Here is a 72,089-nt window from a genome sequence, read left to right on the forward strand (position 1 = left end):
TCAACCTTTACACCAGATGAGAACCTCTCTACAATTTCTGCCAGCTGAAAGTTGGGAGGCAGACCAGCCACACCTTTTCTCCCCAGACTGGTCGGTGCCCGACACACAGGGCATGCTATCAGCTGATGAACGTCCTCATACCCAGTGCTGCCGGAGCTCTCGTCTGTCTGTACATGTTTGAACTTGCCAGCATACGAATCAATGCATTCCCTACAGAAACAGTGCTGACAGGGTAGCATTACTGGTTTCCGGAATGTTTCCGTGCATATCGAACAGGTGAGAACATCATCCCGCTTCTGCATGCTTTCGGCCATTATTAGTTGATTTTTTTTCCTGCAACAAAAACGGTAAATCGCTCAGACGGGCACCTATAAGAATGTTCCTATTTACAAAAATATTAACGTTCAAGACACCACAAAACCTCCATCTGTTCCCGTGTTCCCACAACACACTAAGTACAGTACTTTTGATCGCTATTCTCCAATTCTCGTTTAAGAAGCATTAAAGTGTCTATACATGCACGAGGAGAGTATGCAAACCTCGCTTTCCTGAGAAGGAATCCATTCTGTTCAGTTAGAAATTTGGCCATTCTTCCTTTTATTGCGCTTTTTGGCAAAAATCTGGTCAGGCTAATTTGTGCAGAGGTGTTTTATAGTGATATTTCAAAGAGATATAGCTCCAATCCATAATTAGCAAGTCTGTGTGCAAAAACGAGATTATCGCTATTTAAATGTATATTTTTTAGGAAAGCCTGTTGACTACAGTGTTTATGATGGTAACTTCACCCTATATGCTGTATAATAATTGGGCCAAACCTCTGGAATATCTCTATCTGCAGAAGTTTATACAATATATAATATATATAATAAACACGACATTACTAAGAGTGACACGAGCATTTCTTACTTATATTAAAACAGTTATAAACCAAGGTCAAATTTTGTATTCCAGCTCCCAATGTTTTTTTATGTTATTGTCAGAAATCACAGAAGTAAAGACTACAATACACCTGCTTATCAATCAAAACGATTAAACCGTAAAATGTTGACATCGTTCCAACGTGTGAAGTACATGACCGATTAGATACAGTGCTATAACAGGGACAGCCTGTCATAGCACCGTATCAACTCAAAGACTGGATTGGAGATATGTTTATTTATTTAATTGGTGTTTCATGCCGTGCTCAAGAATATTTCACTTATACGACGGCGAGCAGCAATATAGTGAGAGGAAACCCACCACCATCCGCAGGTTGCTTCCAGGCCTTTCCACGTACGGCTGGGGGGGGGGGGGGGGGGGGGGGAGCCGGCATGAGCTGGACTTGAACTGACAGCAATCGCATTGGTGAGAGGAAACTGGGTCACTGCGCTGCGCTAGCGCGCAAACCGACTGAGCCACGGAGCCCCCTGCCCCCCACCCCCTTTGGAGATATGTAACCCATGTACACTGTGGAAGTAGGTCAGCGTCCATTCTATCTGCACACAAACAACTCGAGCTAATATACATGGAGTATACGTCTGTCCTGACTAGCTTAGGTGTGTCAAGTTACACACCCCATTATTGGTAATCAATGGGCGAGGTTGTAGTGTTTGCTGAGTGGCACGTTAATAATCCATGTAGCCTTTCAGTTCTGTTACATTGAAAACCCTGTCTGCAGTTCAGTGCATACCTTAGGTTTGAGCTCGCCTCCAAGTCGGGAGGCCTTAGACCTGAGTCGCGTCATACCAAAGACTTCGAAAATGGTATTTCTTACTCTTCAGCTTGGGATATGAGAACATGTAGGCCTACATCCCAACCATGATTTCTTTACTGTTACAATTTTTATATTTGGAGCAGAAAGGCGAACGTTGTAAGTAAACACACAGCGTTCCATACATGTCGGTTGCTCTGGTTATCTACATGAATGTAGGCCCAACCCCAGACAACACGTCAGTGGCAAGCAACGACCTTCAGCAAAACCCTACATAATGCTTCTCAAGTTCAAAGCTTCAGAAAAATATATTAATAACGTACTATCGCCCTGTTTATATTGTGAAAAGATCGACATAACTGGACAGTATGAACTTGCCCCTAATTCAATTAGTCGTTTTCCTTGAGAAGAAAATATTCCAACTGTTTATAGACAGTGTCAGAGTTTCACACACAGATCGAGAGTAGAGTCTATACAGTGACACACACCATTAATCGTACGTCGACTTCGTGAGGATGAGCAGACCATTTACATTCTGTATGAGAGCTGGTCACACGATTAAGTAAAGACAACTCCCTCACCTGATAGAAATATCCCGATATAACAACAGGCCTAACCCATCTTACAAGACTTACCTGTCGACACTATTCCCATCGTGTTTCACCACTTGACAAAACTGTGCAGATTGAAACAGAAACTACTTGGTTCCGAGAAATAGGTCATCCGAGCAGGGGAGTTCAATCCCTCAGTATGCTTGTACACATTTATACTACATGACATTTCCACAATTGTAGCACATTTCCCTCAACAACTCAAGACTGTGCACATAATCTTTAAAATTATGGGCATGGCAATGGCCGTTATTTACATAGTACGGCTTTAACTGCAACTGATCGGATGGCTCACAGATCAACGGTCATATCAGTTTACTTTAACAATATTATTTACTTATTTGGTTAGCGTTTTACGCCACACTTAAGAATATTTCACTTATACGACGGCCGCCAGCATTATAGCGGGAAAAAACCGGGGCCCGATGGAAGCCCGGGACCATCCGCATGATGCTTGCAGACTTTCCCACATGCGGCTGGAGAGGAAGCTAGCACGGACTGGACTTGGGCGGTAGGCTTCTTTGCCATTGTTCCGTGCTCGTGTGCTAATAATCTCGGCCACTGAAGCCCCTTTGAGCAACTGATATAGGCTATCACACAACACACGGACTGGCGTACAGGGATTAGGTGAACGATTATACACGTATAAAATGACTTTTTTTATTGTCACACTTTTTTTTTATATTTACACGTTGTAAGTAAATGAACAGCGATCCATACAGGCATGATATCCGCGCTATGTGTGCCATAGGCAGCACGTCACCGCCAGTAATTGACCTTCAGCACAACTGTAAAATGCTTTTCAAGGTTAAAGCTTCACGACCCCAAATTAATAACGTAATATCGCCCTGTTAGAAGATCGACACAATCAAACAGTATAAACCTGAACAAAAATCAGTCGTTTTTCTTGTTACGCAAATATCGACGGTTTTAGGTTCACACACAGGCTAGCATGGCTGATGTTACAGTCTTGAAAGAAAAAGTCCCATTCGTATATCTACGTTGTGTCGATTTGAGGACGAGCAGACCAATTAAACTGTGTCTGACAGTGGGTGACACGATCAAGTAAAGACAACTCCTTAACCTGACAGATCGTTTCCATCCAAACTACATATAATCGTCTCACAGAGCTTACCTGTCGACACAAATCCCACATGGTTTCACAACTTGGTGAAACTGAGCAGATTGGAATAGAAAATACTTAGTTCTGAGAAATGCACCTGATCTGTACAGGGGAGGTAAATCCCTCAGTATGTTTGTACACATTTATACTCTGTAACATCTCAAGAATGGTTTCTTCAACTCGTCATTAGCTTAAGGCCCATCCGTGAATGTCACACTTCAACGAACAATCAGTTTCCCACAAAATTACTTCAGTAAATGGGTTCAAATCATTTATATTTGTTATCCTGTTTAGGTTCAAAGCGAATACATTGGAAGTATAGTTGAGAAATGTCGGATGGATGTTCTCAAACCAGTATAATGAGAATAGGCAATAGCTACAATAGTTGCCCACTTGATTCAAGCGGCATTACCCTCGTGGGGTCTCCAGGCCGAAAAGAATACGACCTCAGTCTGCTTGGCAAGCTTGTCGTAAAGGGCGCCTAACCTAGAGCTCTACCGTGAGGCCTCGGTGAAATATACACTCACATCTCCTATATTTGTGTGAGGGACCATAGAGGAATAAGCCTACCTGTTTGCCCTGGGTTGCGACCCTTACTTGAAGAGAACGGTCTTGCGAGATTTTCAAGTCCAACACTTCACTTCGGCTCTTCTTTAGAGACTGAAGATCGGGTTGGCCCAGTTTGACTAATCGGTTGGAGCAGATATGCTCCGAACTAAAATCACAAGGGTGTGTAAATGTCAAGCGATACGCAACATAAAAAAGACAATGATACTTATCGCCATTTGATAACCCCTCTTTTCCTCAGTCGATCTCTACACCGCCAAAGTAGATCTGTACAAACCTAATATGTTTTGCCTGTATTAAGACAATAAAACGTTAAAATTGCGACGAAGCGTGTATGACCTTCTCTATGGACTGTCTTCTCTTTATAAAAGAGAAACAGGTCATTAACTCAAAAGAAACGACTCAAAAAGCACGTCACCGTATCTCTTTGGCGAACAGTGTCCGGAAAACTTCATTCGCCAGTGTGGAGAGTATCAACAGGTGTTGACACTCAAATATCACTGACTTGCCGATGATTGGTTACGGTAAACCTAAAACAATATCTGTGAAAGAATTAACTAACTTGTTAATAATTCTACATCTGCATCTGACTGTACACTCAGTCAAGACATCGCTGGACTAAGTTTTTATAATATCTCGGGGCCGAGGAGGTTAGTGTGTCAGTGCGACGCCTTGGCACAGTGGGATCTCACCAACGCGGCCGCTGTGAGTACAAATCCAGCCTAGGCCGTCTTCCTTTCGGCTCATACGTGAGAGGGTCTGACTGCAACCTGCGGATGGTCGTGGTGTCCCCCGGGATCTGCCCAGTTTCCTCCCACCATAATGCTGGCGGTCGTCATATAAGTGAAATATTCTTGTGTCCGGAGTAAAATACCAATCAAATAAATAAATAAATTCATTAAACATCTCCAGCGCAATTATCAAAAGCTTTACCTAGAGCAATAACATTGTTTTGCTGCAGGACGTCCTAAATCTTTAGTTATTAGCACTGAAAATGCTGACCAATTCTCCACATTATGATCAAAGACTAAAACTTCATTTTCCCTGTTCTTTACCCCCAGGGTGGGCTTTATTATATAGATTTGTGGTCGCATAGAACGTGTGGTCATAGTAATATTTATTATAAGTTTCTAACCCATTTGTCACCTGAGCCACTGGAGAGTCTTTTGGGCTTGTTTAATCATGATAATTGGAATAGTGGTAAGTTTTCCACCCTCATGAAGGGAGGCGTGTATTATCCCGGTTCTAAAACCGGGTAAGGATCATAATGAACCGTCTAGTTAACGTCCCATAGCTCTTATCAGCGTAGTTAAGAGTATGGAACGAATAATAAATGATAGATTTCTTTGGTATTTAGAAACCAACAATTTACCGTCTAACATTAAATGTGGTTTTCCTCAAAGTCAATCTAAAGTTTGTTGAATTGAAACTTTTAATCGTAATGATAAAAAAGATAATGAACAAAACGTGTCACTATTTTTCGACCTTGAAAACGTCACCGAACTACGACGATGCCTGGAAATAAGGTGTTTTAAAAGGCCTCTCAGATATGGGACTTATCGCTTATGATTATTTATCAGAGCTTTTATCTTATCGTCAGCTATCGTCAGTTTAGGTTTTTGATGAGCAAAAATTACCGTATTCCAGGGTAGCATACTGTCACCAACACTATTTGCCTTCAAACTTAATAGCTTGTGAAAAACTTAAACATGTGGTACAGAAGGTTCTTTATATGTACAGTTGATGATTTCCGTATATGCTACCGTTCTAAAATATGAATAACATCGGCAAGACTGCTGCAGTTTTCTCTCAATAATACCAAGAAATGGGCAGTTGAACATGATTTTAGATTTTCTACATCTAAAACCATCGATATGCATTTTTATTGTAAATGGATCTTCATTTCGACTTCAAAATTTTATGGTAAACCAGTGAAAATTGAGATCTGAAAACAGATTTTCAGGAGTCATAGATGATAGCAAATTCCTCATTTCCCTAAATGTTAAAATGCTTAAAGCTAAATGAAAAAATCTATGCGTCGAAACAGACATTTGTATGCCAGCCGTCAACCAAGATGGACATTCGAGGTCAACAATCGTAAGGCCAATTCCCAAAACGACGTATAAGTAAGGATCTGAACATAATTAAGGTCGTACATAGCAAAGTCTAGTCTTGACTTATGTGCTGAGCGGTCAGTTTTATTAAATTTACATCGATCTTTTGTGAGGCCTAAATTGACCTTGGTTCCATCATTTACGGTTCCGCCAGGAAATCGTATCTAAAAATGTGCGATCCTGTCCATGACCAGGGTTTGAGGCTCAGCCTTGGTGCCTTTAGAACCTCACCCGTAGAGAGTTTATACGTTGCGGCTAACCAATCTTTAGTATACAACAGGTGTGTACAGTATACAGTCCATGTGCTACAAAGCCTAAAGCACATCCAAGAAGCCTTGCCTACGACTACAATGTGTAAATATATGCAGAGAGATGATTTGATACTCGTGTGCAGTAATTTATTTAGAAGCTAACGTCAAACAAGAGAATATAGTTCGTGGGTCTTTTCCGGAATTTCCTTCTCAGCTTCTTCCAAAACCTAAATAAATATCTGATCCAGGTAAACATAGGAAATCAGATAGAAATCCTCTTATAATTCAGTTTTTAAGGGACAACTAATTATAGACCAGTAACGTCTAATATATAACAGTTAACATCACTACAACCTCTATTATATCTGTTCGAAATATTATTATTCCCGACAGTTATGTGATACATTTTGTGAGAAAACGACCGATGGTACATTCCTGAAACTTTAGAACGTTTTAGGAAAGTATCTGAAGTTGTGCTTTTTGACATTTGGTGACATTTGGTCGACTGACTTAGAAGTCATATTGGATTTCTGTTAAACTAAACAAATCTTCCTCTCCAGAACCACTGATTCGATAGAGCTGAAAATTAAACTGCATTTGCACAAAGCCTAGGGACATCCAGGGTGATAACGAAAACTTTCTCGTTTGACAATTGTACAAGCTCGCTGTTGGGTGAAAATGTCTTGTGACACAAAACCAGACAGAACGTGAAATAAATCAGACGTTCAGGAAACCCACAAAGAGCTCAAAATGTATTAGAAGTACGTACAAGACACCCATAGTGAAGACAAAACACATCCGACATACATGTACAAAAAACCCAAAAGGGAATACAAGATGAATACTATTGTTTGTTGTTTTACTGCTTATTAATATGGAAACAAACAAAAAAAGGCACATGGCCATTTGTGTTGAAGTGATCATGTAATATCTGTAACAACCTAAGGGCCTTACATGTTCAGTTACTCAGTTTCCTCCAGAAGAGGTTTCCACCCGTCAGCATAATTTTGTACACAGTTTTATGAGGTAATCAAAAAAAGTCTTCAGATACGAAGTATCAATCTAACCGGAAAAGATTTATTTCTTTTAAAAGCTAACTTGTTTTAGTTCACCCATATAATTGCATTTTTTATTTTCTGTCATAAAACCACCCTTCAAATGATGATAAAGTATTACAGCGTCTGCTAACACAGTATCCCTTTCTCCAAGAAACAGCTGATTCATGTGAAGTAAGTTTGTACGGTGAGGAGGTTCAATATATAATCGTTAACTTTCAGTTATTTATACCATTTTCCAACTTATGTATCTTATAAAAGCGACATACATTCTTCAGTAATCCATTAAAGGTAGTGCCCATTTTTCAGAGTGAGTTACCTCCCAAAACATTTCCAACCATATATGTAGGTAACATATAATACTTTTTGTTACTATTGCAATGTTCCTTCAAAAAGCATTGTAAGACCTATATCAGTGTGTGTGCCTCGCCTCCCTTGTAGGTCATCTCTTCTGCTCAGTTAGAAATATGGTGATTTTTACTATTGTCTACTTACTATTTTTAATAGTGTTACTATTAACAGCAGTGTATGAAAAAGAATCTCGCGATATTAAAGCAGGGGAATAAATATCCACCAGAAGGAATGTTGGAACTTAACCATTTTGATAATGAAGTTATATATATGGTCTACAGTGTTGTTACGGGGACACTTTGAAGACACCCCAAAATCCTGATTGGAGATATACAACCTCAGGTAGACTGTATAAGTAGGTCGGCGTCAGTTATATCTTCACAAAGATAACCCTAGATAATCCATAAGCAAACTTACACGGTTAATGGAGGGTGTCAGGACGACAGTATACATACATGCAGGCCTCTTTATAGCTTAGCTAGAGCTGTCTGTGTGAAGAGTGTAGAATTATTAATACATGTAGTCTCTTAAATATAGAGACATATATATCAGCTAAGTTAGAAAGTAGGCAAATTTTGCTTTTGTCATACCATAAAACGACTCTCGCGATATAAAAGGGGGGGAGGGGGGGGCAACCCAGAAGCAATGCTGGATCTTGATCGTTTTCATCATGGAAACAAACGTATGTCTACAGTGCTGTAAGGGGGAGGATTTAATCAAAATCCTGATTGGATATATGTTACCTCAGGAGGACTATAGAAGTTTGTCAGCGCCAGTTGTATCTAGGTCATATATAAGCAATGGAGATATACATGTATGTATTCGGCCATCCTGACGGGATAAGCTGTGTTAGCACGCCCTATATATGTACCCTCGCGCAGTGATCACGGATCATGGAGGGTGTAACATATTGGACAATGATGACGGCAGTATACATACATGTAGGCCTTTCTATAGATTAGCTAGAGCTGTCTGTGTTAAGAGTGTGCAGTTAACAATACATGTGGCCGCTTAGTTATGGATACATATACATCTGGGTCTTAAAGTTGTAAAATAGACAGCATTACCGGGGCGTTATCTGTATTCATCACAGTAAGGCTGAAAATATTCTGTGCAAATTCGTACATAATTTTACGACTCAATTTACCTTTAGCACCATTACGTAAACACTCATTCCTTAGCTTATAGGCTATCATATATCAAACGGGCTGACTTACATAGAAAAGGGGAACTGCATACCCTATTCATCAATTTTTGACTACCACAGTTTTATATTTGCAGCCGACAGTCGAACGTTGTTAAGACAGCAATAAACAACAATACGTGATCAAGCTAACATGCTCGGGCTTTGTGTACCACAGGCGACACTTCACCGCCAGTTCCTGACCTTTAACATAACTCTGCATAAGGCCTTTCAAGGTCAAAGCTTCATAAACAATAACGTAGAGGCTTCCCATCAACCTGTATACATGTGGTGACAAGATCGACATAATTAAACAGTATGAGCCTGAGCCCAATCCAGTCGTTTTCCGTCAGAAGGAAATATCCAGACTGTCTATCGAGGGTGATATAGGTTCATACACAGGCTGATGGTAGAGTCTGTACGAGGACACGCACCAGTTGTCAGACTGTAACTAACATCACTGCTTTATATTAGCTATTGCTGCTTAAGACATGGTGTTAGGGGCGTGTAATTGGTTACTATATACGTATTTACATAAACAGTTAGAAGCAAACCTTGACTGAGATAAATGGACATGGGGTCGTATTTCACAGGTTACCTGTGACCATTTGTCAGCTATAACGCTGTCGTTGGTGCTCTGGTTTTTCTTTCTATCGCGTACGTCTTGACTATATTGTGCCAGTGTTAGGACGATCCAACCAACTAAGCAGTGTCTTATAGTCGGTAAAACGATCAAGAAAAGACAACTACCTAGCTGAATAAATATGTCCACCCCAAATATATATATACTCCGTTTTATAAGACTTACCTGTCGACACAAATACCACCGTGCTTTACAATTCAATACAAATGAACAGATTGATATGGTAGATACTTAGTTCTCAGAACTGTACGCTATCCATGCAGGGGAGGTAACTCCCTCATGGTTTTTGTACACATTTGTACTAAGTGACATCCCAACAATGGTTTGCACAACTCGCCTTTAACTTTACATCCAAAATTTCAAACAAATCAGCTTCCTACAAAATGACCTCAAGAGACAGGTTCATATCATATGTAAGCGTTATCACAAACAGAAAATATAACTGAGAACCGTTGGGTGGATTTTCTGAAACCATTATAATGAGATTACATCTACAACAGTTGCCCACTGAATTCAAGCGGCATTACTCCCATGGAGTCTCCGGGGTGAAATTCGGCCTCTGGGCAACATTATCGTCAAAAAGGCAACTAACCTAAAGCTCTCCCGTATGGACCCTGTAATTATAATAGACCCATATCGTGGAGTACCTGCTCCCTGGGTAGCGACCCTTAATGGAAGAGAACGGGATCCCAGTGTCTGAGGGCAGGCTGGATATACGAGATTTTCAATCCCAACATTGAACATGGCTCTTACAGAGACAGAGACAGGAGGTCGGATTGGCCCAGTTCGACCAACCCGCTGGAGCAGATATGCCCCGAACTGAAATCTCAAGGGGTTGTAAATGTCAATTAATTCACAAAGCAAAAAACTGACAGTAACAGGAAACACATTAAGTACATATTAACATTTAATAAACCCAAACATGTGCTACCATTTTGGTTCATTTTGATTGTTTTCCTTACCATATCAAAAACCATTAAGCGGCTCGTGTGTTCAACTTAATCCAGCCACGATGTTCCCATGTGCAGGAAAGGGACATGAGGGTTTGACAGTACTAAAGCAAACAAATGTTTCAATTGTGGCCTCTTCTGCAGTCTGCTCTCTATTTATATAAGTGATTCCTGTCATTTCCGTATAAACTCAAAACAATGTTAGTTTGCAGGTAGCACGTAGCCCCATCTGTTCCTCATGTACTCTCCTGAAAACCTAATTTGCCAATGTGGTACTAGATTATCCACATCAAAAATTCCACAAAAAGGATCTAATCAGCATAGTAGTAAACCTAGTGGCCCTTCAGACCAGCTGAGGCCACCAGATCCGGTGTGAATTGTCCCCTAAACTGCTCTTCCGGTTTGTTTGTAAACAGCGCTTGACAAGCTGGGTCGGAATGGCAAACTGTTGAGTATGGGGGAGAGAGAAATGATTACAAAACATCATTCCATACACCATGTAAATCAGAACTGGCAGGTATGGACTCTGGATAAAAATCGAAGTACCGCCAATCAAATAGCGCATGCAGACCCTCACATGGTCTCTGTCTTGCCCATAAAGTTTCAGGAAAATGCCAAATGCTCTCTTAAAAGGTACGTGCTATATTTAACACCCCAAGGATCAGGAGGTTTGACTGTACAAGAATTACCTGTATCTGTTTTATTACGTGTTAATGTTTTAACACTTTTTATAGGTATTAACATTCCCTCTCCTTTAAAACTGCTAACTTCTGTAAAACTCTGTTCTAACAGTTGGTTCAAGGTATTGATTAGCCAACTTTGTTATTGGAGTTGTGATGTGAACACTCCCACAAGTGGTAACACATGAACACTTCATAAAGTGGTCAGACACACTCTTATGTGCTGGGACATTTACAATGTTAAATGTAAGATTATAGTGTTTAGAGTGTGAACGTCCTTCCACCACCGTGGGCCGCCTTACCAGCTACATGTCTGCTCGATTCCAGGCACAGGATTTCATAAACGTTCATTACATACAGTAAGTCAACTGACCATGAGATGAGAGTGGGCATAGCTCATAAACAAAAGGCTCTAAGCCAACATGATCACTCTTTATGGTTGAACGAAAAGATAAATATGCAAAAAAAAAATTTCCACGAAATATATGGCAGAAAATGCGCCAGGGATATTTGTAGGATTAGAGCTTCCAGGGCCAAGTCGGTTCCTGGACACTCACCAGGTGTTGTACCAGATAATTCTAGAAAATGCTTTAGCCAGCAGAGAAAATTACTTTGTTCATCACGCATTACACAAAATATGTCTCAGACAAGTCTGTCTATAACGTGTAAACCTCCTGGAGCATACCTTGCGCACTTTTCATCACTGAAAATTGTTGACAGCTTCTTTTGTATGATTCTTTTCTAATTTTATACATCACTTACTTTCTTAGTTCTTTCTTTGTGTTAAGCATCGTTATGTGAACTGGATTTGTTATTATTGACTTGGAACATCCATATTGGCTAGTATACGACTTTGTTTCTTTGTTTCGACGCATGTATACAATCAGCAAACTTTATGAATATTTATAAAAAAACAAATAAAAAGGATTCAGCTGTTTCTTCTGCTGGTTTCATATTTTAAACTTATTTCCCAGAAATCGCATAAAAAAGTCCCCGGTAGTGTGAAATACGCCGGGCTTGTTAACATGCAGGAGTTCTGCTAATGTAGATTCCCATCATAGATGCTAACAGGTTTCGTCATCCTTGAATGTTTCATCATCTAGCGAGCTTACTTAAGCCAGAACTGCCGGGGCCGAGGGGGATCAGGAACCCTCGAATGTTGCACCAGGACAGACGACCCCTACAGGGATTTTGTAGCGATGTTAATGAGCATAAACTCAGAAATGTCATACATTATGGACAAATAAGATTTTGATTTAAAAGCAGTTTTATTAACAGCCAATGAGAAAAGCCAATCCGAACAGCTATGATACTTTGGCAGCGTTGGCGGTGATGGGGGACTGGCCGTATATAACGATCATGTCAATCGTGTGTGCTATAGCACGATCTAACCAGGACGACACAAGCAAGGCTTTGGGTGATGATGTTCAACGGTTGGTGACTCAGCGCATGCGCCTGTAAAACTCACATCACATTGAGACAAAAACATTGGTACGTATAATAAGGTCTATGAGCTTCAAACATATTACCATATTCAACAATTAAGATTATAGTTTTATCTGACTGACGCCTTTAACCATGTCCTCTGCCTTCTCAGCGATCATGACGGTCGCAGCGTTGGTGTTTCTGGACGTGATTTCCGGTATCACAGAAGCGACGGCACACGCAGACGACCGATCCCTTTTACCCTGAAACACAAACCAAAACTAAGATATATTTCACAAGCAGGCGATGTTATCTGAACAGTGTATATTACAGCGCCCCCAGTAAACCAACCCCGAAACTATCGCAATCTCCTGAGAGAGAATGACGTAATAAATGTTTGGTGTGACTACCTGGTTATTGTGATATCGTAGCTGTAAGACGCCATGGAAAGCAAATTCCAGCAGGCTCCTTGGACCGAGGTTGTAAACAAAAACCGGTGGAGGGCAAAAGCAGCCATATCTTTGGCTGCTGGCAGAGGGTCAGTAGATAAGAACCCATTATAAGTTTTGTGTCTTGATTAATAATAGTCATGTTTGTTCAAGTCATCAGTTAGCAGGAGATTCAAACTCTACACTGTATAGGGGATGACGTCATCACTGGTTGGCAAGGACACCATGGATCTAATGTTTGTTATAATGTAGAAAGATCTCGTCTTAATTCAAGGTCGGTACCGAATGACAACTGTGGAGTTGCTCCCCGCTTTTCAATCCCTTACACCGTCCCACAAGTTTCCAGTACTTATTTTAAAACCAGTTCATCATATTTAATGGGTAGCTCCTTCATGTCCGTACCAAGACGGCCCAAAGCTGTGAACTCATTTGCTCCTTCCCTTAATACGTCACAATTATCGGTGACGTGTGATCATAAAACATATATAAAGTACACACTCACAGCAGCGTCAGAAGAAACGGTAGCGCTCAACTGTCATTTGAACCTTCTGCGCAGCTCGTTCGCCGATTAAATGAATAATAATGGCTTAACGCCACATCGGCAATATACTTCGAACTTGTTTTTTTTTTTTTTTTTTTTTTTATTTAGAACGGTTCATCATGTTGAGTTAGAAGTCACTGTGGTAAAGTGGCCAAAGGCGGTGTTTTACCTTTCTGGGTTAAGTAAGTGCTGCAAGTAACTGAGGTAAATTGGTCATAGGTCTATTTCACCTTTCTGGGTTCAAACAACTGCAACAAGTACATAAGGTACATTGACCAAACGTCTTATTTCACCGGCTATGTGTGACCATTTGTCAACTACCATATTGTTGAATAAAGGAAAGTTTAAGGATTCATATGAATTGTTGGATTTCAATTTGACTGTTGTTCAACACCACATTTTCAATGTGACTGTTGTTCAACACCACATTTAACTACCATCCACCTACATGACGGCAGTTAAGTTTGTAAAACGAGCAAGTGCGATATCTAGCCCTTTAAGACACATCACATGAGAATTAGAAATGCCGATGAAAGTTGTGTCCAAAATGTCGATTGCGGGCAAAACTACTGTGATTTTACCCGGAACGCTGTTGTATAGGAACGGGAAGGTGTAATAGAATACAGTATGACCAGATGACTGTGTTAGTTTTAACTCGTATTAACCTATGTGCACAGATATAGCGGAAGTCCGATTAAATCAAGTCCCAGGATTATATTCAGATATGGGGCCTCCGATAAGTTGGTTAGCGTGCTAGAGCAGCGTAATGACCGAGTAGCCTCTCGCCAATGCAGCCGCTGTGATTTTAAGTTCAGTTCATGGTGGCTTCCTCTCCGATCGTAGGAGGGAAGGTCTGTGGGTTTCCCCCGGGCTACACCAGGCTTCCTCCATAATGCTGGCCGCCGTCGTAAAAGTGAAATAAATATATTCAGACAGATCCGATTTGTGCTGCCTGAGAGCGAATGCTTCTGGGGCACGGATCTATTGGATCAGGCTAGAAAGCTTATGATCAATGTCCCGCACTACGCTGGAATTTGCACATCCGGGAACTCTCCGTCGTCATTTTCCTCCTCAAGCAGCAGAACGGCCCGTGCCTCGTTTTCAGAGAATCGATTGGCCAGAACGGTGAATATTAACGCTGCCATTAAGCATATGTTTTATCGGCACGTGGTAATTTGCGACCACAGCCCTTCTTTGCGACTACTTGTTACTAATACGACACTGACGACACTTTACATGAGAAAGTTATTTTCATACCAGGGGAGACTAAGTTTGCAGCACGAGTTGGAGAACTAAGAGGGATGTACTCAGTGGTTTTAGAACACTTTGGGAATTTCACTGCCTTAATTTACTTGTAAACCATATGTGTGACATCCATCTAGATATCAGAATTTAGTCCAGTACCTAGACCCTTGTTACCTCCCCTGTTCCAACAATATAATATCCAGTATTGATTACCTATATCCCGCAACTTGCAACTAGAGATATTTTCGAGGCAGTGGCGCTACATTCAAAATTCAAGGCATCTAGGACAGTGCAATCGCTTGGGAATTCTCCTGTCAGAAGCATTTCTGTGTTAAGACATCACATGTGCTCGTATCGTTTTCGCTGCTGGGGAATCCCGTCTAGGTTTGACACGAGACGGATATGTAGGCCTACGTGGACATGGTTGGCAACACAACTATGACAACCCCATGAAATGGTATTGAAGATATTTTCTTTCTTCGGGTAGGAAATAATTCCCAAAATGAGAGATTGTCCGTGTCCCTTTGGTAAATTAATACAGAATGAAAGAATGAATGCATGAATGATTATGGCTTAACGCCACATCGGCAATATCTTAGCCATATCGCGGCCAGAACAACTTAAAAACACGAGGCGGTGCAGCTTTTAGATATAGTAGTCAAAACATCAAACATGAATGAAAAATGTTTGGACATGTTTAAAATCAGATAAGGGCAGCTTTCGCCACCCTGTCTGCCTTGTTTTCTATGTATGGGTAATATTTCAAGGATCAGCTGGTTTTTAAATTTATTATTCCAAATTGTCCTCTGGGCATGCCCATAAGGAACATATGATAAGGCCAGGAGTATAACCCCCGCCTCTGCAGAAGATTGAAGACGAGGATGGAAGACGAAGAGAAACAACTCGCTGATCTAACACAGCTGCAGCCGCAACCCTGTCCCCATCCTTTGACCCATCAGTATATATAAATTTACAATCTGAATGTTTAGCCTTAATTTCAGCAAAAGTTTTCTAAATTATCACAGGAATTGTATCTGATTTGTTCATGTTTTCGTAGATTAAACATTAATTTGGGATATGGAAGAAGCCATGCCCTTAAACTCACTACCGGTGAAGCTCTAAAAGCACCAAGGCTGAGCCTATACCCTTGGTGGTGGACAGGATCCAACATTTTTATATACGACTTCCTAGCAGAACTTTTTTAGACCTCACCACAGTCTAATTTAGACCTCACCATAGAACGATAAAAATTTAATAAAATAGATCTTCAGCACTCCACTCGGTGCTAGACACGACCTTGATTATATCGAGAGCCTTTGTACATTTAGCTTTAAGAATTTTTATATTTATTTATTTATTTAATTGGTGTTTTACGCCATACTCTAGAATATTTCACTTATACGACGGCGAGCAGCAATATAGTGGGTGAAAACCGGGCAAAACTCGGGGGAAACCCACGGCCATCCGCAGGGTAAGTATTTTTATATGTGGTCTACAAGATAATTTATTATCCAATATTATACCCCAACATTTACTTTCACCTACAATTTTAATCTGTTTACCACAAAATTTAGATCGGGTTCAAGATGAAATTTCCGTTTGTTACAAAAATGCATACCAACGATTTTAATCTAAAACCGTTTTCAGTTGGCCATTTCTCGATTTTATTCAGACAAAGCCGGAACTGACGTTCAATATTATTCATATTTTTAGCTCGGTAGCATATAAGGAAGTCATCAACATATAAACAACCCTCTGTGCCCGATGTTAAGGTTTTTCCTAAGTTAGTTATTTTTATGCTATACAGAGCTGGTGATAAAATACTGCCCTGGGGTACACCATTTCCTGCTTATTCGAGTCGGAAAGAGTAGACCCACCCGAACCTGAAACTGACGATCAGATAAAAATTCTGATATGAACATCGGTTATCGACATTTAAGACCCATATCAGCAAGGTCTTTTAAAATACCATATTTCCATGTGGTGTCGTAGGCCTTGTTCAAGGTCGGAAAATATCGACACCACATGTTCATTATTGATAAAACCACGAAAAAAGGTTTCGAATCGAACAAGGTGATCCATAGTAGATCTACCTTGCCGAAAACCACACTGTATATTAGATATTAAATTGTTGGTTTCAAGAAACCAAACAAGTCTATCATTAATCATCCGTTCCATAGTCTTACAGACACAGCTGGTAAGAGGTATGGGACGGTAATTAGACGAATCAGTATGATCCTTACCCGGTTTGGGAACCGGGATGATACACGCCTCCCTCCATGGGGGTTGAAAATTATCAGTTATCCAAATATCATAAGACAGTCCAAGAGAGTCTCAAGTGGATCAGGCGGTAAATGGTTCAGAAACTTATAATATACGTTATCAGGGTCACGCGCAGTATCGTGTGCCAGTAATGCAATTTTAAATTCAGCGATAGTAAAAGGACGATTATAATTTCTAAATTTTTTACAGAAATTTTCTCCTTCTGGTTTTTAATATGCTGGAATTCTAAAGTATAATTCTCAGAAAAAGATTTGTTCGAAATTGTCTCTGCTAACCTATTTGCTATATCAGATGGAAAGGTTAATATATTATCTTCATCTTTTATAAGCTGGAGTTTTGCTTTATTATGTTTGCCCTTAAGTTTCTGAACCTTGTTCCAGACCTTACGCATGCGTGTTTTTGACATAGTGTCCGAAAGAAAGTTCCGGCAAAAAGATCGTCTCTTGGACACTCCCGAGTGTTTTGATGTGATGCTCAATACGGCATAAAACATATCTTAGTTGACTGTGTAGACTTAGCTCATGTTCGGGAAAAGTTCTGCACAGTCAACACTATATTCCATTTATTTGATAGCATTGCAGGTGATGCTACCATTAAATATTTCAAAGCCATTGGCCTATATCGCAAAATATATTTTTTTATTCCAAAACATCTTGTGGTTTCCCAGTTTTAACGAGGTTTGGTTCTTTTTAGCTGCTTTTAATCATGTTGATGTTTTTGTTTCGATTTTGAATCTTCCCATAATTTTGAAAACCATTCATTGCCTCCGAGAGTAAACATGTTATCGCCATGGTATTTCTAAAATATTGCAGAAGTGCCGTTAAGTCATAATCACTCCCTCATTCATTTAGTGTGGTCTTTTTGTAATAATAGAAAACGCTCCGTTGTTGACACTATAAACCCTCACAGTTAACATCATACCCCCTCGTAGCAAAAATCATAGTCTTACAGAGACACCAAAAACCTTTCCAATAATCACCTGCCCCCCCCACCCCCCCACCCACCTCCCCCCCCCCACCCCCACCACCCTCCACCCCACTCCATAAACATCACACACCCTTTTTATAAATAATCGCATTGGTAGTGGTAAAATGTGCACAAATGTTGATAGTACAAATTGCGCTAACGTGATTGCGCATTTTGTAACAAACTCGTTCTTAAATAAATTAAGCGTCATTGATACCATTTATGACATCTGTCAGGTTAGCTTTGTTCATCATTAGATGGAATTTTCCAGTGTCTTCTTGAATGAAATAAGTTATCAAGAAAACACACCCTGAGAGTTGCAATTTGCAATAATTTATTACAAAAAAGTTTCAAATTTTAATAATTCTTAGAAATTGCTTTTTCTTAGAAATTGCGTTAATGTCTGAAACGCAAATTGTAACAACAAAATATGTAACAATTATTCCTAAAGGAAGTTATCTATTCCTAAAGGAAGTTATCGTCACTACTCTCAGTCATGATATCTGTCAGGATAGGCTTGGTCATCTTTAGGTTTTCCAGTGTCTTCTTGAAACAAATAAGTTATTATAAAAACCCACACTAGGAGTTGCAATTTGTAATAGTTTATTATTAAATTAAAATTTAAATGACTTATACAGAAGAAAGCAGATAGGGAAACCAGGAATAAGATGGAGAAGAAACAAAGTGCACCCGAGAAGATACAACTCATGTAATATGTGACCCCAGAGTTAAGAAGAAACGAAACTGTCCACAAGTGAGGTTACACAAATCAGGTAGCCTAACATTTGGATCAGGTGTAAGAGAGGAAACGCACCACAGCAGAGAAGATGGGTACTTGTAACCATGTAATGTGTGAATCAGGTGTCATCCAGAGAGGAAACCCATCACACGGGAAAACCATCTCTCCTGAGAAGATATACATCAGGTAATGTGTGAACCCGTTATTAGAGAGACAGGAAAACCAGCCGTCCTGAAAAGTCACACATCAGGTAATTTCTGGGCTCTATATTACAGAGAGAGGGAAACCATCTCCCCTGAGAAAATACACATCAGTTAATGTGTGGGCCCAGTGATAGAAAGAGAGGAATGTGTCAACCCGGTATTAGAGAGGAAAACCAGCCCTTCTAAGAAAATGCACATCATGCAATGTGTTGACCAGGTATTATAGAGAGAGGAAAACCAGCTCTCCAAAGAAGATACACATCAGTTCATGTGTGAGCCAGGTGACAAAAAGAGAGGACAACCAGCTCCCCTAAGAAGATATGCATCAGTTAATGTCAGGACCCGGTATTAGAAAGAGAGGAAACTCAGCAATACTGATAACACACCCATGAGGTAACTTGAATATGCTGAATATGAAATTGGTATACGTAAAAAACTTGTGTAACAACACTACATACGGTTCATGATTTTAAGTGTGTTTTATTACCTTTCACTGAGACTAAATCAACCAACCATTTAAACGAGAATTATATAATACATAACCATTCATTTTTATTTAGCGTATATCTCTGAAGTTGGAACACAAAGGACAGAAAGTGACAAAGTATCACATAACCATACATGTAGACGAATACAATTACAACCGACATAAAAATAGCAGCAAGCAGATGAAATGGCGCAATGCGCTAATAGATGACCTCATAATCTATTATATAGGTTGCCATAGCTACATCAGGGCCTACTAGTGATGACGCCGCTTCTTAAGGTAAATCAGGTACAATATAATTAAAGACGCACGGTATGGAGAGTAAAACCAGAACAGCGACAACAGTATGATAGCTGCCAAATAGTCACACGTAACCGGCGGAATATGGTCTCTTGTCGATTTACCTTAGTTAGGGTTTTTTTAGATGGACACATTGTTGTGGGTTTGAACATACATGTATGGGGACTTTGAACCAAAAACACACTGACAAACTCACACATTGCAACATATCAAGCGTCTGGATACATGAGCTGCACATCAAGTTGGAGACGACTGGTGGTCTTTGAGGTTAACTTAAAATGGAACTATCTACCCATTCTGTAGAGCACACATAGTAATACGTGTCATTACTAGTTGGCTGTGAGTGTCTTACAGGCAAATAATGTCAGGGTGTATATTATACATGTCAATATACTTTAAGCACGTGTAGATCTACAGCTCTGGGTGATGCTGCTTAAACACAAGATGGAGATAGCTCATGTTGTAGTTATTTATACATGTATGCAATAAAAGAGAATCAATGTTAATACATGTACAACACAATTGATCAGGTTTATCACTGAAAAATTCTGGACAGGCTTATTTACATCAAATTTGAAAACAAAAACCAAAGAACAGCAGTGGAACAACTTTACACCTATCAGTTCACCGGACTATGCACATCCATGTCAAACACAATCTATGTTCTGAACAAAATCCTTAAACAACTGACACACAGCATATATGTAATCAACGTGTATACATGTATTATGAAAAGTATACAATACAGTTAAAACATATGGTTTGCACTGGGCGAAATCATCACAATGTCATCATATGTAATCACCAGACACGGTGTATTACTTACATGATATGGATCTACCTGGGCAGTGAATACAATGTGCAGTAATGAGTATTATCTTACATCACAGCAATTACATGGAAATCTCCTTGAAAGGAAATATTTATAATTGATAATATAAATACTTAGCATCCTTCCTCACATTGCTTACATACTAAAAAAAGAGTTTAGTTTTTAAACACATTTCTGTTAGAGATTTGAAACAAGTATTGGTTTTTATTCATGAAAGAAACATGTTAAGCAACTAAGAGATGTGTTATTATGGTAAACACATCAGATATTTACTTAGTAATGAGGTGGATATATTAGAAAAACGAGATTTTTTTATATATTTTTTTAATAAACACATGTTTATATTGTGTACTGACAGCTGATAAACATCATAAAATGTTTAATATTGTGAACATGTGACATGTTTATAATACTCCAATGCAAAATACTGTTGATGTATTTACTCAAACTATGGCCAGGTACATGTAGTGACAATTTGTTAGTAAAGGCAAAGCTTCAATAAACAAATTTAAAAAAATGCTAAACATACAGGAAACAATGATATCAAGATTTGAGTTATTTAACTGGTGTTTTAGGCCATACATACTTATACGACAGCTGCCAGCATTATGGTGGTAAGAAACTTTTTAAAGTTTTAAAATTAGAGATCTGATTCAGGCATTTTACCTCAAACAAAATGATGACTACAAAATTACAATTTTTTGTCCAAAAAAAAAAGGTTTACAAAATAAATATAAGACTTTGTCTCACCCAATACATACCTGCCATTCATTGTGCAAATATTGTCCAACAAAAGAGCATGGATAAATGTAGCTTTTTCCTTGATTATTCAAAGATTACTGCCCATCAGAATGTCCTTTTCCAGGCTGTGGGAAAGGAACCCAAATGTGCACTGACTGATACTTCTTGGAGCTGAATTTGTAAAGTGTGAGCACATACAAAAATCAGCTGAAAATTACTGAAACTGTAAACAAAATACTGCATGCACTTACAAATTTACAACTTTAATTTATCTATAATTGATACAGCCATTAGCTTAGGGTTTTGAGATTGTTTTTCACCAAAATAAAAGTGAAAACAGTGTAATAAATGTTACACTCAGGTACATCCCTCTTGCCAATAACATATACCTGAGCTATACCTCCACCTATACCTCAGACACACCTCAGCCATCATCTTTTTACCAACCATAGTACCCCAGGTTCACCTTCAATACACCTCACATACATGTTGGCCTACAACCCCAAGTACATGTATACCTCAGACACACCATCAGATATGTCCTACCTCAAGGGTACACCTCGGATGTGCCTCAAGTATACTCCCAGTACACCTTATGGGTTATACATGCGCCATTCGGGCAATTGTGTCCAAGCTATGCCTCCGAAATGAAGTGTGAACAAGCGCTGATAAAACTGGATAAAACTGCCACAAAGACACACTTTAAATTTCTGCACTGCATCCTGTTAAGTTATATCAGAATCTGTTTTGGATAGAACTAAAAACCCTCTGCCCAGTGTTATTACCCACCCCATGAATGTTATCAAGGTAAGAAGATGTCATGACTTCACCTCCAGCAACCACAGCTCAAAACATGGCGTTAATGCCAGGTTGATTTTTGATATGTTGTAGAGAAAAGTGCAAACTGCATGCGCAGGCATGGTACCACATGGAAGTTTAGTAGTGGATATATATTTTTGAGGTTGAATTTGACAAATTTACTACATAAATAGTGAATGAAAATCAAAAAAAAAAAAAAAAAAAATCAAAAATTCCAATTTTGCCTGATCACCTTTATTGTGATAAGGTCAAGTTGTGCGTGTCTTAACTGGACTACTTTTTGGTATTTACCATGGGTTATCCCCAACCATTACAACCCCAACCCTATCTACCCACCACCCCCATCCCCACCCTGTTAATTATGCAAAATTTCACCCTTACACTTATCAGGCTTGTACTTCCAAATTTTATTTACACAGGTGAGTGTAATATTGCATTTATTTGACCAGGACTGTATCAAGTCACAGCCATGTGTATATATTTAGACGTAGCAAGTTATTTTTATCACATATTCTGAAACACCTACATACTTGTATGACACATAGTGTACAATGCACGATTATGTGTTTCAATTTTGTTATGTGCAAAGTGACTTTACAACATTAAATATGCTAATGCTGTGTTTCAAACAGGTCTGAAAGTTGATCTGCTTCTCACGTTTGATGAAATTTGATTAACTGTGCTGTCTGGGAAACAATAATAATAAAAAATTGTTTAGTTTTTGTAATTCATTTCTACAGGTACAAGTGGGGATAGGCTTACTAATTCCTACATAACTTCTGCGCAGCTGAGTAGAGGTGGTAAAATTTTACAATCTAAGGACAACACTTGTTGCATTTTAATGTAATACAGGGTAAATGTTCATTTCTGCAAATCTTCTTTTTGAAAGAAAAGAAATATTAACCCCATTCTCCACAAAACATCCTATCCCAAACTCTTACGTGTAGAGTATCAACACAGGTGGGCTACTACAGACAGCCCTGAACTTTGACTTTTGCCATTGGACATGTAAGATTTTGGTTATAGTGCCAAATTCATATAAAGATATTACTAACAAAAAATTTTAAAACTTGTCCTTTTTATAGGTTAAAAATGCGCAATTCAGGAAATTGCGTCCAAGACTTGCCTCCGAACTGAAGAAGGAGGACTGATTGGATAAAACTGACACAGAGGTATTTAAGTTATTCATACACTATCAATTTCTGCTGTGCTACTTTGCATCTAACATGTCAAAATAAAATACATCAGTGGTTTAATTGTTTTAGATAGAACTGAAAACTTCCCCCCTGCCAGAGTTATTACCCACCTCACTGACGGTTACCAAGGTAAGAAAATGTTATGACTCCACTTTCAACCACTACAGCTAAAAAAGTGGTAGCTGAGAATATTGTAGACAAAAGTACAAGCTGCATGTAGAGGTATGGCAAGGTACCATGCGAAAGTTAGGGTATATATATTTTTCACGTTGAAGATTTAATACATAATCATTATGGAAAATAAATGCTCCGGTCTAAGCTAAAAGGGTAAGCCATATTTCTCTCATTTAGTTTATTTCTTAGGAATTAAAGTTACATAACACAACAAAAATTACTACATGTACCATGTTGACAATATGTATTGTCATGTATAAATTGTGACCCGTTTTGCTCAGTGACATTCCTGATTATGCTGATTTACAAGTCACCATCACTAAAAATAAAACTACCTAGTCATTATCTACATGTATTTTGTCTGAAAGAAACCTGACACTGATGTTCAGGATAAGTGAAACAGACTGTGTATAACTACACCAAGATGTAAGCTTGTGACAGATCACTGACCACTTTGCAGAAGAAGCTATACATACTGAATTAGCCACAGTGCTCACATTAACTAAAACATCAATACACAAACTGGTTTGCCTTTGTTTTTTTTAAAAAACCTAACAAAACAGTCTCCTTCAACAGATGATAATATGATGGAAAAGATGTAATGAATAATTACCCGATGGTCAGGAAGTGCTTATCATATCACAGAGAACTGGAGGCAGAGTTGCAGAGTCACCCGTTACCAGACGAGCAGACACAGACACAGACACAGATCCAGACCCGATAAACCCAAACCATGGCACGAGAGGCTCTGTGACGACAACATCACTGGCAGTGTACATTACCTGGTTGTTGTCACAGTCCAGGACTGTCAGTGTGTGGTCATCACAGTCCAGGTACACACCCAGGTGATGAGATCGTGTGTAAGGTCTGTACTGTTGATAGCCAGGTTTGATCTCATCACCAACACCAGACCTTATCACCACGGTACGCCATCTCAATGTACCAGGTGTTACGGCCACGGTCTGTCTCCTCACTCACACCACAGCTCTCCTGTGTCACTCCTACATAACAGTTACAGCCATGTGAACAAGTGATGTGTATCTCCCAGTAGTACCTGCCCGTCTGGTAACGCCCGTCTGTCACAGCTCTCCTCCACCTCAACACCCTGGACAAGCCCTCAGCCTTTACCACACAGCCGCTGTCAGTGATTCTCAGCTTCCTGTCGTCTGTCTCTGTGAATCTCAGCGTCGGCTCTGCAAAAACACAACAGAAGCAGCATAAACAACAGCAAACCATAAACACACGCTGTAAGACTGAGGTTTAAATACCTGTACACATACTGTATTTTTAATTTTCAACACAATCTCTTGGAATAAAATGACATATATTGCTGACACGAATTTAATTTATACACAGATCTCTGTCATTTTCAGCCAGTATGAAAGAGTTGAGCTTCGACAAGAACTGTATCCATGGCTAAATGACGGGTACGACATAGACATAGAGTAAGTAGGTCTACTGGGTTAAAATACAGGCTTTTAGCGATCTAATTTATTTAAAACTTATCACTTACAAAAAGAAAAATACCTTCCTCTATCCAGCCATTGGTTTTAGTTGTCAATTATGGCACATTTGAACACTCAATTCCAGGCAGCGAAATTTGGCCTGCCGGCGAAACCCAGAAATCGGTTACGTCTTTTCCGCCTCGTCTAACCGATCATTCGGTCACGCCACGTATGTTTATCAACCCGATCGGTTACGCTAATTGTTTACGTGGTTTATGTTTCAGGCATCATTATGGATCATTAATAAAAGTATTCAGCTCAATGTTATGTTTGTTTTTCTTTTCTATATCTAGCAGCTCATACCGTAAGGTTGGTGAACAAAAGAAAGAGAAATTTTACACTCACACGGTGTTTCAACGTTGTGTGTTGCCTGGTTGGTACTTGACTCCTGTGGCACATTTTTACGTGAAATTCCGTTAAACAGGCTTATATGTTTGCAATATGCCCAGTCCAACATTAAGTACTTCCAGTAAGTGTCATTACGGTATTGGGGAGCGAGTTTGGTATCCCTGATTACTGATAATTAACGCAGTTTCCAACGCACGTGGTGTGAGTCTTATCACAGTGATATATATATATACTCGCTACAGGGCCGGGAGAGACCTTGACGTCACAGGCCTGTGCTCTAAATCAGAACGCAGCCAGTGAGGTCCCGTGAGGGTTCCATCAATCTGTACGGTAGACTCGACTAATTTGGGCTCGAGTAGCAGTTAAACTACATGTACATGTAAAGGTAACCTTGTTTTATTTATTTGCGTGATCGTGAAAAGATAAGTCAAAATAAATAATTTGAGTATTATCTCAAAGCCTGTAAAGCATATATGAATGATTACATTTCCATGTGACCAGCACAGGCAGCTGGCTGTGGCTGAAATCGATGTTTCTATTTTTAGACGCGTTGCCATACTGGCCGCGTTGTGATTATGAAAGCTGTTCAGTCCAGTTTATCTGTAGTTACCTAATGCACACTGACTCTAAGGACGTTCTCGTTGGACAGTTGGCCTAACCGATTTTCCGGTTAGCCAAATTGAACCGCACGGTTTCGTTCGCGCCAAATTTCGCTGCCTGCAATTCACTATCAAGCTGCAGTAGGCCTGTTGCCATTCGTGGAGTTCCGAAGTTGTCTGTGTAATAAGGGAAGTAACTCGCCACACATAACTTACCAAGTGACTTTCACTGTCACAATACCCCCAAAGACTATTTAATCCACCAGAAGTAGTCAGCTAAATTTTCTTCAATTTGCCATTTTTTTTAAAGACACCTAAATATTTAAATATTAACAACAAAGTTATATTAGGGGGGAAGAGCATGTAAACCTCATACTCTTATACATGGAATCTATATCCTTTAACATTAATAATGAAACAGATATGAGGGCATTTTTTCTCTTTTTTATTCCCCCTTGAAGTAAGTGTTTGACTACATTTGAATCTAGGAAATAATGGCGAATTTTTACTTGAATACACGTTTCAGTAATAATTAGGGGGACTCCGTGGTTCAGTTGGTTAGCGCGCTAGCGCAGCGTAATGAAACAGAAGGCTCTCACCATGCAATGCGGACGCTGTGAGTTCAAGTCCAGCTCATGCTGGCCTCCTCTTCGGCCGTTCGTGGAAAGGTCTTCCAGCAACCTGCAAATGATCGTGGGTTTCCACCGGGCTATGCCCAGTTTCCTCCCACCATAATGTTTGCCGAAGTCGTCTAAGTGAAATATTCTTGAGTACGGCGTAAAGCACAAAAAATTGGGTGCAACATGTTATCTGTCCTGCTCTAAGAGTGTACACCTGCTCTTGTACACATGGGGTAAACATCACCCAGACACCACAGAATACACAAACACCAGTCCTAATCTAACATTACACCCGCTGATTTGTAAATACAAGGTAGACACCGATGGCTTCACTACCATCTGTTCTGATCTAATTTTGCAGCTGCTGATATATAATTCTGCTATGTACCTTCTTCCTTTTGTGACTTCTGGGCCAACTGTACATTAATCTGAATCTCCTGTGCACATCCTACTGTGTACCTCACATTAGTCTGTGTCGTCTGTGCCCACCCTACTGTATACCTCACATTAGTCTGTGTCTTCTGTGCACACCCTACTGTATAACTCACATTAGCCTTTGTCTTCTGTGCACATCCTACTGTATAACTCACATTAGCCGTTGTCTTCTGTGCACATCCTACTGTATAACTCACATTAGCCGTTGTCTTCTGTGCACACTCTACCGTATACATCGCATTAGCCTGTGTCTTCTGTGCACACGCTACTGTAAACCTCGTATTAGCCTGTGTCTTCTGTGCACACCCTACTGTATAACTCACATTAGTATGTGTCTTCTGTGCACACCTTACTGTATACCTCACATTAGCCTGTGTCTTCTGTGCACACCTTACTGTATACCTCACATTAGTCTGTGTCTTCTGTGCACACCTTACTGTATACCTCACATTAGCCTGTGTCTTCTGTGCACACCCTACTGTATACCTCAAATTAGCCGTTGTCTTCTGTGCACATCCTACTGTATAACTCACATTAGCCGTTGTCTTCTGTGCACACCCTACTGTATAACTCACATTAGTCTGTGTCTTCTGTGCACACCTTACTGTATACCTCACATTAGCCTGTGTCTTCTGTGCACACCTTACTGTATACCTCACGTTAGCCTGTGTCTTCTGTGCACACCTTACTGTATACCTCACATTAGTCTGTGTCTTCTGTGCACACCCTACTGTATACCTCACATTAGTCTGTGTCTCCTGTGCACATCCTACTGTATAACTCACATTAGCTGTTGTCTTCTGTGCACACTCTACCGTATACATCACATTAGCCTGTGTCTTCTGTGCACACGCTACTGTAAACCTCGTATCAGCCTGTGTCTTCTGTGCACACCCTACTGTATAACTCACATTAGTCTGTGTCTTCTGTGCACATCCTACTGTATACCTCGCATTACCCTGTGTCTTCTAAGCACACCCTACTGTATAACTCAAATTAGCCTCTGTCCTCTGGGCAAACCATACTGTATATCTGACAATAATTTGTATATTCCGGGCACACACTACTGTATACCACACATTAGTTAGCATCCTTTTACCCACCCTATCTCTTGCCTAACATTAATGTATATGGTTTATACTATCTGTACTTTTTGTAAACTCTTCTCACTTTCGTCTCTCTTGGAATACTGTTCATTTTCTTGGCACGCCACGGACATATCGGTTTTGTTTTCTTAACAGAGTCTATCGTGTGTTTTGCAGGTACACAGCCGTTCGCCCTCTTCATTTTTGTCTGTGTCTTCGATGCACACACTAATGTAAATCCTTCAGTCCTTTATGTCGTCTAAGCACACCCTACTGTATGCCTTTTATACATAAGAACTTACTTGTAACACGTAGGGGAGATATTTGTCCACTGACTGCTGCTTCTAAGTCCTGGCGTTCTTGCATTGTCTCTTTTACAGTCACCTGTCTAGGAACAACTTGGTCAAGTTGTACAGAAGCTAGAAGCTTCTGTCTGCTGACCTCATGTTTCTCCAGATCTGATCTTATCCCATTCAGCTGGTCATCAGTTCTGCCAGAAGAGGAGAGAAAACAAAGAGGCACAGTCGTGTAGTGATCTTGTGTCCGCGCAGTTATAAGAATGCCATAATGTACTATTCCTAGTAGGTTAGATCTAATTTGTCTGGACAAACGTAAGATTGAACATTAGATATATCTCACACTTGAGTCATGTTTTGGACAACTATAGCTTACAGAAACACATCTGCTGACAATAGTCACGTGCGCATGTATAACAAACATGGGGACGTATAACACATTTATACATACGTTTTGGTGAAGTCCGTGGAACCCTGTCAACAAACAGAATTGAGCATACATATAAAATCACGTAAAGAAGAAACAGATACCGCTCCAGAGACACACAGTACACAAGCACCCTTGGCTTTTATATCCAACATTTAGACCATTCCCTGATCTATTACATAGCCAACATCAGCTCTCAATTCTGCTTAATAAATTCCATTGTGCTTCATACAATACAATTCCCCCTTATTTGCAAATCTATTTACATACAAACCTTGTTTTATTTAAAAAAAAACAGCATACAGTATGTTCTTTTTGACATTACATGTTGCTACTGTATTGCTTTAATCGGACCGAGGGGCGCCACTGAGCATAATAAGGCTGTTGAACTCAGGATCTAAAACTTTAGCAGATCTGGAAGCATGAGGTGGATTTGAATACCTGATCACAGTTCCTAAGGGTGGTTTGGGTCTTAGGTAACGTCTGTAGTAGAGGCAACTGAACTAATGTTAGAGATTGTGACTTATATGCTTGACTTACCTGCAAAAACTCCACGTCCATTGATGCTAATAAATCATTGGAAGCCTGTACCATCGTCTCCATTTCCTGGGCCTGTAGCTGTAAATGTTTGAGTATAGCACTACACTCCACACTCCACTGTGAATAGCGGGTTCTTATGCCATCTAAGGAGTGCCGCCTCCAGGCTTGTAAAGCTTCCAAGGCTGCACAATAAGCCTTTTCTACCTCCTCAGTGTGAAGCTCCTGGTTTTCCTGCCAAACAGAAAATTCGTTTATTACCTCATCCACACCTTTAGAACTGTGTGTTCAAGAAGTTATATATGTATGTGTAAAAGGGTGAACTATACGCGCCACATAACAATGTGTCTCCGGGGTGGAGGGGATTTCCCTTTAATCCAGTGATGTACATGTAAGTGTCTACTCAAAACCCCAAAGGTACGTCGGTCAACTTCTAAAAGGGTCGTGCCATCAAAACTGATGCTCCGAGCATGGTGAAGCCTTAGTTGCTTCCAACCTCAGACACCTGGGGCTGGTTCAAACACGAACGTTGTCGCCCCATCAGATCAAATGGTGACGTGTATATATTATAGATATTATTATAACAGCGCATGATCAGAGATGATATATCAAATGGAGTTGTCTGAGGTGGGCATATCGCGTGTGTGTCACTGAGAAGAAAGTCATAATAATGATACCATAGTCTGATCAGACAAGCCAGAAATAAGTAAATAGACTCGTCGTTCACATAAATAAATCACCGCATCAGTCCGTGTATTCCCCTGTTTAAGTTCTGATAAAAAGTCGTCAATATTCGGGTTTAACTCTTTAATTGTAATCTACATATATAATATGTGACAGAATCAGCTTTAATAGCAATATTCTACATAGTCAAAATGAGCCACAACAACATGAGACTGAACAGGTGTCATGGAAAATACCAACCTGTATCTTACTGTGCAGCCTCAGAACTCCTGACAGTGATTCCTTAGTTTCGCCTAAGACTTTCTCCAGTTCATTAGTCCTGCTCAAAACAGCTGGCTGTAATGGAAAAAAAACGCTACATTAAAAAATCCGCCTTTCAAAAGACTCACTACTGTACAGGACAAAATGTCCCATTCTTCACTACACATCATAAATTTTAGGTCAGTAAACAGTTCCAAATCATGCCATATTTATTTTGATTATCGACTTATATACTAACATGGTACACGATTTAGATAGTGATTTAAGTTATGCGACCAGAACATTCCTTGTTTCTTTCTAACATCATTGAAAACTGTTTATCACTTTTCTTTGCATGATTCCAAAGTAATTTTGAACTTACACAATTTCTTAGTTTTTCGTGGTTTGTGTTAATAGTCGTTTTGGGAAATGACCACACGAGTATTGACTCCATTTCGGTTGATGGCTGATATACGAATATCTTTTTCACATTACCTTGTCATTCTCAGCTGCTGATGGTATATCCCGCATAGCGTGTCCCTGATGCTCAACCACACACCCCACACAGATCACCATTCGACACGGTTCACAGTACAAGTCGAATGACCGACCGTGTCTGGGGCATGACGGCTGCTGGGTTGATTGGTGGTCCCTACTGACTTGGCCCTGTGAGGTTTCCTGAGAGAGGTACTCCAGGGGCGAAATCAGTTGGTGACGTTTCAGAGGACCCCTCATTGGGTGACAAATAACAAGACATTCCTCACAGTAGAACACACCACACTTGTTACAAAACTTGACAGCTTTGACGTGATTACCTTCCTCACACAGAGAACAATATGCGATGTCATCCTCAACCTTTACACCAGATGAGAACCTCTCCACAATTTCTGCTAGATGAAAGTTAGGAGGTAGACCAGCCACACCTTCTCTCCCCAGACTGGTCGGTGCCCGACACACAGGGCACGCTATCAGCTGATGAACCTCCTCATATCCAGTGCTGTCGGAGCTCTCGTCTGTCTGTACATGTTTGAACTTGTCAGCGTACGAATCAATGCATTCCCTACAAAAACTGTGCTGACAGGGTAGCATTACTGGTTTCCGGAATGTTTCCACGCATATCGAACAGATGAGAACATCATCCCGCTCTTGCATACTTTCGGCCATTATTAGTTTTTTTTCCTGCAACAAAAACGGCAAATCGCTCAGACGGGCACCTATAAGAATGTTCCTATTTACAAAATCATTAACGTTCAAGACAGCACACAAACTCCATCTGTTCCCGTGTTCCCACAACACACTGAGTACAGTAATTTTTATCGCTATTCTCCAATTCTCGTTTAAGAAGCATTGAAGTGTCTATACATGCACGAGGAGAGTAAACCTCGCTTTCCTGAGAAAGAATCCATTCTGTTCAGTTAGAAATTTGGCCATTCTTCCTTATATTGCGCTTTTTGGCAAAAATCTGGTCAGGCGAATTTGGGCAGAGGTGTTTTATAGTGATATTCGATAGATATATAGCTCCAATCCATAATTAGCAAGTCTGTGTGCAAAAACGAGATTATCGCTATTTAAATGTATATTGTCTAGCCAAGCCTGTTGAATACAGTGTCTATGATGGTAACTTGACCCTATATACTGTATGATAATTGGGCCAAACCTCTGGAATATCTCTATCTGCAGAAGTTTATACAATATATAACAGATATAATAAACACGGCATTACTAATAGTGACACAAGCATTTCTTACTTATATTAAAACAGTTATAAACCAAGGTCAAATTTTGTATTCCAGCTCCCAGTGGTTTTTTATGTTATTGTCAGAAAGCACAGAAGTAAAGAGTACAATACACCTGCTAATCAATTAAAACGATTAAACCGTAAAATGTTGACTTCGTTCCAACGTATGAAGTACATGACCGATTAGATAAAGCGCTATAACAGGGACAGCCTCTCATAGCACCGTATCAACTCAAAGCCTGGATTGGAGATATGTTTATTTATTTGACTGGTGTTTTACGCCGTGCTCAAGAATATTTCACTTATACGACGGCGAGCAGCAATATAGTGAGAGGAAACTCACCACCATCCGCAGGTTGCATCCAGACTTTCCCACATTCGGCCGGGGAGAAGCCGGCATGAGCTGGACTTGAACTCACAGCAACCGCATTGGTGAGAGGATACTGGGTCATTGAGCTGCGCTAGCGCGCTAACCGACTGAGCCACAAAGTTCAGTGCATACCTTAGGTTTGAGCCCCCCTCCAAGTCGGGAGACCTTAGACCTGAGTCGCGTCATACCAAAGCCTTCGAAAATGGCATTTCTTACTCTTCAGCTTGGGATATGAGAACATGTACATCCTAACCATGATTTTTTTACTGTTACAATTTTTATATTTGGAGCAGAAAGGCGAACGTTGTAAGTAAACACACAGCGTTCCATACATGTCGGTTGCTCTGGTTATCTACATGTATGTAGGCCCAACCCCAGACAACACGTCAGTGGCAAGCAACGACCTTCAGCAAAACCCTACATAATGCTTCTCAAGGTCAAAGCTTCAGAAAAATACATTAATAACGTACTATCTCCCTGTATATATAGTGAGAAGATCGATATAATTAGACAGTATGAACTTGACCCCAATTCAATGAGTCGTTTTTCTTGAGAAGAAAATATTCCAACTGTTTATAGACAGTGTCAGAGTTTCACACACAGATCGAGAGTAGAGTCTATACAGAGAAACACACCATTAATCGTACGTCGACTTCGTGAGGATAAGCAGACCATTTACATTCTGTATGAGAGCCGTTCACACGATTAAGTAAAGACAACTCCCTCACCTGAGAGAAATATCTAGATATAACAATAGGCCTACCCCATCTTACAAGACTTACCTGTCGACACTATTCCCACCGTGTTTCACTACTTGATAAAACTGCGCAGATTGAAACAGAAACTACTTGGTTCCGAGAAATAGGTCATCCGAGCAGGGGAGTTAAATCCCTCAGTATGCTTGTACACATTTATACTACATGACATCTCCACAATTGTAGCACAGTTCCCTCAACAACTCAAGAATGTGCACATAATCTTTAAAATTATGGCCGATGCAATGGCCGTTATTTACATAGTACGGCTTTAACTGCAACTGATCGGATGGCTCACAGATCAACGGTCATAACAGTTTACTTTAACAATATTATTTACTTATTTGGTTAGTGTTTTACGCCACACTCAAGAATATTTCACTTATACGACGGCCGCCAGCATTATAGTGGGAGGAAACCGGGGCCCGGTGGAAGCCCAGGACCATCCGCATGATGCTTGCAGACTTTCCCACATACGGCTGGAGAGGAAGCTAGCATGGACTGGACTTGGGCGGTAGGCTTCTTCGAAATTGCTCCGTGCTCGTGTGCTAATAATCTCGGCCACTGAAGCCCCTATGAGCAACTGATATAGGCTATCACACAACAGACGGACTGGCGTACAGGGATTAGATGAACGCTTATACACGTATAACATGACTTTTTTTTTACTGTCACATTTTTTTTTTAATATTTACACGTTGTAAGTAAATGAACAGCGATCCATACACGCATGATATCCGCGCTATGTGTGCCATAGGCAGCACGTCACCGCCAGTAATCGACCTTCAGCACAACTGCAATATGCTTTTCAAGGTTAAAGTTTTACGACCTCAAATTAATAACGTAATATTGCCTTGTTAGAAGATCGACACAGTCAAACAGTATAAAACTGAACAAAAATCAGTCGTTTTCCTTGATACGCAAATATCGACGGTTCTAGGCTCACACGCAGGCTGACATGGCTGATGTTAAAATCTATAAAAGAAAGCGTCCCATTTGTATATCTACGCTGTGTCGATTTGAGGACGAGCAGACCAATTAAACTGTGTCTGACTGAATGAGAATAGGCAATAGCTACAATAGTTGCCCACTTGAGCAGACCAATTAAACTGTGTCTGACAGTGGGTGACACGATCAAGTAAAGACAACTCCTTAACCTGACAGATCGTTTCCATCCAAACTACATATAATCGTCTCACAGAGCTTACCTGTCGACACAAATCCCACCTGGCTCCACAACTTGGTGAAACTGAACAGATTGGAATAGAAAATACTTAGTTCTGAGAAATGCACCTGATCTGTACAGGGGAGGTAAATCCCTCAGTATGTTTGCGCACATTTATACTCTGTGACATCTCAAGAATGGTTTCCACAAATTGCCATTAACTTAAGGCCCATCCGTGAATGTCACATTTCAACGAACAATCAGTTTCCCACAAAATTACTTCAGCAAATGGGTTCAAATCATTTATATTTGTTATCCCGTTTAGGTTCAAACAGAATACATTGGAAGTATAGTTGAGAAATGTCAGATGGATTTTCTCAAACAAGTATAATGAGGATAGGCAATAGCTACAATAGTTGCCCACTTGATTCAAGCGGCATTACCTTCGTGGGGTCTCCAGGCCGAAAAGAATACGACCTCAGTCGTCTTGGCAAGCTTGTCGTAAAAAGCGCCTAACCTAGAGCTCTACCGTGAGGCATCGGTGAAATATACACTCACATCTCCTATATTTGTGTGAGGGACCATAGAGGAATAAGCCTACCTGTTTGCCCTGGGTTTGCAACCCTTACTTGAAGAGAACGGTCTTGCGAGATTTTCAAGCCCAACACTTCACTTCGGCTCTTCTTTAGAGACTGAAGATCGGGTTGGCCCAGTTTGGCTAACCGGTTGGAGCAGATATGCTCCGAACTAAAATCACAAGGGTGTGTAGATGTCAAGCGATACGCAACATATAAAAGACGATGATACTTATCGCCATTTGATAACCCCTCTTTTCCTCAGTCGATCTCTACACCGCCAAAGTAGATCTGTACAAACCTAATATGCTTTGCCTGTATTAAGACAATAAAACGTTAAAATTGCCACGAAGCGCATATGATCTCCTCTATCGACTGTCTTCTCTTTATAAAAGAGAAACAGGTCATTACCTCAAAAGAAACAATTCAAAAAGCACGTCACCTTATCTCTTCCGCGAACAGTGTCCTGAAAACTTCATTCGCCAGAGTGGAGAGTATCAACATGTGTTGACACTCAAATATCACTGACTTGCCGATGATTGGTTACGGTAAACCTAAAACAATATCTGTGAAAGAATTAACTAACTTATCAATAAATCTACGTCTGCATCTGACTGTATACTCAGTCAAGGCATCTCTGGACTGAAGTTTTTATAATATCTCGGGGCCGAGGTGGTTAGTGTGTCAGCGCGACGCCTTGGCCCAGGGGGATCTCACCAACGCGTCGGCTGTGAGTCCAAATCCAGCCTAGGCTGTCTTCCTTTCTGCTCATACGTGAGAGGGTCTGACTGCAACCTGCGGATGGTCGTGGTTTCCCCCGGGATCTGCGCAGTTTCCTCCCACCATAATGCTGGCGGTCGTCATATAAGTGAAATATTCTTGTGTCCGGAGTAAAACACCAACAAAATAAATAAATAAATTCATTAAACATCTCCGGCGCAATTATCAAAAGCTTTACCTAGAGCAATAACACTGTTTTGCTGCAGGACGTCCTAAATCTTTAGTTGTCAGCACTGAAAATGCTGACCAATTCTCCACATTAAGATCAAAGTCTAAAACTTCATTTTCCCTGTTCTTTATACCCAGGGTGGGCTTTATTATGTAGATTTGTGGTCCTAACAACGTATAGAACGTGTGGTCAGTAATATTTATTATAAGTTTCTAACCCATTTGTCATCTGAGCCACTGGAGACTCTTTTGGGCTTGTTTAAGCATGATATTTGGATTAGTGGTAAGGTTTCCACCCTCATGGATGGAGGCGTGTATTATCCCGGTTCTAAACCCGGGTAAGGATCATAATGAACCTTCTAGTTAACGTCCCATAGCTCTTATCAGCGTGGTTAAGAGTATGGAACGAATAATAAATGGTAGACTTCTTTGGTATTTAGAAACCAACACTTTACTGTCTAATATTAAATGTGGTTTTCCTCAAAGTCGATCTAAAGTTTGTCGAATTAAAACTTTTATTCGTAATGATAAAAAAATTAATGAACAACATGTGTCACTATTTTTCGACCTTGAAAACATCACCGAACTACGACGCCGCATGGAAATAAGGTGTTTTAAAAGGCCTCTTAGATATTGGACTTATCGCTTATAATTATTTATCAGAGCTTTTATCTTATCGTCAGCTATCGTCAGTTTACGTTTTCTCAGGAGCAAAAATTACCGTATTCCAGGGTAGCATACTGTCACCAACACTTTTTTATCTTCAAACTTAATAGCTTGTGAAAAACTTAAACATGTGGTACAGAAGGTTCTTTATATGTACAGTTGATGATTTCCGTATATGCTACCGTTCTAAAATATGAATAACATCGACAAGACTGCTGCAGTTTTCTCTCAATGACCAAGAAATGGACATGATTTTAGATTTTCTACATCTAAGACCATCGATATGCATTTTTATTGTAAACAGATCTTCATTTCGACTTCAAGATTTTATGGTAAACCAGTGAAAATTGAGATCTGAAAACAGATTTTCAGGAGTCATAGATGATAGCAAATTCCTCATTTCCCTCCATGTTAAAATGCTTAAAGCTAAATGAAAAAATCTATGTGTCGAAACAGACATTTGTATGCCAGCCGTCCACCAAGATGGACATTCGAGGTCAACAATCGTAAGGCCAATTCCCAAAACGACGTATAAGTAAGGATCTGAATATAATTAAGGTCGTATATAGCAAAGTCTAGTCTTGACTTATGTACTGAGCGGTCAGTTTTATTAAATTTACATCGATCTTTTGTGAGGCCTAAATTGACCTTGGTTCCATCATTTACAGTTCCGCGAGGAAATCGTATCTAAAAATGTGGGATCCTGTCCATGACCAGGGTTTGAGGCTCAGCCTTGGTGCCTTTAGAACCTCAACCGTGGAGAGTTTATACGTTGCAGCTAACCAATCTTTAGTATACAACAGGTGTGTACAGTATACAGTCCATGTGCTACAAAGCTTACAGCACATCCAAGAAGCCTTGCCTACGACTACAATGTGTAAATATATGCAGATAGATGATTTGATACTCGTGTGCAGTAATTTATTTAGCAGCTAACGTCAAACAAGAGGATATAGTTCGTGTGCCTTTTCCGGAATTTCCTCCTCAGCTTCTTCCAAAACTTAAATAAATATCTGATCCAGGTAAACGGAAGGAAATCAGATACAAATCCTCTTATAATTCAGTTTTTGAGGGACAGCTAATTCTAGACCAGTAACGTCTAATATATAACAATTAACATCACTGCCTTGTTGTATTTTTATGCTTCCAAAAGTTTGCAAAACCTATTGTTATTAGCGGTTCAAGCCATACAAGCTTGATGTACTTATTTATTTATTTGATTGGTGTTTTACGCCGTAGTCAAAAATATTTCATTTATACGACGCCGGCCCGCTTTATGGTGGACGCAAACCGGGTCAAGCCCGGGAAACCCACGACCATCTGTAGACATACAGGTTTGAAGCCCTAGGCTTCAACCTCTATTGTATCTGTTCGAATTATTATTATTCCCGACAGTTATGTGATACATTTTATGAGAAAACGACCAATGGTACATTCCTGAAACTTTAGAACGTTTTAGGAAAGTATCTGAAGTTGTGTTTTTTGACATTTGGTGACATTTGGTCGACTGACTTAGCGGCCATATTGGACTTCTGTTAACCTAAACAAATCTTCCTCTCCAGAACCACTGACTCGATAGAGCTGAAAATTAAACTGCATTTGCTCAAAGCCTAGGCACATTCAGGGTGATAACGAAAACTTTCTCGTTTGACAATTGTACAAGCTCGCTGTTGGGTGAAAATGTCTTGTGACACAAAACCAGAGAGAACGTGAAATGAATCAGAAGTTCAGGAAACCCACAAAGAGCTCAAAATGTAGTAGATGTACGTACAAGAAACCCATAGTGAAGACAAAACACATCTGACATACATGTACAAAAACCCAAAAGGGAATACAAGATGAATACTATTGTTTGTTTTTTTACTGCTTATTAATATGGAAACAAACAAAAAAAGGCACATGGCCATTTGTGTTAAAGTGATCATGTAATATCTGTAACAACCTAAGGGCCTTACATGTTCAGTTACTCAGTTTCCCCCAGAACAGGTTTCCACCCGTCAGCATAATTTTGTACCCAGTTTTATGAGGTAATCACCAAAAGTCTTCAGATATGAAGTATCAATCTAACCGGAAAACCCTATTCATCAATTTTTGACTACCACAGTTTTATATTTGGAGCCGACAGTCGAACGTTGTTAAGACAGCAATAAATCACAATACGTGATTAAGCTAATATATTCGGGCTTTGTGTACCACAGGCGACACGTCACCGCCCGTTACTGACCTTTAACATAACTCTGCATAAGGCCTTTCAAGGCCAAAGTTTCATAAACAATAACGTAGAGGCCTCCCATCAACCTGTATACATGTGGTGACAAGATCGACATAATTAAACAGTATGAGCCTGAACCCAATCCAGTCGTTTTCCGTCAGAAGGAAATATCCAGACTGTCTATCGAGGGTGATACAGGTTTATACACAGGCTGATGGTAGAGTCTGTACGAGGACACGCACCAGTTGTCAGACTGTAACTAACACCACTGCTTTATATTACCTATTGCTGCTTAAGACATGGTGTTAGGGGCGTGTAATTGGTTACTATATACGTATTTACATAAACAGTTAGAAGCAAACCTTGACTGAGATAAATGGGCATGGGGTCGTATTTCACAGGTTACCTGTGACCATTTGTCAGCTATAACACTGTCGTTGCTGCTCTGGTTTTTCTTTCTATGGCGTACGTCTTGACTATATTGTGCCAGTGTGAGGACGATCCAACCAACTAAGCAGTGTCTGACAGTCGGTAAAACGATCAAGTAAAGACAACTACCTAGCTGAATAAATATTTCCACCCCAAATATATATATACCCCGTTTTATCAGACTTACCTGTAGACACAAATACCACCGTGCTTTACAATTCAATACAAATGAACAGATTGATATGGTAGATACTTAGTTCTCAGATCTGTAAGTTATCCATTCAGGGGAGGTAACTCCTTCATGGTTTTTGTACACATTTGTACTATGTGGCCACAGACCCCAATTAGTTTTCCATAAGCGACAATGTTAACGTTTAGCGCTGTAGCTCAGTCCCAAACATTCCGAGGCCAATAAGCTTTGGTGCATACCTGGCCCAGCCTGAGAGAAAGAAGCTGTAAAAATCTTGACATAGGTTGACCGTCAAAATCTGGACCTTTACATGCCGGCAGTTGGGAGGGGTGCCTAACAGCGCCAAGGGGACGTCACTCGCAGCCTCATCACCACCTGTCTCCTTGTGTCCTCTCGCCCAGAATTTCAAACTTTCACCATTAAAACTCATACCTGCCCAAAGCTTAGACAATTTCCATCATTTTGATACCAAGCATGCACTTGTACACCAAAAACGGCAGGCTGGCAGCAAAAAAAGACCTTACACCCTAAAATACACAGAACTACAATCGTCCCTACTGAAAAACGCAAGTTGTAATGGGGGTCTGTGTCCTATCACACCAGCCAACTTTTTTTAAAATCAATAATTTTTGCACCACATAATGCTTACTACCTCTAAACCTCACACATAAAGTTACAGCTTGATACATGCAAAAACTTTTCAGTAGGAGGAATTTAACTTGGTGTACCCCTATCTTGGAAATGTGTCTGTTTGTCCGTCCTCAAGCACCAAGTTCAAAGCTCTGTAGTGCACATACCCTTCAAAATATCTTAACCAGGTCAAATGTTTTGGAAAGCTGGTATGTATATCTGCAAGAAAAATGAAAAAATTCCAATGACAAAGTATTTTACATTTTCCATTGACAAACATTTAGAAAATTATGGATTTTCAAGTAGATTTTCTTGTTTACAGCAGTGTTAAGAAAATACTTAAAAGCCAAAAGTGTCAAAATATATATCAAAAGACAGGTAATTTATCTGACAATTAACTTACAAAATATAGGACATACCTTTTAGCAACTTTGTGCAAAATTTGACTTAAAGTGATACAGGTGGGTAGCAAAGCGGAGTTTCAAAATTCCAGAAAAGTACATTTTGATCACCATCAAAGTAAACATATGCATCCAAATTGATATAGAAATGCTCATAGGCAGAGTTTCCATGGATAGGGCTAAAGAAAAGACTAGTATCCCTTTTACATAGTGATTCACATGATAAAACCCTTTAAAAGATCACCCACTCCACCTCCCCAACCCCCCCCCCACACTACCCCCCTTTCCCGTCTCCCCCATGGCTGCCATTGGTTGGCTGGCTTACCTCAACTCACAGTGCAAAAGAATCCCACCACCTGTGTTGTTGCCTCAGACTAAATTAGTACTTTCCACATAACAAACACCAAAGTGTGACACTGGCATCTACAAGAGATAAGTAGAGGGGAGAAATATGAATTTGCCACTTACAAAAATAAAGCCACACAGTACATGCACATTGGTCATTCAGACAGTCAGCAAGGCAACCCTCCCAAGACATGTTGAAGGGACCCAAGAAGAGGGGAAAAGCTATACTTTTTAACCTGTAACAACACAGAAATCCTCAAATAATCAGTGAGAAATTACATCCGTAATCAGGTTCCTCACTGGGTGTTCCTGGGTGGGCATGAGGAATGGACATTCAAACTGTCCGTACATATATGAGAAACCTGTGACGTTTCCCCGGTTGGGGGGGGGGGGGGGGACTGGAGGGGTATGTGTCATGGTGTAGTACCGGACCAATGACGGGGATTCTAGGTCGGCCAAGGGAGTGGAAGACTGCATCCGAATGGTCAGGCCTTTGAGGAAGCTGAACGGCTAGCAGACCCCACTCACCTAGGTAGATCCCAGTTCAATATATGCATAAACCAGGCAAAGTTCACTGACGCCATGTTTGGGAGACAAGATCTAAAGAGGGAAACCAAGACAAAAGCTCAATAGGTATTAAACTAGGATGTGAAAGACATATGTAGCTGTCTAATTTCTAACTTGTGTGTGAGGACATTGGAAACATAAAAAAAATCCCAGTTGCCCAGGGAGGTGGATGCCACACTGGGCCAGATACTAAAACAAAAACTCCTTGAGATGTCGCAGGAACAGCGTACTATGTTCTGGTGGAAAAACAGACACCTGGTGGGGCAGAGACTCATTTTCACAAGGGCAATATTCCAACAGATCACACTCACATGTATGCTAGAAACTTGAAATTGATCATTTTTGTTCCAACGCCACACATACTGTGTGAGTGCACATGTAACTTGTCAGAAAAATGAATATACACATGCAATGAAAACTACATGCCTACAGTGGTTTATTTTTAAGTTTAAAGAGGAAAATTTACCTTGTCCACTTCAAGTCTATGCCCAAAACAGCAGACAGTGTTCCAGCAGAGATGCCTGTTTTTAATGTTTTGTGACCTGCAGGATGATTTGAAGCACATTTACCTAGTGTGTGGTGGCACACATGGGAGGAACCTGACTTGGTTTGTAAATTAAATGCACACTGGCCCTCTCTACTACTCTAGCCAAGTAAATTAATCTGCTGATGTGTTTTTATCCACCTGTGTGAGGCTGGGCCCTTATATGTGATGCAAGGCCTTATTGACCATCCTTAATCACACCACCCTATCTATCAGCCACATACTCCAATTTCACTCGCAGCACTCAAATATTGCATTATTTATCAAATGTCAGCCCCAAAAGAGACATTTTAAAAACCAGGAACAATGAAACATTGTCTGTGTTTGTTCCAGTCTGTTTATACTCTTGTACTACCCTTGACCACAGAGCGTTTTAGCCGATTTTTAGACAAAATGGATATGTGGGGAAAATATAGAATTAAAAAGCTTTAAAACTGCTCAATCAAGTTCCATGTCAATGCAAACCACATCGCAGATGTACCCACCAAATATTATCAGGCTGCTGCCAAATCTGAGCACACAGTGACATATTACATGTTTTGGCACAAGTGGACAGATCAGGCCACAGACCCCAATTAGTTTTCCATAAGCGACAATGTTAACGTTTAGCGCTGTAGCTCAGTCCCAAACATTCCGAGGCCAATAAGCTTTGGTGCATACCTGGCCCAGCCTGAGAGAAAGAAGCTGTAAAAATCTTGACATAGGTTGACCGTCAAAATCTGGACCTTTACATGCCGGCAGCTGGGAGGGGTGCCTAACAGCGCCAAGGGGACGTCACTCGCAGCCTCATCACCACCTGTCTCCTTGTGTCCTCTCGCCCAGAATTTCAAACTTTCACCATTAAAACTCATACCTGCCCAAAGCTTAGACAATTTCCATCATTTTGATACCAAGCATGCACTTGTACACCAAAAACGGCAGGCTGGCAGCAAAAAAAGACCTTACACCCTAAAATACACAGAACTACAATCGTCCCTACTGAAAAACGCAAGTTGTAATGGGGGTCTGTGTCCATGTGACATCCCAACAATGGTTTGCACAGCTCGCCTTTAACTTTACATCCAAAATTTCAAACAAATCAGTTTCCTACAAAATGACCTCAAGAGACAGGTTCATATCATATGTAGGCGTTGTCACAAACAGAAAATATAACTGAGAACCGTTGGGTGGATTTTCTGAAACCAGTATAATGAGATTACATCTACAACAGTTGCCCACTGAATTCAAGCAGCATTACTCCCATGGAGTCTCCGGGGTGAAATTCGGCCTCTGGGCAACATTGTCGTCAAAAAGGCAACTAACCTAAAGCTCTCCCGTATGGACCCTGTAATTGTAATAGACCCATATCGTTAAAGAACCTGCTCCCTGGGTTGCGACCCTTAATGGAAGAGAACGGGATCCCAGTATCTGAGGGCAGGCTGGATTTGCCAGATTTTCAATTCCAACATTGAACATGGCTGTTACAGAGATAGAGACAGGAGGTCGGATTGGCCCAGTTCGACCAACCCGATGGAGCAGATATGCCCAGAACTGAAATCTCAAGGGGTTGTAAATGTCAACTGATTCACAAAGCAAAAAACTGACAGTAACAGCAAACACATTAAGTACATATTAACATTTAATAAACCTTGTGTTTCTCACTTGATCTCAGTTTGCCCGCACAGTGTTCAAGTACATTTTATCTGGTCCAAACATGTGCTACCATTTTGGTTCATTTTGATTGTTTTCCTTACCATATCAAAAACCATTAAGCGGCTCGTGTGTTCAACTTGTTCTAGCCACGATGTTCCCATGTGCGGGAAAGGGACATGCGGGTTTGACAGTACTAAAGCAAACAAATGTTTCAATTGTGGCCTCTTCTGCGGTCTGCTCCCTATTTATATAAGTGATTCATGTCATTTGCCTATAAACTCAAAACAATGTTACTTTGCAGGTAGCACGTAGCCCCATCTGTTCCTCAGGTACTCTCCTGAAAACCTAATTTGCCAATGTGGTACTAGATTATCCACATCAAAAATTCCACAAAAAGGATCTAATCAGCATAGTAGTAAACCTAGTGGCGCTTCAGACCAGCTGAGGCCACCAGGTCCGGTGTGAATTGTCCCCTAAACTACTCTTACGGTTTGTTTGTAAACAGCGTTTGACAAGCTGGGTCGGAATGGCAAACTGTTGAGTATGGGGGAGAGAGAAATGATTACTAAACATCATTTCATACACCATGTAAATCAGAACTGGCAGGTATGGACTCTGGATAAAAATTGAAGTACCGCCAATCAAATAGCGCATGCAGACCCTCACATGGTCTCTGTCTTGCCCATAAAGTCTTTGGAAAATGCCAAATGCTCTCTTAAAAGGTACGTGCTATATTTAACACCGCAAAGATCAGGAGGTTTGACTGTACAAGAGTTACCTGTATCTGACCAGTTTTATTACGTGTTAATGTTTTAACACTTTTTATAGGTATTAACATTCCCTCTCCTTTAAAACTGCTAACTTCTGTAAAACTCTGTTCTAACAGTTGGTTCAAGGTATTAATTAGCCAACTTTGTTATTGGAGTTGTGACGTGAACACTCCCACAAGCGGTAACACATGAACACTTCATAAAGTGGTCAGACACACTCTTATGTGCTGGGACATTTACAATGTTAAATGTAAGACTATAGTGTTTAGAGTGTGAACGTCCTTCCACCACCGTGGGCCGCCTTACCAGCTACATGTCTCCTCGATTCGAGGCACAGGATTTCTTAAAGGTTCATTACATACAGTAAGTCAACTGACCATGAGATGAGAGTGGGCATAGCTCATAAACAAAAGGCTCTAAGCCGACATTATCACTCTTTATAGTTGAACGAAAAGATAAATATGCAAAAAAAAAAATATATATATATATATGGCAGAAAATGCGCCCGGGATATTTGTAGGATTAGAGCTTCCAGAGCCAAGTCGGTTCCTGGACACTCACCAGGTGTTGTACCGGATAATTGTGCTATAGCCAGCAGAGGAAATTATTTTGTTCATCACGCATTACACAAAATATGTCTCAGACAAGTCTGTCTATAACGTGTAAACCTCCTGGAGCATACCTTGCGCCTTTTCATCACTGAAAACTGTTGACTGCTTCTTTTGTATGATTCTTTTCTAATTTTATACATCACTTACTTTCTTAGTTCTTTGTTTGTGTTAAGCATCGTTATGTGAACTGGATTTGTCATTATTGACTTGGAACATCCATACTGGTTATGACTGGTATACGACTTTGTTTCTATGTTTCCACGCATGGATACAGTCAGCAAACTTTATGAATATTTATAAATAAACAAATAAAAAGGACTCAACTCTTTCTTCTGCTGGTTTCATATTTTAAATTTATTTCCCAGAAATCACATAAAAAGAGTCCCCGGTTGTGTGAAATACGCCGGGCTTGTTAACATGCAGGAGTTCTGCTAATGTAGATTCCCATCACAGATGCTAAGAGGTTTCGTCATCCTTGAATGTTTCATCATCTCGCGAGCTTACTTCAGCCAGAACTACCGGGGCCAAGGGGGATCAGGAACCCTCGAATGTTGCACCAGGACAGACGACCCCTACAGGGAGTGTGTAGCGATGTCCATGAGCATAAACTCAGAAATGTCATACATTATGGACAAATAAGATTTTGATTTAAAAGCAGTTTTATTAACAGCCAATGAGAAAAGCCAATCCGAACAGCTATGATACTTGGGCAGCGTTGGCGGTGATGGGGGACTGGCCGTATATAACGATCATGTCAAGCGTGTGTGCTATAGCACGATCTAACCAGGACGACACAAGCAAGGCTTTGGGTGATGATGTTCAACGGTTGGTGACTCAGCGCATGCGCCTGTAAAACTCACATCACATTGAGCCAAAAACAATGGTACGTATAATAAGGTCTATGAGCTTCAAACATATTTACCATATTCAACAATTAAGATTATAGTTTTATCTGAATGACGCCTTTAATCATGTCCTCTGCCTTCTCAGCGATCATGACGGTCGCAGCGTTGGTGTTTCTGGACGTGATTTCCGGTATCACAGAAGCGACGGCACAGGCAGACGACCGATCCCTTTTACCCTGAAACACAAACCAAAACTAAGATATATTTCACAAGCAGGCGATGTTATCTGAATAGTGTATATTACAGCGCCCCCAGTAAACCAACCCCGAAACTATCGCAATCTCCTGAGAGAGAATGACGTAATAAATGTTTGGTGTGACTATCTGGTTATTGTGATATCGTAGCTGTAAGACGCGATGGAAAGCAAATTCCAGCAGGCTCCTTGGACCGAGGTTGTAAACAAAAACCGGTGCAGGGCAAAAGCAGCCATATCTTTGGCTGCTAGCAGAGGGTCAGTAGATAAGAACACATTATCAGTTTTGTGTCTTGATTAATAATAGTCATGTTTGTTCAAGTCATCGGTTAGCAGAAGATTCAAACTCTACACTGTATAGGGAATGACGTCATGACTGGTTGGCAAGGACACCATGGATCTAATGTTTGTTATAATGTAGAAAGATCTCGTCTTAATTCACCGTCGGTACCGAGTGACAACTGTGGAGTTGCTCCCGCTTTTCAATCCCTTACACCGTCCCACAAGTTTCCAGTACTTATTTTGAAACCAGTTCATCATATTTAATGGGGAGATTCTTTATGTCCGTATCAAGACGGCCTAAAGCTGTGAACTCATTTGCTCTGTCCCCTAATACGTCACAATTATCGGTGACGTGTGATCATAAAACATATATGAAGTACACACTCACAGCAGCGTCAGAAGAAACGGTAGCGCTCAACTGTCATTTGAACCTTCTGCGCAGCTCGTTCGCCGATTAAATGAATAATTATGGCTTAACGCCACATCGGCAATATATTTCGAACTGTTTTTTTTTTTTTTTTTCAAAACGGTTCATCATGTTGAGTTTGAAATCACTGTGGTAAAGTGGCCAAAGGCGGTTTTTTACCTTTCTGGGTTAAGTAAGTAACTCAGATAAATTGTCCATAGCTCTATTTTACCTTTCTTGGTTTAAACAACTGCAACAAGGTACATTGACCAAACGCCTTATTTCACAGGCTATGTGTGACCATTTGTCAACTACCATGTTGTTGAATGAAGGAAAGTTTAAGGATTCATATGAATTGTTGGATTTTAATTTGACTATTGTTGAACACCACATTTAACTACCATCCACCTACATGACGGCAGTTAAGTTTGTAGAACGAGCAAGTACGATATCTAGCCCTTTAAGACACACCACATGAGAATTAGAAATGCCGATGAAAGCTGTGTCCAAAATGTCGATTGTAGGCAAAACTACTGTGATTTTACACGGAACACTGGTGTATAGGAACGGGAAGGTGTAATAGAATACAGTATGACCAGATGACTGTGTTAGTTTTAACTCGTATTAACCTATGTGCACAGATATAGCGCAAGTCTGATCAAATCAAGTCCCAGGATTATATTCAGATATGGGGCCTCCGATCAGTTGGTTAGCGCGCTAGAGCAGCGTAATGACCGAGTAGCCTCTCGCCAATGCGGTCGCTGTGAGTTTAAGTTCAGCTCATGCTGGCTGGCTCTCCGGCCGTAGGAGGGAAGGTCTGTGAATTTCCCCCGGGCTCCACCCGGCTTCCTCCATAAGGCTTGCCGCCGTCGTAAAAGTGAAATAAATATATTCAGACAGACCCGATTTTTGCTGCCTGAGAGCGAATGCTTCTGAGGCACGAACTATTGGATCAGGCTAAAAGGCTTCTGATCAATGTCCCGCACTACGCCGGAATTTGCACATCCGGGAACTCTCCGACGTCATTTTCCGCCTCAAGCAGCAGAACGGTCCGTGCCTCGTTTTCAGAGAATCGATTGGCCAGAACGGTGAATATTAACGCTACCATTAAGCATATGTTTTATCGGCACGTGGCGATTTGCGACCACAGCCCTTCTTTGCGACTACTTGTTACTAATACGACACTTACGACACTTTACATGAGAAAGTTTTTTTCATACCAGGGGAGACTAAGTTTGCAGCACGAGTTGGAGAACTAAGAGGAATGTACTCAGTGGTTTTAGAATACTTTGGAAAATTGACTAACTTAATTTACTTGTAAACCATATGTGTGACATTCATCTAGATATCAGAATTTAGTCCAGTACCTAGACCCTTGTTACCTCCCCTGCTCCAACAATATAATGTCCAGTATTGACTACCTGCATTCCACAACTTGCAACTAGAGATATTTTCTAGGCAGTGGCGCTATATTCAAAATTTAAGGCATCTAGGACAGCGCAATCGCTTGGGAATATTCCTGTCAGAAGCAATACTGTGCTAAGACAACACATGTGCTCGCATCGTTTTCGCTGTGGGTAAATCCCGTCTAGGGTTGACACGAGACTTATATGTAGGCCTACGTGGACATGGTCGGCAACACAACTATGACAACCCCATGAAATGTTATTGAAGATATTTTCCTTCTTTGGGTAGGAAATAATTCCCAAAATGAGAGATTGTCCGTGTCCCTTTGGCAAATTAATACAGAATGAAAGAATGAATGCATGAATGATTATGGCTTAACGCCACATCGGCAATATCTTAGCCATATCGCGGCCAGAACAACTTAAAAACACGAGGCGGTGCAGCTTTTAGATATATATAGTAGTGAAAACATCAAACATGAAAGAAAAATGTTTGGACATGTTTAAAATCAGATAAGGGCAGCTTTCGCCACCCTGTCTGCCTTGTTTTCTATGTATGGGTAATATTTCAAGGATCAGCTGGTTTTTAAATTTATTATTCCAAATTGTCCTCTGGGCACGCTCATAAGAAACATATGATAAGGCCAGGAGTATAACCCCTGCCTCTGCAGAAGATTAAAGACGAGGATGGAAGACGAAGAGAAGCAACTCGCTGCTCTAACACAGCTGCAGCCGCAACCCCGTCCCCATCCTTTGACCCATCAGTATATATAAATTTACAATCTGAATGTTTAGCCTTAATGTCAGCAAAAGTTTTCAAAAATTATCACAGGAATTGTATGTGATTGTTTCATGTTTTCGTAGATCAAACATTAATTTGGGATGTGAAAGAAGCCATGCCCTTAAACTCACTACCGGTGAAGCTATAAAAGCACCAAGGCTGAGCCTATAACTTTGGTGGTGGACAGGATCCATCATTTTTATATACGACTTCCTAGCAGAACTTTTTTAGACCTCACCACAGTCTAATTTAGACCTCACCATAGAACGATAAAAATTTAATAAAATAAATCTTCAGCACTCCACTCGGTGCTAGACACGACCTTGATTATATCGAGAGCCTTTGTACATTTAGCTTTAAGTATTTTTATATTTATTTATTTATTTGATTGGTGTTTTAAGCCTTACTGAAGAATATTTCACCAATACGACGGCGGTCATCATTATGGTTGGTGGAAACCGGGCAAAACCCGGGGAAACCCACAGCCATCCGCAGGTTAAGTATTTTTATATGTGGTCTCCAAGATAATTTATTATCCAATATTATACTCCAAAATTTACTTTCACCAACAATTTTAATCTGTTTACCACAAAATTTAGATCGGGTTCAAGATGAAATTTCCGTTTGTTACAAAAATGCATACCAACAATTTTAATCTAAAACCGTTTTCAATTGGCCATTTCTCGATTTTATTCAGACAAAGCCGCAACTGACGTTCAATATTATTCATATTTTTGCTCGGTAGCATATAAGGAAGTCATCAACATATAAACAACACTCTGTGCCCGATGTTAAGATTTTTCCTAAGTTATTTATTTTTATGCTAAACAGAGCTGGTGATAAAATACTGCCCTGGGGTACATCATTTCCTGCTTATTCGAGTCGGAAAGAGCAGACCCACCCGAACCTTTAACTGACGATCAGATAAAATTTCAGATATGAACATCGGTTATCGACATTTAAGGCCCTTATCAGCAAGGTCTTTTAAAATACCATATTTCCATCTGGTGTCGTAGGCCTTATTCAAGGTCGGAAAATATCGACACCACATGTTCATTATTGATAAAACCACGAAAAAAAGGTTTCGAATCGAACAAGGTGATCCATACTAGATCTACCTTGCCGAAAACCACACTGTATATTAGATATTAAATTGTTGGTTTCAAGAAACCAAACAAGTCTATCATTAATCATCCGTTCCATAGTCTTACAGACACAGCTGGTAAGAGGTATGGGACGGTAATTAGACGGATCAGTCTGATCATTACCCGGTTTGGGAACCGGGATAATACACGCCTCCCTCCATGGGGATAGAAAATTACCAGCTATCCAAATATCATAAGACAGCCCAAGAGAGTCTCAAGTGGATTAGGCGGTAAATGGTTCAGAAACTTATAATATACGTTATTAGGGCCACATACAGTATCGTGTGCCAATAATGCAATTTTAAATTCAGCGACGATTATAATTTCTAAATTTTTAGCAGAAATTTTCTCCTTCTGGTTTTTAATATGCCGGAATTCTGAAGTATAATTCTCAGAAGATTTGTTGGAAATTGTCCCTGCTAATTTATTTGCTATAACAGATGGAAAGGTTAATATATTATCTTCATCTTTTATAAGTTGGAGTTTTGCTTTATTATGTTTGCCCTTAAGTTTCTGAACCTTGTTCCAGACCTTACACATGGGTGTTTTTGACGTAATGTCCGAAAGAAAGTTCCGCCAGAAAGATCGTCTCTTGGACTTGAGGAATCGACGAGCTCTAGCTCTTAAACAACGAGCCTGGTTTAAATTATTATCAGTAGAACAACGATTAAATCTGTGCTCAGCCTTTTTCCGGCCCTTGATGGCTCTGCGACATTCATTGTCGCACGAGGGTTTACTTTTGGACTTGGATTTGTCGAGGTCTTAGATATACTTCTATCGGCAGCTCATAAAACAAGCTCATTAAATTGTATGGTAGGGTCATCTGCTGCACTGAGAATCTCTGGAGTGATATTAGCCTCGCAGATCATGTCAAAATGTGATCCAATCCGCTTTATCGAACGTCCTTCTATCTACGTGTTCTAAAGAAGTAGAAGTGATATGTTTTAGGATAAGAGGAAAATGGTCGCTACCACGAAGCTCACTAGCACTTTCCAAGAAAAATCAAGGAAAAGTGATTAAATTAATTAAAGGAGGTAATATAATTAATTGCACGCTATTCGCCCTGTCATTGGCTATAATTCTTATACACATGGTAAGTTTCGTAGAGATCAAGTAGTTTTAACCAGATGCCGTATTGGACCTTCTCGTTTGACACACTCAGTTATATTCTTGATAGGACTAGTGCTCCCGAGTGTTTTGATGTGATGCTCAATACGGCATAAAACATATCTTAGTTGACTGTGTAGACTTAGCTCATGTTCGGGAAAAGTTCTGCACAGTCAACACTATATTCGATTTATTTGACATCAATGAGGGTGATGCTACCATTAAATATTTCAAAGCCATTGGCCTATATCGCAAAATATATTTTTTTATTCCAAAACATCTTGTGGTTTCCCAGTTTTAACGAGGTTTGGTTCTTTTTAACTCCTTTTAATCATGTTGATGTTTTTGTTTCGATTTTGAATCTTCCCATAATTTTGAAAACCATTCATTGCCTCCGAGAGTAAACATGTTATCGCCATGGTATTTCTAAAATATTACAGAAGTGCCGTTAAGTAATAATCACTCCCTCATTCATTTAGTGTGGTCTTTTTGTAATAATAGAAAACGCTCCGTTGTTGACACTATAAACCCTCACAGTTAACATCATACCCCCGCGTAGCAAAAATCATAGTCTTACAAAGACACCAAAAACCTCTTCAAAAATCACCAGCCCTCCTTTCCCCCACCCCCACCACAACCCCCTCCCCACCCCGTACACATCACACATCCTTTTTATAAATAATCCCATTGGTACTGGTAAAATGTGCACAAATGGTGATAGTACAAATTGCGCTAACGTGATTGCGCATTTTGTACCAAACTTGTTCTTAAATGAATTAAGCGTCATTGATACCATTCATGACATCTGTCAGGTTAGCTTTGTTCACCATAAGATGGAATTTTCCAGTGTCTTCTTCAATGAAATAAGTTATCAAGAAAACACACCCTGAGAGTTGCAATTTGTAATAATTTATTACTAAAAAGTTTCAAATTTTAATAATTCTTAGAAATTGCTTTTTCTTACAAATTGCGTTAATGTCTGAAACGCAATTTGTAACAACGGAATATGTAACAATTATTCCTAAAGGAAGTTATCTATTACTAAAGGAAGTTATCGTCACTACTCTCAGTCATGATATCTGTCAGGATAGGCTTGGTCATCTTTAGGTTTTCCAGTGTCTTCTTGAAACAAATAAGTTATTATAAAAACCCACACTAGGAGTTGCAATTTGTAATAATTTATTATTAAATTAAAATTTAAATGACTTATACAGAAGAAAGCAGATAGGGAAACCAGGAATAAGATGGAGAAAAAATAAAGTGCACCCGAGAAGATACAACTCATGTAATATGTGACCCCAGAGTCAGGAAGAAACGAAACTGTCCACAACTGAGGTTACACAAATTAGGTAGCCTAACATTTGGATCAGGTGTAAGAGAGGAAACGCACCACAGCAGAGAAGATGGGTACTTGTACCATGTAATGTGTGAATCAGGGGTCATCCAGAGAAGAAACCCATCACACGGGAAAACCATCTCTCCTGAGAAGATATACATCAGGTAATGTGTGAACCCGGTATTACAGAGACAGGAAAACCAGCCGTCCTAAAAAAGTCACACATCAGGTAATTTCTGGGCTCTATATTACAGAGAGAGGGAAACCATCTCCCCTGAGAAAATACACATTAGGTAATTTGTGGACCCGGTATTACAGAGAGAGGGGGAAACCAGCTCTCCAGAGAAAATACACATCAGTTAATGTGTGGGCCCGGTGATAGAAAGAGAGGAAAACTAGCTCCCCTGAGAAGACAGACATGAGTTAATGTGTGAACCCCGTATTAGAGAGGAAAACCGGCTGTCCAGAGAAAATACACACCAGTTATTGTGTTGACCAGGTATTACAGAGAGAGGAAAACCAGCTCTCCAGAGAAGATACACATCAGTTAATGTGTGGACCCGGTGAAAGAAAGAGAGGAAAACCAGCTCCCTCGAGAAAATACACATCAGTTAATGTGTCAACCCGGTATTAGAGAGGACAACCAGCCCTCCTAAGAAAATACACATCATGTAATGTGTTGACCAGGCATTATAGAGAGAGGAAAACCAGCTCTCCAGAGAAGATACACATCAGTTCATGCGTGGGCCGGGTGACAAAAAGAGATGACAACCAGCTCCCCTAAGAAGATACGCATCAGTTAATGTCAGGGCTCGATATTAGAAAGAGAGGAAACCCAGCAATACTGATAACACACCCATGAGGTAACTTGAATATGCTGAATATGAAATTGGTATATGTAAAAAACTTGTGTAACAACACTACATACGGTTCATGATTTTAAGTGTGTTTTATTACCTTTCACTGAGACTAACTCAACCAACCATTTACACGACAATTATATAATACATAACCATTCATTTTTATTTAGCGTATATCTCTGAAGTTGGAACACAAAGGACAGAAAGTGACAAAGTGTCACATAACCATACATGTAGACGAATACAAATACAACCGACATAAAAATAGCAGCAAGCAGATGAAATGGCGCAATGCGCTAATAGATGACCTCATAATCTATTATATAGGTTGCTATAGCTACATCAGGGCCTACTAGTGATGACGCCGCTTCTTAAGGTAAATCAGGTACAATATAATTAAAGACGCACGGTATGGAGAGTAAAACCAGAACAGCGACAACAGTATGATAGCTGCCAAATAGTCACACGTAACCGGCGGAATACGGTCTCTTGTCGATTTACCTTAGTTAGGGTTGGACACATTGTTGTGGATTTGAACACACATGTATGGGGACTTTGAACCAAAAACACACTGACAAAGTCACACAGTGTAACATATCAATCGTTTGGATACATGAGCTGCACATCAACTTGGAGATGAATGGTGATCTTTGAGGTTAACTTAAAATGCAACTATCTACCCATTCTGTACAGCACATATACGTGCCATTACAAGCTGGCTGTGAATGTCTTACAAACACAAGAAGGAGATAGCTCATGTTGTAGTTTTTCATACATGTAAGAAATAAAAGAGAATCCACGTAAATACATGTACAACACAATTGATCAGGTTTATCACTGAAAAATTCTGGACAGGCTTATTTACATCAAATTTGAAAACAAAAACCAAAGAAAAGGAGTGTAACAACTTTACACCAATTAGTTCACCGGACTATGCACATCCATGTCAAACACAATCTATGTTCTGAACAAAGTCCTTAAACAACTGACACACAGCATACATGTAATCAACGTATATACATGTATTAATACAAGCATATAATATAGCTAAAACATATGATTTGCACTGGGCGAAATCATCACAATGTCATCATATGTAATCACCAGACACGGTGTATTACTTACATGATATGGATCTACCTGGGCAGTGAATACAATGTGCAGTAATGTGTATTATCTTACATCACAGCAATTACATGGAAATCTCCTTGGAAGGAAATATTTATAATTGATAATATAAATACTTAGCATCCTTCCTCACACTGCTTACATACTAAAAAAAGAGTTTAGTTTTTAAACACATTTCTGTTAGAGTTTTGAAACAATTATTGGTTTTTATTCATAAAAGAAACATGTTAAGCAGCTAAGAGATGTGTTTTTTATGGTAAACACATCGGATATTTACTTAGTAATGAGGTCGATATATTAGGAAAAAGACATTTTTTATATATTTTTTTTAATAAACAAATGTTTACATTGTGTTCTGACAGCTGATAAACATCACAAAATGTTTAATATTGTGAACATGTGACATGTTTATAATACTCCAATGCAAAATACTGTTGATGTATTTACTCAAACTATAGCCAGGTACATGTAGTGACAATTTGTTAGTAAAGGCTAAGCTTCAATCAACAAATTTAAAAAAAAGCTAAACATACAGGAAACAATGATATCAAGATTTGAGTTATTTAACTGGTGTTTTAGGCCATACATACTTATACGACAGCTGCCAGCATTATGGTGGGAATAAACTTTTTAAAGTTTTCAAATTAGAGATCAGATTCAGATATTTTACCTCAAACAAAATGATGACTTCAAAATTACAGTTTTTGTCCAAAAAAAAAAGGTTTACAAAGTAAATATAAGACTTTGTCTCACCCAATACATACTTGCCATTCATTGTACAAATATTGTCCAACAAAAGAGCATTGGTAAATGTAGCTTTTTCCTTGATTATTCAAAGGTTACTGCCCATCAGAATGTCCTTTTCCAGGCTGTGGGAAAGGAACCCAAATGTGCACTGACTGATACTTCTTGGGGCTGAATTTGTAAAGTGTGAGCACATACAAAAATCAGCTGAAAATTACTGAAACTGTAAACAAAATACTGCATGCACTTACAAATTTACAACTTTAATTTATCTATAATTGCTACAGCCATTAGCTTAGGGTTTTGAGATTGTTTTTCACCAAAATAAAAGTGAAAACAGTGTAATAAATGTTACACTCAGGTACATGTACATCCCTCTTGCCAATAGCATATACCTGAGCTATACCTCCAACTACACCTCAGACCCACCTCAGCCATCATCTTTTTACCAACCATAGTACCTCAGGTTCACCTTCAATACACCTCACATACATGTTGGCCTACAACCCAAAGTACATGTATACCTCAGACACACCATCAGATATGTCCTACCTCAAGGGTACACCTCAGATGTGCCTCAAGTATACTCCCAGTACACCTTATGGGTTATACATGCGCCATTCGGGCAATTGTGTCCAAGCTAAGCCTCCGAAATGAAGTGTGAACAAGCGCTGATAAAACTGGATAAAACTGCCACAAAGACACACTTTAAATTTCTGCACTGCATCCTGTTAAATTATATCAGAATCTGTTTTGGATAGAACTAAAAACCCTCTGTCCAGTGTTATTACCCACCCCATGAATGTTATCAAGGTAAGAAGATGTCATGACTTCACCTCCAGCAACCACAGCTCAAAACATGGCGTTAATGCCAGGTTGACTTTTGATATGTTGTAGAGAAAAGTGCAAACTGCATGCGAAGGCATGGTACCACATGGAAGTTTAGTAGTGGATATACATTTTTGAGGTTGAATTTGACAAATTTACTACATAAATAATGAATGAAAATCCAAAAAAAAAAAAAAAATCAAAAATCCCAATTTTGCCTGATCACCTTGATTGTGATAAGGTCAAGTTGTGCGTGTCTTAACTGGACTACTTTTTTGTATTTACCATGGGTTATCCCCAACCATTACAACCCCAACCCTATCTACCCACCACCCCCATCCCCACCCTGTTAATTATGCAAAATTTCACCCTTACACTTATCAGGCTTGTACTTCCAAATTTCATTTACACAGGTGAGTGTAATATTGCATTTATTTGACCAGGACTGTATCAGGTCACAACCATATATATATATTTAGACGTAACAAGTTATTTTTATCACATATTCTGAAACACCTACATACTTGTATGACACATAGTGTACAATGCACGATTATGTGTTTCAATTTTGTTATGTGCAAAGTGACTTTACAACATATAATATGCTAATGCTGTGTTTCAAATAGGTCTGAAAGTTGATCTGCTTCTCACGTTTGATGAAATTTGATTAAATGTGCTGTCTGGGCAACATTAATAATAAAAAGTTCTTCAGTTTTTGTAATTCATTTCTACAGGTACAAGTGGGGATAGGCTTAGTAATTCCTACATAACTTCTGCGCAGCTGAGTAGAGGTTGTAAAATTTTACAATCTAAGGACAACACTTGTTGCATTTTAATGTAATACAGGGTAAATGTTCATTTCTGCAAATTTTCTTTTTGACAGAAAAGAAATATAAACCCCATTCTCCACAAAACATCCTATCCCAGACTCTTACCTGTAGAGTATCAACCCAGGTGGGCTACTACAGACAGCCCTGAACTTTGGCTTTTGCCATTGGACATGTAAGATTTTGGTTATAGTGCCAAATTCATATAAAGATATTACTAACAAAAAATTTTAAAACTTGTCCTTTTTGTAGGTTAAAAATGCGCAATTCAGGAAATTGGGTCCAAGACTTGCCTCCGAACTGAAGAAGGAGGACTGATTGGATAAAACTGACACAGAGGTATTTAAGTTATTCATACACTATCAATTTCTGCTGTGCTACTTTGCATCTAACATGTCAAAATAAAATACATCAGAGGTTTAATTGTTTTGGATAGAATTGAAAACTTCCCCCCTGCCAGAGTTCTTACCCACCTCACTGGAGGTTACCAAGGTAAGAAAATGTTATGACTTCACTTTCAACCACTACAGCTAAAAAAGTTGTAGCTGAGAATATTGTAGACAAAAGTGCAAGCTGCATGTAGAGGTATGGCAACGTACCATGCAAAAGTTAGGGTATATATATTTTTCACGTTGAAGATTTAATACATAATCATTAAGGAAAATCAATGCTCCGGTCTAAGCTAAAAGGGTAAGGCATATTTTTCTCATTTTGTTTTTTTCTTAGAAATTAAAGTTACATGACACAACAAAAATTACTACATGTACCATGTTGACAATATGTATTGTCATGTATAAACTGTGGCTCGTTTTGCTCAGTGACACTCCTGATTGTGCTGATTTACAAGTCGCCATCACTTAAAAATATAACTACCTAGTCATTATCTACATGTATTTTGTTTCGAAGAAACCTGACATTGATGTTCAGGACAAGTGAAACAGACTGTGTATAACTACACCAAGATGTAAGCTTGTGACAGATCACTGACCACTTTGCAGAACAAGCTATACATACTGAATTAGCCACAGTGCTAACATTAACTAAAACATCAATACACAAACTGGTCTGTCTTTTTTTTTTTTAAAAACCTAACAAAACAGTCTCCTTCAACACATGATAATATGATGGAAAAGATGTAATAAATAATTACCCGATGGTCAGGAAGTGCTTATCATATCACAGAGAACAGGAGGCAGAGTTGCAGAGTCACACGTTACCAGACGAGCAGACACAGATCCAGACCCGACAAACTCAACCCATGGCACGAGAGGCTCTGTGACGATAACATCACTGACAGTGTACATTACCTGGTTGTTGTCACAGTCCAGGACTGTCAGTCTGTGCTCATCACAGTCCAGGTACACACCCAGGTGATGAGGTCGTTTGTAACGTCTGCACTGTAGATAGCCAGGTTTGATCTCACCACCATAACAGTCCCTACAACACCTGACCTCATCACCACGGTACGCCATCCCAATGTACCAGGAGTTACAGCCAGGTTCTGTCCTCCCCCTTACACCATAGCTCTCCTGTGTCACTCCTATACGACAGTCAGAGCCATTTGAACAGGTGATGTGTATCTCCCAGTAGTACCTGCCCGTCTGGTAACGCCCGTCTGTCACAGCTTTCCTGTACCTCAACCAGGACAAGCCCTTACCCTTTACCACACAGCCGCTGTCAGTGATTCTCAGCTCACTGTCGTCTGTCTCTGTGAATCTCAGCGTCGCCTCTGCAAAAACACAACAGAAGCAGCATAAACAACAGCAAACCATAAACACACGTTGTAAGACTGAGGTGTAAATACCTGTACACATACCGTGGTTTTACTTGCTCAACACAAACTCTTGAAATAAAATGACATATATTTTTGACATAAATGTAATTTATATACAGATCTCTGTCATTTTCAGCCAGTTTAAAAGAGTTGAGCTTCAACAAGAACTAAATCCATGACTAAATGACGGGTACGACATAGACATAGACTAAGTACTGGGTTAAAATACAGGCTTTTAGCGATCTAATTTGTTTAAAACTTATCACTTACAACAAGAATAATACCTTCCTCCATCCAGCCATTGGTTTTAGTTGTCACTTATGACACATTTGAACACTCAGTTCACTACCAAGCTGCAGTAGGCCTGTTGTCATTCGTGGAGTACCGAAGCCGTCTGCGTAATAAGGGAGGTAACTCGCCACACATAACTTACCAAGTGACTTTCATTATCACAATACCCCCAAAGACTATTTAATCCACCAGTAGTAGTCAGCTAAATTTTTTTCAATTTGCCTTTTTTTTTAAAGATACCTAAATATTTAAATATTAACAACAAAGTTATATTAGGGGGGAAGAGCATGTAAACCTCATACTCTTATACATGGAATCTATATCCTTTAACATTAATAATGAAACAGGTATGAGGGCATTTTTTCTCTTTTCTTTCCCCTTTGAAGTAAGTGTTTGACTACATTTGAATCTAGGAAAAAATGGCGAATTTTTACTTGAATACATGTTTCAGTAAAAATTCGGGGGCCTCCGTGGTTCAGGTGGTTAGCGCGTTAGCGCAGAGTAATGAAACAGAAGGCTCTTACCATGCAATGCGGTCGCTGTGAGTTCAAGTCCAGCTCATGCTGGCCTCCTCTTCGGCCGTTCGTAAAAAGGTCTTAAAGTAACCTGCAGATGGGCGTGGGTTGCCACCGGGCTATGCCCAGTTTCCTCCCACCATAATGCTTGCCGCCGTCGTCTAAGTGAAATATTCTTGAGTACGGCGTAAAGCACAAAAAATTGGGTGCAATATGTCATCTGTCCTGCTCTAAAAGTGTACACCTGCTCTTGTACACATGGGGTAAACATCACCAAGGCACCACGGAATACACAAACACCAGTCCTGATCTAACATTACACCCGCTGATTTGTAAAAACAAGGTAGACACCGATGCCTTCACAACCATCTGTTCTGATCTAATTTTGCAGCTGCTGATATATAATTCTACTATGTACCTTCCTTTTTATGTGACTTCTGGGCCAACTGTACATTAATCTGAATGTCCTGTGCACATCCTACTGTGTGCCTCACATTAGTCTGTGTCGTCTGTGCACACCCTACTGTAAATCTCACGTTAGCCTGTGTCTTCTGTGCACACCCTACTGTATACCTCACATTAGCCTGTGTCTTCTGGGCACATCCCACTGTATAACTCACATTAGCCTTTTGTCTTCTGTGCACACAGTACTGCATAACTCACATTAGCCTGTGTTTTCTGTGCACACCCTACTGTATAACTCACCTTAGCCTGTGTCTTCTGTGCACACCTTCCTGTAAACCTTACATTAGCCTATGTCTTCTGTGCACATCCTACTGTATAACTCGCATTAGCCTATGTCTTCTGTGCACACCCTACTGTATACCTCACAATTGTCTGTGTCTTCTGTGCACCCCCCTACAGTATATCTCACATTAGCCTGTGTCTTCTGTACACACCCTTCTGTATAATTCACATTAGCCTGTGTCTTCTGTGCACATCCTACTATGTAGTTAGCCTGTGTCTTTCGTGCACACCCTACTCTATATCTCACAATAACCCGTGTCTTCTGTGCACACCTTACTGTATAACTCACCTTAGCCTGTGTCTTCTGTGCACACCTTCCTGTATACCTCACATTAACCTGTGTCTTCTGTGCACATCCTATTGTTCAACTTGCATTAGCCTATGTCTTCTGTGCACAGCCTACTGTATAACTCACATTAGTCTGTGTCTTCAGTGCACACCCTACAGTATATCTCACATTAGCCTGTGTCTTCTGTGCACACCCTACTGTATAACTCACATTAGCCTGTGTCTTCTGTGCACATCCTACTCTGTACCTCACATTAGCCTGTGTCTTTCGTGCACACCCTACTGTATATCTCACAATAGCCTGTGTCTTCTGTGCACACCCTACTGTATACCTTACATTAGCCTGTGTCTTCTGTGCACATCCTACTGCATAACTCACATTAGCATGTGTCTTCTGTGCACACCCTACTGTATATCTCATATTAGCCTGTGTCTTCTGTGCACATCCTACTGTATATCTCACATTAGCCTGTGTCTTATGTGCACACCTTACTGTATATCTCACATTAGCATGTGTCTTCTGTGCACATCCTACAGTATATCTCACATTAGCCTGTGTCTTCTGTGCACATCCTACTGTATAACTCACATTAGCCTGTGTCTTCTGTGCACACCCTACTGTATATTTCATATTAGCCTGTGTCTTCTGTGCACATCCTACTGTATAACTCACATTAGCCTGTGTCTTATGTGCACACCTTACTGTATATCTCACATTAGCCTGTGTCTTCTGTGCACATCCTACTGTACTCTGGGCAAACCATACTGTATATCTGACAATAATTTGTATATTCCGGGCACACACTACTGTATACCTCACATTAGTTAGCATCTTTTTACTCTACCCTATCTCTTGCCTATCATTAATGTGTATGGTTTATACTATCTGTACTTTTTGTAAACTCTTCTCACTTTCGTGTCTCTTGGAATACTGTTCATTTTCTTGGCACGCCCACGACATATCGGTTTGATTTCTTAACACAGTCTATCGTGTGTTTTGCAAGTAGACAGCCGTTCGCCCTCTCCATTTTTGTTTGTGTCTTCGATGCACACACTAATGTAAACGCTTCAGTTCTTTATGTCGTCTAATCACACCCTACTGTATGCCTTTTATACATAAGAACTTACTTGTAACACGTAGGGGAGATATTTGTCCACCGACTGCTGCTTCTAAGTCCTGACATTCTTGCACTGTTTCTTTCACAGTCACCTGTCTAGGAACAACTTGGTCATATTGGACAGAAGCTAGAAGCTTCCGTCTGCTGACCTCATGTTTCTCCAGATCTGCTCTTATCCCATTCAGCTGGTCATCAGTCCTGCGAGAAGAGGAGAGAAAATAAAGAGACACAGTTGTGTAGTGATCTTGTGTCCGCGCAGTTATAAGAATGCCATGATGTACTATTCCTAGTAGTTTAGATCTAATTTGTCTGGAGAAAAGTAAGATTGAACATTAGATATATCTCACACTTGAGTCATGTTTTGGACAACTACAGCTTACAGAATCACATCTGCTGACAATAGTCACGTGCGCATGTATAACAAACATGGGGAGGTATAACACATTTATACATACGTTTTGGTGAAGTCCGTGGAACCCTGTCAACAAACAGAATTGAGCCTACATATAAAATCAAGTAAAGAAGAAACAGATACCTCTCCAGAGACACACAGTACACAAGCACCCTTGGCTTTTATATCCAACATTTAGACCATTCCCTGATCTATTACATAGCCCACATCAGCTCTCAATTCCGCTTAATAAATTCCATTGTGCTTCATACAATACAATTTCCCCTTATTTGCAAATTTATTTACATACAAATCTTGTTTTATATAAAAAAAAAAGCATACAATGTGTTCTTTTTGACATTACATGTTGCTACTTTATTGCTTTTATCGGACCGATGGGTACCACTGAGCATAATAAAGCTGTTGAACTCAGGATCTAAAACTTTAGCAGATCTGGCAGCAAGAGGTGGATTTGAATACCTGATCACAGTTCCTAAGGGTGGTTTGGGTCTTAGGTAACGTCTGTAGTAGAGGCAGATGAACTAATGTTAGAGACGGTGACTTATATGCTTGACTTACCTGCAAAAACTCCACGTCCATTGATGCTAATAAATCATTGGAAGCCTGTACCATCCTCTCCATTTCCTGGGCCTGTAGCTGTAAATGTTTGAGTATAGCACTACACTCCACACTCCACTGTGAATAGCGGGTTCTTATGCCATCTAAGGAGTGCTGCCTCCAGGCTTGTAAAGCTTCCAGGGCTGCACAATAAGCCTTTTCTACCTCCTCAGTGTGAAGTTCCTGGTTTTCCTGCCAAACAGAAAATTCGTTTATTACCTCATCCACACCTTTAGAACTGCGTGTTCAAGAAGTTATATATGTATGTGTAAAAGGGTGAACTATACGCGCCACATAACAATGTGTCTCCGGGGTGGAGGGGATTTCCCTTTAATCCAGTGATGTACATGCAAGTGTCCACTCAAAACCCCAAAGGTACGTCGGTCAACCTCTAAAAGGGTCGTGCCATCAAAACTGATGCTCCGAGCATGGTGAAGCCTTAGATGCTTCCAACCTCAGACACCTGGGGCTGGTTCAAACACGAACGTTGTCGCCCCATCAGATCAAATGGTGTACGTGTATATATTATAGATTATATTATGACAGCGTATGATGGGCGATGATATATCAAATGGAGTTGTCTGAGGTGGGCATATCGCGTGTGTGTCACTGACAAGAAAGTCATAATAATAGTACGATAGTCTGATTAGATCAACGAGAAACAGGTAAAATAGACCCGTCCTTCACACAAATAAATAACCGCATCAGTCCGTGTATTCCCCTGTTTAAGTTCTGATAAAAAGTTGTCAGCATTCGGGTTTAACTCTTTAATTGTAATCTACATATATAATATGTGACAGAATAAGCTTTAATAGCAATATTCTACATAGTCAAAATGAACCACAACAACATGAGATTGAACAGGTGTCATGGAAAATACCAACCTGTATCTTACTGTGCAGCCTCAGAACTCCTGACAGTGATTCCTTAGTTTCGCCTAAGACTTTCTCCAGTTCATTAGTCCTGCTCAAAACACCTGGCTGTAATGCAAAAAAAAACGCTACATTAAAAAATCCGCCTTTCAAAAGACTCACTACAGTACAGGAGAAAATGTCCCATTCTTCACTACACATCATAAATTTTAGGTCAGTAAACAGTTCCAAATCATGCCATATTTATTTTAATTATCGACTTATATACTAGCATGGTACACGATTTAGATAGTGATTTAAGTTATTCGCTCAGAACATTCCTTGCTTCTTTCTAGTATCAATGAAAACTGTTTATCACTTTTCTTTGCATGATTCCAAAGTAATTTTGAACTTACACAATTTCTTAGTTTTTCGTGGCTTGTGTTAATAGTCGTTTTGGGAAATGACCACACGATTATTGACTCCATTTCGGTTGATGGCTGATATACGAATATCTTTTTCACATTACCTTTTCATTCTCAGCTGCTGATGGTATATCCCGCATAGCGTGTCCCTGATGCTCAACCACACACCCCATACAGATCACCATCCGACACGGTTCACAGTACAAGCCGAATGGCTGACCATGTCTCGCACACGACGGCTGCTGGGTTGATTGGTGGTCCCTGTTGACTTGACCTTGTGAGGTTTCCTGAGAGAGGTACTCCAGGGGTGAAATCAGTTGGTGACGTTTCAGAGGACCCCTCATTGGGTGACAAATAGCAAGACATTCCTCACAGTAGAACACACCACAGTTGGTACAAAACTTGACAGCTTTGACGTGATTACCTTCCTCACACAGAGAACAATATGGGGCGTCATCCTCAACAGTTACACCAGATGAGAACCTCTGCACAACTTCTGCCAGCTGAAAGTTGGGAGGCAGACCAGCTACACCTTTTCTCCCCAGACTGGTGGGTGACCGACACACAGGGCATGCTATCAGCTGATGAACGTCCTCATTCCCAGTGCTGCCGGAGGTCTCATCTGTCTGTACAGGTTTAGACTTCTCAGCATATAAAGCAATGCATTCCCTACAGAAACTGTGCTGACAGGTTAGCATTACTGGTTTCCGGAATCTTTCCATGCATATCGAACAGGTGAGAACATCATCCCGCTCTTGCATACTTTCGGCCATTATTGGTTGATTTTATTTTTTGAGTTTTTTTTTCCTTAAAAAAAAAAACGGCAAATCGCTCAGGCGGGAACCTGTTACAATGTTCCTATTTACAAAAATATTAACGTTCAAGACAGCACACAACCTCGATCTGTTCCCGTGTCCCCACAACATACTGAGTACAGTACTATTTATCGCCATTCTCCAATTCTCGAATATAAAAATTTTATTTAGAAATTTGGCCATTCTTCCTCTTATTGCGCTTTTTGGCAAAACTCTGGACAGTCTAATTTGGGCAGAGGTGTTTTATAGTGATATTCGATAGATATATAGCTCCAATCCATAATTAGGAAGCCTGTGTGCAAAAACGACATTATCGCTATTTAAATGTATATTTTCTAGCCAAGCCTGTTGACTACAGTGTCTATGATGGTAACTTGACCCTATATAATGTATGAGAATTGGGCCAAACCTCTGGAATATCTCTATCTGCAGAAGTTTATACAATATATAACAGACATTAAACACAATAAACACGACATTACTAATAGTGACACGAGTATTTCTTACTTATATTAAAACAGTTATAAACCAAGGTCAAATTTTGTATTCCAGCTCCCAGTGGTTTTTTATGTTATTGTCAGAAAGCACAGAAGTAAAGACTACAATACAACTGCTAATCAATCAAAATGATTAAACCGTAAAATGTTGATTTCGTTTCAATGTGTGAAGTACATGACCGATTAAATACAGCGCTATAACAGGGACAGCCTGTCATAGCACCGTATCAACTCAAAGCCTGGATTGGAGATATGTTTATTTATTTATTTATTTATTTGATCGATGTTTTACGCCGTGCTCAAGAATATTTCACTCATACGACAGCGAGCAGCAATAAAGTGAGAGGAAACCCACCACCATCCGCAGGTTGCTTCCAGACCTTCCCACGTACGGTGGGGAGGGGGGAAGCCGGCATGAGCTGGACTTGAACTCACAGCACACAGGAGGAAAATGGGTCATTGGGCTGCGCTAGCGCGCAAACCAACTGAGCCACGGAGTTCCCTCAACAACTCAAGAATGTGCACATAATCTTTAAAATTATGGGCATGGCAATGGCCGTTATTTACATAGTACGGCTTTAACTGCAACTGATCAGATGGCTCACAGATCAACGGTCATATCAGTTTACGTTAACAATATTATTTACTTATTTGGTTAGCGTTTTACGCCACACTTAGGAATATTTCACTTATACGACGGCCGCCAGCAATATAGCGGGAAAAAACCGGGGCCCGGTGGAAGCCCGGGACCATCCGCATGATGCTTGCAGACTTTCCCACATGCGGCTGGAGAGGAAGCTAGCATGGACTGGAATTGGGCGGTAGGCTTCTTCGCCATTGCTCCGTGCTCGTGTGCTAATAATCTCCGCCACTGAAGCCCCTTTGAGCAACTGATATAGGCTATCACACAACAGACGGACTGGCGTACAGGGATTAGGTGAACGATTATACACGTATAAAATGACTTTTTTTATTGTCACAACTTTTTTTTATATTTACACGTTGTAAGTAAATGAACAGCGATCCATACAGGCATGATATCCGCGCTATGTGTGCCGTAGGCAGCACGTCACCGCCAGTAATAGACCTTCAGCACAACTGTATAATGATTTTCAAGGTTAAAGCTTCACGGCCCCAAATTAATAACGTAATATCGCCCTGTTAGAAGATCGACACAGTCAAACAGTATAAACCTGAACAAAAATCAGTCGCTTTCCTTGTTACGCAAATATCGACGGTTTTAGGTTCACACACAGGCTAGCATGGCTGATGTTACAGTCTTTAAAGAAAGCGTCCCATTCGTATATCTACGTTGTGTCGATCTGAGGACGAGCAGACCAATTAAACTGTGTCTGACAGTGGGTGACACGGTCAAGTAAAGACAACTCCTTAACCTGACAGATCGTTTCCATCCAAACTACATATAATCGTCTCACAGAGCTTACCTGTCGACACAAATCCCACTTGGCTTCACAACTTGGTGAAACTGAGCAGATTGGAATAGAAAATACTTAGTTCTGAGAAATGCACCTGATCTGTACATGGGAGGTAAATCCCTCAGTGTGTTTGTACACATTTATACTCTGTGACATCTCAAGAATGGTTTCTTCAACTCGCCATTAGCTTAAGGCCAATCCGTGAATGTCACACTTCAACGAACAATCAGTTTCCCACAAAATTACTTCAGTAAATGGGTTCAAATCATTTATATTTGTTTTCCCGTTTAGGTTCAAACAGAATACATTGGAAGTATAGTTGAGAAATGTCGGATGGATGTTCTCAAATGAGTATAATGAGAGTAGGCAATAGCTACAATAGTTGCACACTTGATTAAAGCGGCATTATCCTCGTGGGGTCTCCAGGCCGGAAAGAATACGACCTAAGTCTATTTGGCAAGCTTGTCGAAAAGGGCGCCTAACCTAGAGCTCTACCGTGAGGCCTCGGTGAAATATACACTCACATCTCCTATATTTGTGTGAGGGACCATAGAGGAATAAGCCTACCTGTTTGCCCTGGGTTGCGACCCTTACTTGAAGAGAACGGTCTTGCGAGATTTTCAAGTCCAACACTTCACTTCGGCTCTTGTTTAGAGACTGAACATCGGGTTGGCCCAGTTTGACTAATCGGTTGGAGCAGATATGCTCCGAACTAAAATCACAAGGGTGTGTAAAGGTCAAGCGATACGCAACATAAAAAAGACGATGATACTTATCGCCATTTGATAACCCCTCTTTTCCTCAGTCGATCTCTACACCGCCAAAGTAGATCTGTACAAACCTAATATGTTTTGCCTGTATTAAGACAATAAAACGTTAAAATTGCGACGAAGCGTGTATGACCTCCTCTATGGACTGTCTTCTCTTTATAAAAGAGAAACAGGTCATTAACTCAAAAGAAACAATTCAAAAAGCACGTCACCGTATCTCTTCCGCGAACATTGTCCTGAAAACTTCATTCGCCAGTGTGGAAAGTATCAACATGTGTTGACACTCAAATATCACTGACTTGCCGATGGTTGTTTACGGTAAACCTAAAACAATATCTGTGAATGAATTAAGTAAGTTGTCAACAAATCTACGTCTGCATCTGCCTGGACTAAGTTTTTATAATATCTCGTGGCCGAGGAGGTTAGTGTGTCAGCGCGACGTCTTGGCACAGGGGGATCTCACCAACGCGGCCGCTGTGAGTACAAATCCAGCCCAGGTCGTCTTCCTTTCTGCTGATACGTGAGAGGGTCTGACTGCAACCTGCGGATGGTCGTGGTGTCCCCCGGGATCTGCCCAGTTTCCTCCCACCATAATGCTGGCGGTCGTCATATAAGTGAAATATTCTTGTGTCCGGAGTAAAACACCAATCAAATGAATAAATAATTTCATTAAACATCTCCAGCGCAATTATCAAAAGCTTTACCTAGAGCAATAACATTGTTTTGCTGCAGGACGTGCTAAATCTTTAGTTGTCAGCACTGAAAATGCCGACCAATTCTCCACATTATGATCAAAGTCTAAAACTTCATTTTCCTTGTTCTTTACCGCCAGGGTGGGCTTTATTATGTAGATTTGTGGTTGTAACAACGTATAGAACGTGTGGTCATAGTAATATTTATTCTAAGTTTCTAACCCATTTGTCATCTGAGCCACTGGAGAGTCTTTTGGGCTTGTTTAATCATGATATTTGGATTAGTGGTAAGTTTTCCACCCTCATAAAGGGAGGCGTGTATTATCCCGGTTCTAAAACCGGGTTAAGGATCATAATGAACCGTCTAGTTAACGTCCCATAGCTCTTAGCAGGGTGGTTAAGAGTATGGAACGAATAATAAATGATAGATTTCTTTGGTATTTAGAAACCAACAATTTACCGTCTAATATTAAATGTGGTTTTCCTCAAAGTCGATCTAAAGTTTGTTGAATTGAAACTTTTATTCGTAATGATAAAAAAGATAATGAACAAAACGTGTCACTATTTTTCGACCTTGAAAGCGTCACCGAACTACGACGATGCCTGGAAATAAGGTGTTTTAAAAGGCCTCTCAGATATGGGACTTATCGCTTATGATTATTTATCAGAGCTTTTATCTTATCGTCAGCTATCGTCAGTCAGGGTAGCATACTGTCACCAATACTGTTTAGCTTCAAACTTAATAGCTTGTGAAAAACTTAAACATGTGGTACAGAAGGTTCTTTATATGTACAGTTGATGATTTCCGTATATGCTACCGCTCTAAAATATGAATAACATCGGCAAGACTGCTGCAGTTTTCTCTCAATAAGACCAAGAAATGGGCAGTTGAACATGATTTTAGATTTTCTACATCTAAAACCATCGATATGCATTTTTATTGTGAACGGATCTTCATTTCGACTTCAAAATTTTATGGTAAACCAGTAAAAATTGAGATCTGAAAACAGATTTTCAGGAGTCATAGATGATAGCAAATTCCTCATTTCCCTCCATGTTAAAATGCTTAAAGCTAAATGAAAAAATCTATGCGTCGAAACAGACATTTGTATGCCAGCCGTCAACCAAGATGGACATTCGAGGTCAACAATCGTAAGGCAAATTCCCAAAACGACGTATAAGTAAGGATCTGGATATAATTAAGGTTGTATATAGCAAAGTCTAGTCTTAACTTATGTACTGAGCGGTCAATTTTATGAAACTTTTGTGAGGCCTAAATTGACCTTGGTTCCATCATTTACGGTTCCGCCATGAAATCGTATCTAAAATGTGTCCATGACCAGGGTTTGAGGCTCAGCCTTGGTGCCTTTAGAACCTCACCCATAGAGAGTTTATATGTTGCGGCTAGCCAATCTTTAGTATACAACAGGTGTGTACAGTATACAGTCCATGTGCTACAAAGCTTACAGCACATCCAAGAAGCCTTGCCTACGACTACAATGTTTAAATATATGCAGATAGATGATTTGATACTCGTGTGCAGTAATTTATTTAGAAGCTAACGTCAAACAAGAGGATATAGTTTGTGTGTCTTTTCCGGAATTTCCTTCTCAGCTTCTTCCAAAACCTAAATAAATATCTGATCCAGGTAAACATAGGAAATCACATACAAATCCTCTTATAATTCAGTTTTTGAGGGACAGCTAATTCTAGACCAGGAGCGTCTAATATATAACAGTTAACATCACTGCAGTGTTGTATTTTTATGCTTCCAAAAGTTTGCAAAACCTATTGTTATTAGCGGTTCAAGCCATACAAGCTTGATGTACTTATTTATTTATTTGATTGGTGTTTTACGCCGTACTCAAGAATATTTCATTTATACGACGCCGGCCCGCTTTATGGTGGACGCAAACCGGGTCAATCCCGGGAAACCCACGGCCATCTGCAGACATACAGGCTTGAATCCCTAGGCTTTAAACCCCAGTATATCTGTTCGAATTATTATTATTCCCGACAGTTATGTGATACATTTTATGAGAAAACGACCAATGGTACATTCCTGAAACTTTAGAACGTTTTAGGAAAGTATCTGAAGTTGTGTTTTTTGACATTTGGTGACATTTGGTCGACTGACTTAGCGGCCATATTGGATTTCTGTTAAACTAAACAAATCTTCCTCTCCAGAACCACTGATTCGATAGAGCTGAAAATTAAACTGCATTTGCACCAAGCCTAGGCACATTCAGGGTGATAACGAAAACTTTCTCGTTTGAGAGTTGTACAAGCTCGCTGTTGGGTGAAAATGTCTTGTGACACAAAACCAGAGAGAACGTGAAATGAATCAGACGTTCAGGAAACCCACAAAGAGCTCAAAATGTATTAGATGTACGTACAAGACACCCATAGTGAAGACAAAACACATCTGACATACATGTACAAAAAACCCAAAAGGGAATACAAGATGAATACTATTGTTTGTTGTTTTACTGCTTATTAATATGGAAACAAACAAAAAAGGCACATGACCATTTGTGTTGAAGTGATCATGTAATATCTGTAACAACCTAAGGGCCTTATTTGTTCAGTTACTCAGTTTCCCACAGAACAGGTTTCCACCCGTCAGCATAATTTTGTACCCAGTTTTATGAGGTAATCACCAAAAGTCTTCAGATATGAAGTATCAATCTAACCGGAAAAGATTTATTTCTTTTCAAAGCTAATTTGTTTTAGTTCACCCATATAATTGCATTTTTTATCTCCTGTCATAAAACCACCCTTCAAACGATGATAAAGTATTACAGCGTCTGCAAACGCAGTATCCCTTTCTTCAAGAAACAGCTGATTCATGTGATGTAAGTTTGTACGGCGAGGAGCTTCAATATATAATCGTTAACTTTCAGTTATTTATACCATTCTCCAACTTATGTATCTTATAAAAGCGACATACATTCTTCAGTAATCCATTAAAGGTAGTGCCCATTTTTCAGAGTGAGTTATCTCCCAAAACATTTTCAACCATATATGTAGGGTAACATATAATACTTTTTGTTACTATTGCAATTTTCCTTTAAAAAGCATTGTAAGACCTATATCAGTGTGTGTGCCTCGCCTCCCTTGTAGGTCATCCCTTCTGCTCAGTTAGAAATATGGTGAATTTTACTATTGTCATGCCATAAAGAGCAGTGTATGAAAAAGAATCTCGAGATGTTAAAACAGGGGAAAAGATATCCACCAGAAGGAATGTTGGAACTTAACCATTTTGATAATGAAGTTATATATATGGTCTACGGTGTTGTTACGGGGACACTTTGAAGACACCTCAAAATCCTGATTGGAGATATACAACCTCAGGTAGACTGTATAAGTAGGTCATCGTCAGTTATATCTTCACAAAGACAACCCTAGATAATCCATAAGCAAACTTACACGGTTAATGGAGGGTGTCAGGACGACAGTATACATACATGCAGGCCTCTTTATAGCTTAGCTAGAGCTGTCTATGTGAAGAGTGTAGAATTATTAATACATGTAGTCTCTTAAATATAGATACATATATATCAGCTAAGTTAGAAAGTAGGCAAATTTTGCTTTTGTCATATCATAAAACGACTCTCGCGATATAAAAGGGGGCGGGGACCAATCCAGAAGCAATGCTGGATCTTGATCGTTTTCATCATGGAAACAAACGTATCTCTACAGTGTTGTAAGGGGGAGGATTTAATCAAAATCCTGATTGGAGATATGTTACCTCAGGAGGACTATAGAAGTTTGTCAGCGCCAGTTGTATCTAGGTCATGTATAAGCAATGGAGATATACATGTATGTATTCGGCCATCCTGACGGGATAAGCTGTGTTAGCAGGCCCTATATATGTACCCTCGCGCAGTGATCACGGATCATGGAGGGTGTAACATATTGGACAATGATGACGGCAGTATACATACATGTAGGCCTTTGTATAGATTAGC

At 40.0% G+C, this 72,089-nt stretch overlaps 2 protein-coding genes and 1 long non-coding RNA gene across 3 annotated transcripts; all 3 read right to left on the bottom strand.

The window, feature by feature from the left end:
* Positions 1 to 24,515: 24,515 nt before the first annotated feature.
* Positions 24,516 to 30,011, bottom strand: LOC135462969 (uncharacterized). The gene is made up of 5 exons (XM_064740291.1): positions 29,967 to 30,011; positions 29,474 to 29,704; positions 28,958 to 28,980; positions 28,513 to 28,700; positions 24,516 to 24,811 (listed from the first exon to the last, which is right to left on the bottom strand). The coding sequence occupies exons 1-5, from the start codon at positions 30,009 to 30,011 to the stop codon at positions 24,516 to 24,518; spliced, it is 783 nt and encodes a 260-aa protein (XP_064596361.1).
* A 10,158-nt stretch (positions 30,012 to 40,169) lies between these two features.
* On the bottom strand, positions 40,170 to 42,661 carry LOC135462724 (uncharacterized). Its single transcript, XR_010443486.1, has 3 exons — positions 42,590 to 42,661; positions 40,799 to 40,896; positions 40,170 to 40,291 (listed from the first exon to the last, which is right to left on the bottom strand). It is a non-coding gene; the product is annotated as an uncharacterized LOC135462724 (long non-coding RNA).
* An 18,693-nt stretch (positions 42,662 to 61,354) lies between these two features.
* On the bottom strand, positions 61,355 to 64,686 carry LOC135463116 (probable E3 ubiquitin-protein ligase MID2). Its single transcript, XM_064740438.1, has 4 exons — positions 64,013 to 64,686; positions 63,517 to 63,612; positions 62,594 to 62,824; positions 61,355 to 62,101 (listed from the first exon to the last, which is right to left on the bottom strand). The coding sequence occupies exons 1-4, from the start codon at positions 64,679 to 64,681 to the stop codon at positions 62,069 to 62,071; spliced, it is 1,029 nt and encodes a 342-aa protein (XP_064596508.1). The 5' UTR covers positions 64,682 to 64,686; the 3' UTR covers positions 61,355 to 62,068.
* Positions 64,687 to 72,089: the final 7,403 nt, after the last annotated feature.

The sequence above is a fragment of the Liolophura sinensis genome, chromosome 2, assembly GCF_032854445.1.
Source record: "Liolophura sinensis isolate JHLJ2023 chromosome 2, CUHK_Ljap_v2, whole genome shotgun sequence".
NCBI classification, from domain to species: Eukaryota; Metazoa; Mollusca; class Polyplacophora; order Chitonida; family Chitonidae; genus Liolophura; species Liolophura sinensis.

What these genes read in the sequence shown, in the direction of transcription:
- LOC135462969 (XM_064740291.1), bottom strand. Translation starts at nt 30,011, where the DNA reads ATGGGGCGACAACGTTCGTGTTTGAACCAGCCCCAGGTGTCTGAG. An exon ending in TCCACGGACTTCACCAAAAC is followed by an intron (nt 28,701 to 28,957) that starts GTATGTATAAAT and finishes CTCTTCTGGCAG; the next exon opens with AACTGATGACCAGCTGAATG. An exon ending in ATCTCCCCTACGTGTTACAA is followed by an intron (nt 24,812 to 28,512) that starts GTAAGTTCTTAT and finishes GTGTTTTTGCAG; the next exon opens with AGCCGACGCTGAGATTCACA.
- LOC135463116 (XM_064740438.1), bottom strand. Translation starts at nt 64,681, where the DNA reads ATGGCCGAAAGTATGCAAGAGCGGGATGATGTTCTCACCTGTTCGATA. An exon ending in CAGCAGCTGAGAATGAAAAG is followed by an intron (nt 63,613 to 64,012) that starts GTAATGTGAAAA and finishes TTTGCATTACAG; the next exon opens with CCAGGTGTTTTGAGCAGGAC. An exon ending in TGGACGTGGAGTTTTTGCAG is followed by an intron (nt 62,102 to 62,593) that starts GTAAGTCAAGCA and finishes GTTTGTTGACAG; the next exon opens with GGTTCCACGGACTTCACCAA.